Source organism: Sinohyriopsis cumingii, chromosome 3 (assembly GCF_028554795.1).
Source record: "Sinohyriopsis cumingii isolate HCF-2022 chromosome 3, ASM2855479v2, whole genome shotgun sequence".
NCBI classification, from domain to species: Eukaryota; Metazoa; Mollusca; class Bivalvia; order Unionida; family Unionidae; genus Sinohyriopsis; species Sinohyriopsis cumingii.
This window is the reverse complement of record NC_142963.1, coordinates 10,171,908-10,232,855: the sequence shown is the minus strand read 5'-3', so window position 1 is coordinate 10,232,855 and position 60,948 is coordinate 10,171,908. Positions and strand designations below refer to the sequence as shown.

The 60,948-nt window shown below is 38.8% G+C and overlaps 1 protein-coding gene and 1 long non-coding RNA gene across 5 annotated transcripts; both read right to left on the bottom strand.

The window, feature by feature from the left end:
- Positions 1 to 344: 344 nt before the first annotated feature.
- On the bottom strand, positions 345 to 27,691 carry LOC149802448 (uncharacterized). Of its 4 annotated transcripts, none has more exons than XR_016419913.1 (4): positions 27,476 to 27,691; positions 12,265 to 12,352; positions 842 to 862; positions 345 to 363 (listed from the first exon to the last, which is right to left on the bottom strand). It is a non-coding gene; the product is annotated as an uncharacterized LOC149802448 (long non-coding RNA). The 4 variants fall into 4 exon arrangements; XR_016419914.1 differs by lacking the exon at positions 27,476 to 27,691 and adding an exon at positions 16,605 to 17,058; XR_016419912.1 differs by lacking the exons at positions 345 to 363; positions 842 to 862 and adding an exon at positions 10,904 to 11,744.
- On the bottom strand, positions 14,998 to 16,411 carry LOC149802449 (uncharacterized). The gene is made up of 2 exons (XM_089951284.1): positions 15,773 to 16,411; positions 14,998 to 15,154 (listed from the first exon to the last, which is right to left on the bottom strand). Exon 1 carries the CDS (start codon positions 16,158 to 16,160, stop codon positions 15,846 to 15,848), a length of 315 nt encoding a protein of 104 aa, XP_089807410.1. The 5' UTR covers positions 16,161 to 16,411; the 3' UTR covers positions 14,998 to 15,154; positions 15,773 to 15,845.
- Positions 27,692 to 60,948: the final 33,257 nt, after the last annotated feature.

Genomic DNA, 60,948 nt, shown 5'->3' with positions numbered 1-60,948 from the left:
TGAGGTCAGTGTCTTTTTGATATAGAGGAGCTGCAAATACAGGATTTTTAAGATGACTGCTTCAGTGGCCACACTGGAACTCGAATGAGTAGCATTTTCATTTAGGACCAACTAGACTTTCGAAGAAGCCTTTAAGTCTCAAATCAAACTTAGCAAGACTATCCATTCTGGAGGAGTAGCAATAAAAATGTTTTCAAGAAGGCTGATGAAGTTGCCATATTGGATGAACAAAACTTGCTTTATGACCAATTAGACCATGGGATTCATGATAATTCTCTAAGTAGTTCACAATGAGTAGTGACAAAAAACTTTGACGAGCAGAACTAAAAATTGATTTCAACTTACCTGTTCCTTCTCCTCCACCTGTTGGAAAGATAAAATGTAAATAGTCAAGAAAAACCTGATGTCACAGTGGTACATTATAATGTGCTTGTGTCGACGACAATGGAAAAGCAAAGCATTTTTAGCTCTTGTTAGGCAAAAAAAGTGATGTATAGATCAAGACTTTCCATAACCAATTTCTCTGTATTATGTAATAAATATAAATATAAATAAATAAATTAGACAAGAAATCAATCTTTCTTGCCATTATGAAAAGTATGTACAAAGGCCATGATTATCAAACCACGAACATAGGCAATATTGATTAATTAAAATATCAAGAATTGAGGAAATTAGAGACTGAAGCTAACCAAAAATTATATAACAAATGAAGTAGTTAAAATACGCTTTCTGGGAGCAAGGTTAAAAAAAAAAACAATGTATGGAAAAATGTGTGATGATCTTTAAGGTCAGCTGACACTGACTGCTAAACAGGAACTAAAAATTGATTTCAACTTACCTGATCCTCCTCCTCCACCTGCTGAAAAGACAAACAACAATAATCAATAAAAAGCTGATGTCACACATGTGAATTATAATGTGCTTGTGTCAATGCCAATGGAACAAGAAAAGGATTCTAATGTTCTGGTTACGATAAAAGTGGTATATAAATGAAGAGGTTTTATAACCAAATTTTGTACATTATGTAAATAAAAATGGGCAAGAAAGTGAGTTTTATTGCTGTTATAAAGTATGTAAAAAGGCCATTTATAACAAAGCAAGGACATAGGCGATATTTATTAATTAAAATATCAAGATTTTTTTTAAAATTAGACATTAAATCTAAACTAAAATTATTAAGAAAGTAAGCAATTAAAATATGTTCTGTGTGAACAAATTTAAATCAAAGAAAGTTTGGAGAAATGTGTGTTCTTTAAGGTGAACTGATGCTGGTTGCTAAAAAGTACGATATGATCACATTCACAGTGAGGCCCGGACGTGTAAATCAGACTGACAATTCTATGAAATCAAGTATTTCTCTTTGTTCATTTGAGTCTGTCCCAGATTCAGTGGGTGTCAGATTTAAAAGAGAACTTACCACACTTTATGAAATTTACGACTCGTATTATTGCTAAATTTTAGGTAAGATTAAAGTTAATGTTTATGGATGTTATTATACTACTCAAACAGGTGTTTCCTTTTAACATATCCTACACATTGAAAATTATCAATCTACTAATATGTAGAATAGGAAAGTTTTACTTTTCTTATCAGAGAGTTAATGAGCTGTTCAAATCATTAAATACCGATATCAATGTCCTATACTTTATTTTTTATTTCATTTTGTTAGAAGTTTAATTCCTATGGCAATGCCAAAAAATCAGAACCAGTTGAAAATTGACATAAGTTAACAAAGCATTTGTAAATCAATAGCTGAGTATTAGTGGACATTCATTCATTTAGATATTACGAGATGTCTAATTGTATTGATGCTTTTGACATAGATATACAATTCATAAAATTTAGCAGTTTCTACTCCATCATGTCGATGAAGTTTTGCACAGCCTCATAGCATATTTCATGGTCAACAATGGTGAAGCTGAACATATTATGTGTATTGAGTTGAAATTCCCAAGGAATTGCCTGCATATTTCGTGTTGGCTACAAAGCAGTCAGTATCTTCCCTGTAATAAATTATTTGGATATTTATGGATGTAAAATATGGTGATTTTATTAGCATTGATGAATGTTGTTGTCCATGCAGTGCAATTAACAACGTCAATATGATATATGAGTGCATCAATATTGAGCCATGTGGTACTTATTTGAAGGTTGAATTAGTTCATGTTTGAACAATGTTACAGGCTTTCATTTTGTAATGATACAGTTGTGCAGAAGACTGTCAAAGGACTTAGAAAGGTCATTATTAATGCATCCATAATAAAGTCATTGTCCAGCCCAACCCTTCAATAAATTCACGAGTTTCTTTGTTCTGAAGTGTAATTTAACATCCACACAATTTCTGGCAGCAAACCAAAGCTGTGAAAAATATCATCAAATAAAATTGGAGCTGAATTTAAATCAGCACAGAGGTCTTGTAAATGCTTAATCATGCGTATTTGGATGCAAAGATTTTATCTGGGATGCAGACAATTATTTACGCGGGACTCCTCCGTAAGCACGCAATAATATATAATAATTGATTGTTATGCATCCTCATTTAATCATTGGTCAGGTTTTAATTATTTAAAATATTAAATATAATTGTTACTTTCATTTTTCTTATAACACCCTAAAACATTATGAAACTTGAGTTCTTTTTTCCAAACTCACCGCAGAAATTTATGAAGTGTATGTTGTATCACATGTACTTTGCATGATTGAGTATATCAGTGTGTATCGATTACTTGTCATTCACATGCATTCACTGTGTATTATGCGTGCATTACCCATGTTAAAATGATTCATGCATTAACATCGGATTTGTAAAACTAAACTACTGTAATAATAACTGTACATATTCAATTCCCACAAGAAAACAACAAAGCAATGATATTTGAAAGTGAAAATTTCAATATTAATTATACATGGTGACTAAAATTTGTATTTCTCATTACAGTAATGTTGATCTAGGTGAATCCAGGAACACTGAGAATTATTAAACACTGTAGAAAAGGAGAGAAATCTTACTGCAGTATATTAATTGTCCACAGGCATAATTTCTCGGTCACAACGGCTTTAGACGCATGTATACCATGGCATCAGTGAAAAAATATTACGTATAGGTACCTTTAACTTCTGCGCATTGCCTGTGGCAGAATGGTGTGCAAAAGGTCAAAGGGTCATACTGACTTTTTCTCCGCTCTGGGAAGATGTATTTATATCATACGGACAGTACGTTTTCGGCATGAAAATAGATAGATAAGCAATAGCGACAGGATAGTAATTATGCTATTAAAACGGATTTGTTTCACCCCTTAACACAAATACAATTCGACACAACGGTGAGAGGTGTGAGGATGCATGAACAATTTATAAGCATTGGCAAACCGATATATAACTAAGAATGTATTGCACTGTAAATTATATGTGCTCCTCAGCTAGACAAAACAATGGTGCTAGCGTAGTATAGCAATTAAAAAGGAACTTGACCTATTAAATCCAATTCAAGTGGTTATTTTAAAGTACAAAATTTTTAACTCTGAATCAGAAAACAATTTCTAAAAATAATAATAATACCTTGTATATAATTTTTTAAAATATTATTTAAATCATGCATTTGTGACTGAATTCAGGGAGGGGGCAGGGTGTTATTTATTTAAAAAAATATCCGTGACACTGGACACGGTCTATGAACACTACTATAGACCTATAACTATATAACTATATAACTATATATATATATATATATATATATATATATATATATATATATATATATATATATATATATATATATATATATATATATATATATATATATATATATATATATATATATATATAAACTTGCGTCATATATGCAGATGAGATTTTAGCTCAGATTATTGTAGTTTAAATAAATTGTTGACTATCATAATGGCTGTAAATCTTGGCACGCGAAACAATTATTATCCCATGTCCTAAGACGTATATCCATGTAAAAATATACATTCTCTCTGTCCAAACACTTACTAAACTGTTCCAGAACACTATGATTGATTTTGTTATCATTTTGCATATGCATATATTCTGATTTCTCACATGAAATTAAATAAAGGCAAATAAAGTCTTCATTAATCATGGGCCGGTTTGACTTTACCCGGGAGACCAGGCTGTACTGTAATGTAGAATACTAACACAGTGCAGTTCCTGCTTAGCTTCACGTTAATCATTGCTTATTCCCAAACATATCAGATGCAGAATTTGGTTTATTCATTGTTTCTACCAAACCGCATTCTTCCCGATAACATTTGGCCAGTCAGTAATAGCTGTTTCATTTACCTAGTAACTCTTTTTCAATGATATAAGTGATGCTTCAAAATTGAGGTTGTTGTTGGCTTGACTTCGCTTGCAGAGATTAAGAAGGGGGGTGTCCATGCATATTGCACGCGCGATTATGGCTGACAAGCCAATACGTGAGAGGCACGTCCGTCCACAGAGGCTGCAGGGGAATGTCTGGGTTGTGGTGGGTGCTGCCGATAGTTCCCAGTTTATTTTTCGCCATCGTTTTTCCTCCAAGATTGCCCGTCTGTTTTATACAAATGTGGAAGCGGCCTGGTCAACTGCATGTCGCCAGCTTTCACGGTCAGCAGCTTCTGATGCCCTTTGGCGGTGATCGATGCCACAAGTGGTGACGGTCTTTTTCAAGGAGTCTTTATATCTCTTTCGAGGTACCCCTCTATCACGGGGGCCAGTTGACAGCTCACCATACAGTGTCATCTTTGGCAGGCGATGATCCTCCATCCTGAACACGTGCCCTGCCCAGCGAAGCTGTATCTTAATGAGCGTGGCCTCAACGCTGGTGATACCTGCTTGTTTGAGGACTTCAGTGTTGGTGACGAAGTCACTCCAGTGGATGTTGAGGATGGTACGGAGGCATCGCTGATGGAATCATTCAAGGAGGCGGAGGTGGCGGCTGTATGTGACCCAGGATTCGGCGCCATATAGGAGGTTGGTTAGTACGACAGCTCTTTAGAAGTTGATCTTTGCATCTCTCTTGAGACTGATGTTGTACCAGACTCGTTTATAGAGTCTGCCGAAGGCGCTGTTTGGCTTGGCCAGTCTATTGTCTATTTCGTTTGGAGATCTTGGCAGAGGATATCATACAGCCCAGGAAGGTGAACTGGTGGTTACGTTCAGCTCTGTCTGGTCAATAAAGATGCTTGGTGGTCGGTACTCTTCCTTGGGAGCAGGCTGGTGAAGTACCTCAGTTTTCTTTAGGCTGACTTCAAGACCAAAGAGCTGTCAGTCTTCTGCAAAGCAGGACGTTACGCGCTGTAAAGCAGATTCCGTTTGGGCAACAAGGGCGGCGTCTTCTGAAAAGAGACGTTATCTGATCAGTTTTTCCAAGGTCTTTGTGTGGGATGAAATTGCCTTAAGTTGAAGAGTTTCCCATCAGTACGAAATCGGATATAGATGTCATTTTCGTCATACTGAAGAAGATTCAGAACAGTGTAGGGGCCAATACGCATCCCTGATTCATGATATTTGCAATGGGGAAGGTCTGTGACAGGTCGTTATTGTTTCTAACCTGACCAAGCTGGTCGGTCTTCATGTTGTTGGATGACCATCGGAAGGAGATTAGGAGGACAGCCGAGATTTTCAAAGATTTTCCACAGTCCAGTTTTGCTCATCGTATCATATGCTTTCGTCAGGTCCACAAATGTGATGTACAGTCCTTTGTTTTATTCTCGTCATATGTCCTGGGTATGTCTCAGGACGAACACCTAGTCAGTTGTGCCCCTATTGACTCTGAAGCCACAATGACTCTCTGCAGCATGTTCTTCTGTAATGATGGGCAGCAATCTGTTTAGCAACACTCTGGCAAGGATTTTGCCTCAAACGGAGAGCAGAGTTATCCCACAGTAGTGTGAGCAGTCAGACGTTTCCGCCTTGTTTTTGTACAAGGTGATGATGACTGCATCTCAAAGGTCTTGTGGAAGTTTCCCTGGCTCCCAGCAGCAAACGAAGAACTCCTGGAGTTTGGTCTGCAAAGCTAGGCCTCCTCTCTTCTATATCTCTGGTGCGATATCATCTTTTCCTGTAGCCTTTCCTGTCTTCAGCTATTACATGGCTTTTACTGTCTCCTGCAGTGTGGGTGCCTCATCAAGTTCCATTTTAGGTGTCTGTTGTGGGATGCGAACAATAGCTGCCTCATGGACTGTACGGCTAGTGCTGAAGAGGGTGTGGAAGTGCTCTGACCATTGGTTCAGGATAGATTCACTGTCAGTGAGTAGCTCTTGGGTATCTGCACTCCGTAGGGGGGCTCTGTATTTGGAAAAGGTGCATATACTGCTTTAAGCGCTTCAAAGGACCCCTTGTAGTCACCATTCTCAGCGTACAGCTGGGTTCTTTCTGCAAAGTTTATCCACCATTAATTTTGTATGTCTCGGAGACTGCACTAGAGGGATCTGCAGATAAGGCGGAAGGCTGCTTTCTTCTGTTGACAGAATAGTTTTGCAAGATGGGCTTGGTACGCTGACAAACAGAATGTGAATGACGTATAACATTGTCACAAATCAACATACATCATCCCCGACACTGGCAATGAGCCAAAGCTTTCCAACTTTTTCATGCCCTCACCGAAGCAGCAAAAATATAAAACTATATATGACATTGTGGGACTTGCCATATTCGACTATACTGCCTATACATATTTATAAGATGGTGCATGAACTATTAATTTGTAGGTCAGAACGATATAGCATGGCAAACTGTTAAACTTGTTAAAACCACAAACGCAATGGATACTAAGACCATGGCAATATCCAAACCACAATTTACTGGAAAGGTACAGCAGTGGTTATAAATCTGTCAAAAGCCTCCAAAATCTCACATGTCAAGCCATGGCTTAACCAGTGGCACCACAACAATTCCCTTGGTACAGTCAGTCTGATGCTTCAACCTGGGTGAGACACGAAGAGGTACATGCCGAGTGTAGATAATTTGACAATTAAACAAGACTTACCAAAGTCACAGTTTCATTGGATGTTTATGAACCTGTAGGTGCCTGAGAATCACATGAGATGGAATTGGTAACGTGATGAGTCAGTCTTTAGAGCATGATCAGCTTGGATGCCTCAAAGAACAACAATAGGATGGTATATACATGAGTATAATTAATTTGTATATGGGTGGGCATGTGATAGCTCAGGTACTTATAAGTTCATAAAATCCCAATCAAACTGCGACTTTGGTAAGTCGTGTTTAATTGTGAAATTGTATTCCCCTGTAAGTGCCTCGGGATCCCACGAGATTTCAGAGTTTATTCATCCAAGCACAACAATGAAGAAAAAATAAAGCAAAATGTATATTTGTGATACTAGATAAAATTATAAAAAACAATATATAATCATCTGAGATTGAATCAAAATTCGTTATCGCTGAGACTTTCCAAGCAATGCTGAAATCTAAGCTATCTGAAACATGATTATTATAGAACTAGCGAAAAGTGCAATCAATTCTCCATCCTACAGTCCTAATAATAGTATGCAAAGACAGTTTCATTTTAGCTGCATCAGTACTTGATGCAGCTCTACTGCTGTGAGCCCCATAAATGGACATATATATCCCTGCAATAATAGCATTTTTGATCCATCTAGCTATGGTGCTTTTAGCAACAGCTCTAAAAGAAAGTTGTGTGATTATCAATATGTTTTATTATTGTTTTTTCTTCTTCTCATTTCCTCGAAGGGAAGAAGTTACACTGACGTATTCTTGTAAAGTTCAACTATATATACATTGTATTTTATCATGATGCGCAGAAAAAGTCGCTTGTGATCTTGACTAGGTTTCGTTTGCTTCCAAAGGTTCCTAACTCTGACAACAACTCTATCGGCAAAAATAGTAATATCATCAATATGTATGACATGCAAAGTTTGGCATCTCTGGCCTCAAAGTAAGACAAACAGGATCACCCGTTTCTGAGTCACTTGTTTCAAAAAAATGTTTCCCAAGGGAAACATTTTTTCTAGATGCTGAAGCACAGTTCTCACATCCCATGTTATGCCATATCTTGGCAAATATGGCCTACGTAGACAAACTCCTATAAAATCATGTTATGAGCACATTATTACCTAGGTCAACATTGCTACTCAATTTAGCTAAACTAGACATAGCAGATCTGGCAGTGTTGATGGAGCTGTAACCTAAACCAGAGTCTAACAGCTCTGTCAGGAAAGCCAGGACCCAATTTACAGGTGGATTAATTGGATCAATATTTTTCCGAAATGAAAAGTGCAACCATTTCTGGAGATGTGTTCAATATTGTTTCCTTGCAAATTCTCTCCATGAGTCGAGTATGACAATGGCATCTAGTCCTGATATGCCTTTATGAAACAAGGCTTTCTTGATCAGCGAAACACAGCTAGCCAAGTTTCCCTTGAGTGGATGCAGAGGCAAGGTTAACATGAAGTGAATATATGGAAGAATGTATGATTACTGAACAATTTGTCGCAAAAGACAGTGAAACCATGGCTGTGTTGTCCACAAATGGTGTTACAAGAACCACTTCTGTACAGTCGTCTACTATCTTCGGAACAACACGCAAGCATGGGAACCAGGAGGTGTACTGCAGTTCTGAGTGATATAGTGTGCAAAATTAAGTCATCATGGGCACATTTTCGTAATCAAAAGCCAGTTGGTCTTCCAGCAGGTCCAGTTCATCTCAATCAGTAACCATCCAGCATGTGCTGGCAGCCATTTCGCTATAATAGCTACAAATATCCCCATGATAATGCAACCAATTTTTGTGTCCTCTGGCTGTCTCAGTGTGATCTCTTTCTTTTAAGAGATGCTGGCTTCTGTCACCTCAAGGTGTGTAAGAACTCTTGTTTGTACCATAGTCCAAAGCGGAGCAAGGGAAGTCCAGCAGCTGTCATCTTATTCAGCCTCCGTTTCTTTAGGCTTGCTAATGTGTCATCCAAACCAAGATGGGATAATTGGGTGACAGCAAGGACTGTCATGACTCACAATCACAGGACACCTTGTAATCATCTGGTCTATTCCAAATCCAAATTTGACGCATGTCTTATGGATATCCTCCATCACGGTTCCAGGGGCAGGCTTCCAGCCATTTTACTCTCAAGTAAAACTAGTGGTAACCTAATTAATGCTAAAGACTTTGGTCACCAGCATATTTGAGGTCCAGTTTATTGTTGTTTCCTCCACCAAGAACCTAAGTTGCGTCTGGCTCACCTTCCATAATATGCTGAATGGTATCCCAGGTATTGCCCTTTAAATACTCACTTGAAGCAGCATCATTAAAAAAGCACTAGCAAGTGAAGATGGTTTGGCCAGGCAGGGCCATTGTTGTCTGTGACTTTGATTGAGTGAAAGTTCGACAATTTAATCGCTGCAGTTATGTTACTGATTGACGTGTCCCTCATTATAACTTTATGCTTAAAGATCTTTACTAGCTTGGCAATGTCTTTGATGATTCCACTTATCTTGTGCACTCACATTTCCCACTAAGCTCTAGCAAACAGTCTTCAATATGTCCTTGACCTCTGAGGTCATTTTCAAAGTGTTCTACTGCACTTTGCACAATGTAGTTCAGGTCAAAGGGGCCAAGAGTTTCGTCTCAGGCTCAATAATGGGGTATATACATGTCATATATTATTGTTCTTGAACTCATCTGTCTTAAACCGGCACTAGGTAAGTCTTAACATCATCCGTCCATTTTCCACTTTCTCTTCCCCATCACCCAGAACAAAAAACTTGAAGTGAATGAGAAACATTTTGCCTGTCATACTAATGGCAAGAAATATGGCTGTATTTGTGTGTATGTCATTTGGTTTTGATCACGCTATCACCTCATGCTTGGTATCCTGGTATAATGTCAAGGTTTCCATGTCCAAGTAAGTTTTTTCTTTGATGCGAAATGTGCTAAAGACACGCAAAGCATTGTTCATTTTATGTTCTTCCTTGCATCGTGAAGATGAAGATACCAATAAAAGTCAAGGGTTTTTGGTATGAGGTGTAGGATACGCTGCAACCTTGTTACGATCACAGAGACTTTGGGATGCACAGTTTGAATAGTGCCGAAGTGGTAAAATTCCTGCCCCACTCTCTGCTGCCTTTTCCTTCGTCACAAGCTTATCTACTTTTTCCCTGAGCAGATGCAGCACTATGCTATTTCTGGGATAAAAGGGTCATACCCCTGTCAATAATTTGAATACATCATGCTATTCATCTGATTATTTTGTCTGTGCCATCTATATGAATAGCATTATTACAGTAGACTCTTGTCTAAAACCTATATATGATGATAGTTCCTGTAAAACCTGACCAAGCATTTTATATGCATGCTATTCAGTGAAGACAAGATTTTATGTCTATATATATATATATATATATATATATATATATATATATATATATATATATATATATATATATATATATATATATATATATATATATATATATATATATATATATATATATATATATATATATATATATATATATATATATATATATATATATATATAAACTAAAATTATGATCATTACTTGAAACAAAGGAATGAAAAAGCATACCATATAACAGAATTGCAAAAGATACAAAATAAATTCATTAATTAATAATATAGTGAATAGTGGTAAAAACCTAAATAGTTGACCCTAATGAATTAACATTGGATATAATGTGGGCTCTATAGAAAAGACAAATTAATCTTGGTATATGCATGGTACATAAGTACATGAAGCTCAAAACTGGATATATGAACTGTTGTGAAGAGGAATTCATGTATGGTGTAGGAACTATTTCTCAAATAAATATCACCGGAGTCAAACTGAATGTTTGCCTATATTCTGTGCTTGTGTTTTTTTCTTTCTTACTGGTATTAGTGTCGTTTTCATCACAAGTCCAAATTCTTGAAAAATGAAAGCAGATTTTGTTTACCTGTTTTTACGAGTCAACATACGTTCCAAAAAGTTTAATACAGATACTATGGTGCTCTCTAGATATTACATGTTGTGAAACAGCAATCTTTTGACACATCAATGATTTGACAATATAGTCCAAGTCAAACTCAGAGAAAGCTTTGTTTACTTTCAAAATGTATATGTGCGTCGGGACAAATTTGATTTAATCAATGTTATAATAAAAAATACTGGGCATCCTTTTTTGGCCACTCAGTTGCGGATGAATACAAATAAATTCAACAGAACATGGTTTCTTTAAAGTACGTCAGAGCAGACTTTTGACAGGCAGTCCTTTTCACAAGGTAATTGCAATGATGAGGATTGTTGCCTCAGACTTGTTTACAAAAGTCTAGCCTTCCGCTATGCCACACATGACCGGTCTGATCAGAATATGAAAAGGAGGTGAGTTACGGCAATGCTTATTCTGAGAAACAATGTACCCTTTGAGAATTTCATGCGTATTTGATCTGGAAGCTTTGGTTCCTAAGAGCCCTGTCCTTATGAGCACTGCTTTTGTCTTTGGTTAGACTGGAGGACCTATATAATTTTGCCTGTGTAGGAAACAACACAATATTTTAGAGCTACTCGCAAGCAGGCTATATTTCAATTCAACTAGTTAAATAATCTGCTCAGATGTTTTCTCATCATTAGCGACTTCCATATGCATGGCCAGTATGAAGGTGGGTGGTGTGCCTAATATCAAGCCTAGTGTTTCATCTCTTGCATCACTATGCTCTTGCACCTCTGATATGTGAGCTGCTGCCAGCGATTGTGCACTGCCACTCCACTCTGAGGATAAAAGGGACAAGCTTTATATAGTCATCTCTTTTTAAATTTTCTTGTTGAATCATTTCATCGATACCACTAACAGACAATTATCAAATATATATATGTATTTTAATCTAAGCACTCCCGATAAATTTCTAACCTTAGCCAGTGAAGAAGGGTGGACTGTAGCTTGTGTCTATATATTCTTTAAACATACATGACGTATTGCTAAGTGTGGTGGTGAAACAAGATTTAAAAATAAATATTTGTGTTCACTTTGGGTTGGCTGAAAGCATAATGGCTCAATCAAGGGAGAGGCAGGGCACGGACAATATACTGTCAAATATCCTCCCTGCTGCTAAAATAATTCATGAAACTTTCAATATTGTATTGCAGTATGGAGAAGTGTAGATATCTGTCAAAAATGATAATTGTTGGTATTTCTCTCAAAAGAAGGGATTGTGTATATTTGATGTAGATGCATTCATAAATTCATATACTATATATAATGTACAGCACTAATATATCACAAAACATTTACCTGCCCCAATCAGTGCACATACAATTAAAGTGATCAAAAGCAACAGTGCGATCTTTTTTGTTCTCGCCATATTTATCTGGTTTTCTACCTGAAACAACAGAATAAAATATGATTGTCACTATAAGCAAGTAAAATGACGTCTCTCTTGTGAAAAAAAGTAAAATTTGTAACCTGTTTACCAGGTTTCCACTCAATTCTGACACACAAATGACTGCAGCATAAATCCAGATATGTGCAAGGTGAGGTTATTATGGAATATGAACTTATTCTTTCTACTAACGCTTTATTGAAACTTCAGCAAGATGAAGTGTAATACAGAATATGAAAGGGCTGTAACGCTAATACTTAAACAATTCTATAAATGAGATCCATGTTCTCATGATTAAAGTTAGAATCTGACTACCGGTACACTTTGATATACCGAGCTAAATTTGTCTTGGTATATAAGTTAACTGATAACCATTACTTGTACATGAACACCACTAGTTACATTTGTGCATTATAGGCCTAAACTGTTAATTTTTTTAAGCCCACCACAATCTTAGCTCTGAAATAATGCATAACATGCAAATTCAGTCACCAAGAATTTAAAAGCAAAAGCTAACAATTAACATTTATTATAGGATTAAATGATCATGGTTGGGTAATTGTCGATGTGTAAATTTTGCCTAATCACTCACAAAGCAAATAGAGTCCGAAAGATTTTATGTTAGGTTTGTGAGTGATTATGTAAACTTTATACATCGATAAATACCCAACCATGATCATTTAATCCGTATAATTCAAATTTCATCCTTTCTACCGTCAAATCAACTTATTCCATCAATAATGCACTCGAATTTAAGTAGCGCGCACTTTCCTTTCATTCGCCGCTTCACATCGCCCCATTATACATAACCAGTACAGTATCACAAGAACAGACTGACTACTGTCACATTTACGTTTATTCAGAAAATCCATACTTTACATTTTAAGCAATGGCTACCGATGGTTTCAACACATTTCGTTTATTTACAACATTCTTGTTCAGTTTTAGTCAGTCCCATCTGCTACGTCAGATGACCATGACCTTATACAATAACAGCTGATACGGACTGAACATGTGTGCTAAATTAAATTTCCAATCAAACCTGAAATCATTATGGATTTTGTCAATAAACATCATAGACATATGAACAAGATGATGCTATCACTTCCTAAAATAAAGGTAAAAATGAAATAAATTGTATACAGGAATAACATGTTATGCAATTCTCAACAGTGTTAATACTTAACAAGACCCATTCAGTGATCTAATGTGAAATGAAATGTGACTACTGTCATAGTTACGTTTATTCAGAAAAGCCATACTTTACATCTTAAGCCATGGCTACCAGTGGTTACAACACATTTCGTTTATTTACAACATTCTTGTTTAATTTTAGCCAGTCCTATCTGCTACGTCAGATGAGAATGACCTTTCATAATAACAACTGATAGGTATAGAACAAGTTTGCTCAATGAAATTTACAAACAAACCATAAATCATTATTAATTTATCAACGAACAACATAGAAATATGAACAAGATTATATTACGCCTTACCAAAATAAAGGTAATAATTAAATAAATTGTGGACAGGAATACCATTTTTAAATCATTTTCAAGAGCGTTTATACTTAAAAAGAACCTTTCATTTATCTAATGTGAAATTAAATGTGCAGTTGTTAAATGTAGAGTTGCTTTCAAAACCGGCCATATGTTTTGTTTGGTTGCATTGTTGAGTGTTGGAGTACTGCAAGGACTGAGCGATTAGAGTGTTCGAACTTCGGACTGGACACTTTATCAATGGTTGCTGACTTCGATCTGAAGTGAAAAGGGGGTGTTAGGGTCTGATAAAGACAGATCTTGACCATCATTAGCTATATTTTCCCAAACTGAACTAATTAGTTGTTCTTGTTCAGTGCTAGGTCGTCGACTGTAAGTTTTTAGGGACTCCTCATGTTTGTGGTCTGTCATAAACAAAATATTTCTGGTTGCAAACCCAGCATCACTCATAGCCTGAATTGCTGTTGCACGGATTGAGTGACCTGTATAGCGTTGTACTCCTGCATTCTTGCAGATGTCTGGCTTGAATGAGGAGAACTGCTTTGGTTTGACCGGTTCACAAGTATACCATCTGTCAGAAAATTCAGGAGATCTTAGTGATTCTTTACTGACTGCATTGCGTAAATAAGGCCTTTCTTGCTTTGTCACATTTCTGAAGGAATTTTGTTACAGATTTCACTGGACAAGTGTTTGTGCCAGTTGCATACATTCTTTTGTCTGATGTTTCCTCAAGCTTTACATCAACACCACCTTGGTGGTTTTCTTTGAAGTGTTTTATGATTAAGAGTCATGTACTCCATTCCATATTCATCCTTTTCAAATTTTAAGGAAGTTGGGATCAGTTGATGGTGAAATTATATACCTCTGGTCACAAAATGAATAGCCAGCAGATACCATACTTTGAATCGAAGGGCAACAGGGTCAAATGTTTGAAGATGCGCATTAATTTTTCCTAATTCTTCCAGTGAAATTACTTGGTAATGCTGGGTTGGCCTTGAAATACCTGATTTTAAATTCAATTTCAGTTTTGTATTTAACAATGAATTATAATTTTTTAATTCTTTGTCTTTGACAATGTCAATAACTTTTCCATTGTCCTTCAAGTATATGTTTATGGCTGCACGAACATTTTTCAAGGAATTCTTGTGATATTCTTGCACCTGATTGGCTGGCATTTTTGTGACCCTTGATGATAAAAAATTTGGCTGGGCCTCAGCGTAGAATCTTCTTAAGTGGCCACTCAGTTCATCTGGTCTGATTGTGCTGAAGTCAATTTTGTATCCATTAATTTCAATACACCAAGCTGTAAGTAAATAGAAAAATATTCATAGCAATACAATTCTTACACTTGGCAAGATCATTTCTAAATACACATAAGGACAACATGTATTGCAATTGGTGCATATTTTGTCTGCTTATGGTTGGGATTTATGTATGTAATATGGTGACATAAGTAATTTTATCCTTCAACATTAAAGTCTTTCAAATTTATACGGAAGATTTATTTCTCGAGAAAAAGAATAGCAACGCAAAGAGTTATGTAATTTCTTTTTCGTTAATGACAACACATCCAAAATAATTTAACTTAGCCAAATAATCACTTTATGGATTATAATGTACATTTTTCAATGGTATTTAGTCACATTGTTGGAGATATCGTGATAACATTGTCATGTCAACAAACTATGCGATATGTTATTATGTATGTTCAAAATCTATCCATCAAAGATATTTCATGTAAAAATCTAATTATCTTCTTCTTGTAGTTTTAACAGTTATAAACTTTATGCAGTCTTTGAATAATGGTCTCATAAATATTTGTTTGTATTTGTGTATAAGTGTTCATATTCACACCATGCCACGAACATCCACACACGTTTGAAAATTAGTAAATAAATATGAAGATAATTAAAATATTTACCATTAAGAACGCCACTGCCCCATTTTGTGTTTCGTTTAGTAGCCTCCGAGTATTGATTTATTTCAGTAACTTTCTAGTCCTCCTCCGATAATTTCTTGAATCTTGGTTTATCTCCCTCATCTGCCTCAAAATCGACTGTCCCAGTTCCCACGCTATTAGTGTCGTTCTTGTATATGGCTAGGGTGACGGCGGTCATGGGGTGCTCTGTGAGGGAGTTTGTCAATCTCTGTTCTATTTCATTTTCAGCGCTTGTACCATCCATCGCAATATCATCAAATCCATCTCCACTTGCATCAATCGCTGCTATTATTTCTTTTAATTCCTTGTCATCTAATTGTTCAGTAAACTCCGCAGAAAATTGCAGTGAAAAATCACCGTAATCGGCCATTTTGCTCAGCTATGTAGCAAACGAACGCTAAATTGTATAGTAAACTATGAATTTCAATCAAAGAAGATTGAAAAATGTATAAAAAGGGTATAAGTTCTATTTATTTGCTGAACTCAAATTTTAAAGATGAAACAATCGTTTCACAATGACGTGTCTGCATTGTTTATTTATATTGCAAACCGAAAGCAGTCGCATAATTTACCGATGTGTAAACAATTCCAGATCAGGATCACGTGACCATTTACATCCAATCATATTGCATACAATCCGTTTCCTTCATAAAAATTGGAATTATATTATTATACAAAATGTACCATACCACCTAAACCTGGTAAGTGTGCAAGTGTGTGGGTGTTTAGTGTGTATATTAATCATTATACTATACTTTCCACACACACTTCATAAGTCATAAAATACAAACATTTCACATATCACATAACATACCTCACACATGGTTTTATAAGTGGTGACAAAGTCCAACACAGTTCACATTTTGAATCAGTCCTGAACATGTAACTGCAAGGCCGATTTATTCAACCATAACATTAGTGCAGTTGCGTCACTCGGGTTGGTGTCACCCAGTGCGGTAGCTCATGGTGTCACCCCCATGGTCCTCCTTCCGTAACAGACCATACAGAATCCTTAGTGATGTCATTTTGGTGTCACCCCCTCTGATGGTGTCACCCGGTGCAGTCCGCACCCCCCGCATCCCCCTAGCGACGCCACTGCTGTGCCTGCTAGTCATGTATTTAACTATGATCGGTTATCCGCTTATGAAATCCGACTAGACCGAGCAGTGTGTGCTCTGTAAAATTTGCAATTTTTCATTTTGGTGTCACCCCTCTGAGATGGTGTCAGCCGGTGCGGTCCGCACCCCCCGCACCCCCCTAGCGACGCCACTGCATCAGTGACTACTATGATTTGAACAGATGAACACTGGTGTGAAAACATATGTGCATGTTCTCACGTTACATTTATAAGGGTTGTTTTTTAACGTTTGAAATATTTTCAACTTGGTCATTTTCTGCTGAAGTTTTATAAACTAAAATGAAATTAAATTGCTAGTTTAAATGGCAGCTGATGAAATAATGTTATCTATCTATAACTTCAAGAATGTAATCTAGGTAAAATTAGTCCAACTATAAAGTTTAATCTGCACTCTTTGGAAGCCATATGGCCAAAATAAATAGTAAAGTAACTTGGATGGGCACAACAATGTTAATCAAAGCTGGTAAAGCATGAGGTCACTGGGATCTTTGATTAAAAAAGATTTGTAGTAATAACATAGATAGATCCAAATGTCAAGGTTCACGACTGTAAAATATATAGCCTACAGTAAATGAACATTTAGCATAAAATTTCAACAAAGTCACTTATGTCTGAAATATGTCACCAAGACTTCTTTTTACAAAGGTGAACAAACTATTCAAGATGCATCCACTCATCAAGCTTCATAACTCAAGATATAATATGATACAAATAACATGCGAGGAACATCTGTGTATGGTCATCAACTGAATCCAAGTCAAAAGTGCATCATATGGGCTATAGGTCACACGGTACTAATTATACGGAAGAACTGTGAACCAGTCTAGAAATGGGTGAAGAAATAATAGAGTATTTACGGGTTTGGTGGTCCATAGTTGGTTAATAATGAAAATTAAAATTTTAGGAAAAATATTTTTTGAGAGCTTATCCTATATGTAATTTTAAAAAAAATATAGACAAATTTCTACTGATGCAATTTTAGTCTTTTTACAGGCTTGACTCAGGAGTACTCAATAATGAAAGTAGCACCTGATTCATTTGGTGCAGAATCAATAACATGTGTTTCATGCACATGTATGTAAACAAAATGCCGCGGCTCATATGGTGTTCTCCACACATAAGCTTGCAACCAGGTTAGATGTGCATGGAGAATTATAGGTCTCATCATCAACACTCACAAATTTTAAGTTATTGAATTTTGAATATGATGGTGTTTCCATATGTTTCCTATTGGAGTTGAATTAGTTCCGTGTGTCCTATAATGACCCGCAACTGATATGAGGGTGAAGAGCTCATCAACATTCATCACCATGTTTCATTGATAGGATAATACTGTATGTCATGCATAAAGCCTATGTAGCTATTGGCTTAATGCAAAACTTGACCTACGCCAGTAAAATGTGAAATAGAACACATTCACCTTTCTTAATACAATGTATAGTAAGAGACATCCAATTTAAAGATGAAACATTTAGCCACAAAACGACCAAGCTAATCAAATGTTCGTCAACTATTAAATATGTGGCACAGTGTCCTACTTGTAAAGGGTTGGTGTAATATTGATAAAAATACATCCCTTGCCAAGTTTCATGACCCCACGTATATCACCAGACCTAAATGTAAAAAGTTAACCAAGGATGGAACAGCTAATATACATGTACAAACATTAGCCCCTCAGCCCTATCTTCTTGGGGTAGGTGTTTTGAAACCATTCTAAACTGTTGCCTAGGATCTAAGAAGAAAAATTGTTTTACATTCAGTTAGAGTGTATATATGCCTTTGTGTGTGTTGGTGCCAATAATGGGGTGCTACAATACTGTACCTTAGCACTAATTCATAGAGGTGTGCTAACAATCATTTATAAATATGAATGAGATCAACTGTTCATACATCATAGAAAGGACATGAAAGAAAATGGAGGAATAAAGCTATGTACATAACTGATAAGGCCAAATAAGTATATTATAAACAAGCTATTGATGAAAATAAGAGTAATAAGACATTGTGGAAGCATATAAAAGAGGTGAATTCAGACAAGAATAGTTGTTTTCCCACTTGACTTTAAGCTAATTGATGACATGGCAACATCTATACTATATATTGTTGAAATGTTCAGTAATTTCTTCACAAAGCTTTCCAGTTACTGCATTCAAAACTGAATTAACACACCAGTTAAGTTTGATGCCTTGAATCATTTACAGGAGGTAAAATTCCTGACGATAAACATTTTGAATAGCTTTGTGTTATTAAAGCTGAGGTTTCTGATATGATCAGATAGCTGAGTAATAATACATTCTTTATCTGGATGCCATAATGGTCCATAAACTCTCAGAATTGGTTCACCAGTAATAACAAAGTCATTACTACCCATTACAAACTTAGGTATGAGTGGTAACTTTCCATACACCATGAAATATTCAAAGATTACACATACATGTATATTTAAGACAGGGATCAAGGGAACTATAGACCCGTATTAGCATCTGTATTATCCGCCTGATGTATATTAACAAAATTATCTGAAAAGCAAGGACGAAATTCATCCGTTGTCCCCATCAATGATAATTTGGTTGCAATTATGAAAACTTAACAGCAAATTGAATTGCAATTCAAACACAAAACCAATTTTATACCATTTTATAGCAGAATGGTACTGTAGAACTATATCATTCAGAATAAAAGAGGTCTTAGGCTAATATATTCAGTATCATGGCCTGGAAATGTACAGCTCTCTAAAGCCATATATTCCATATAACAGTCTGGAGATATGCATGTATAAAGCCCATATAGTCAATCTAACAGCGTGCACATATGCATGTATAAGGCCCATATAGTCAGTCTAATGGCCTAGAGATTATTTTACACATGTCTAAGGCCCACACAGTCAGTCTAACAGTCTAAAGATTATTTTACATATGTCTAAGGCCCATATAGTCAATATAACAGCCTGCATATTATTTCACACATGTCTAGGGCCAATATAGTCAATCTAACAGCCTGGAGATTATTTTACACATGTCTAAGGTCGATATAGTCAATCTAACTGTGGAGATTATTTTACACATGTCTAAGGTCCATGTAGTCAGTCTAACAGTCTGGAGATTATATTACACATGTAAAGGTCCATATAGACAATCTAACAGCTTGTAAAATTTTTTACACATGTATAAAGTCCATATAGTCAATCTAAAAGTCTGGAAATTAATTTGCACATGTCTAAGGTCCATATAGTCAACATAACAGCCTGGAGATTAGTTTACACATGTCAAAGATCCATATACTTATAACCTGGCTCTTATTTCACACATGTCTAAGGAACATATAATAAATCAAACAGCCTGGATATTATTTTACACATATCTAAACCCATATAGTCTATCTAATAGCCTGGAGATTATTTCACACATGTCTAAAGACCATATAGTCAATCCAACAGCCTGGAGATTATTTCACACATGTACATGGTCCTATACTCAAACTAACAGCCTGAAGATTGTTTCACATATGTCTAAGGCCCATATAGTCAATCTAACAGCCTGGTGCTTCTTTTACACATGTCTAAGGCCTATATAACAAATCTAACAGCCTGGAGATTATTTTACACATGTCGAAGATCCATATAGTCAATCTAAGAGCCTGGAGATTATTTCACACATGTCTAATGTCCAGATACTTAATTTAATAGCCTGGATATTATTTCACACTGTCTCAGGACCATATAGTCAATCTAACAGCCTGGAGATTATTTCACACATGTCTAAGGTCCAAATAGACAATCTAACAGCCGGGAGATTATTTTACATATTCCTAAGGCTCATATAGTCATTCGAACAGGATGGCGATTATTTTACAGATGAAGAAGACCCAAATTGTAACAGTAACCTCCTGGAGATTATTTTGCATATATCTACGGTCCATATAGTCAATCTGACAGCCTGGATATTCTTTTAATCACAGCTAATGTCTCTATAGTCAATCTAAAGCCTAGAGATTATTTTACACATCTCTAAGGTCGATATGGTCAATATAACAGCCTGGAGATTTGTTTACATATGTCTAGGGTACACATAATCAATCTAACAGCCTGGAGATTATTTCAGACATGTCTAAAGTCCGTATACGTAATTTAATAGCCTGGATATCATTTCACACATGTCAAAGGACCATATAGCAAATCCAACAGCCTTGAGATTATGTTACATATGTTTAAGGCCCACCTAGTTAATCTAAGTGCCTGAAGATTTTTTTTTTCAAATGTCTAAGGTCCATATAGTCGATCTAACAGCATGGAGATCGTATTATGGATGCAAAAGGCCCAACTTGTCATTTTAACAGTCAGGAGATTATTTCACACATGTCCAAGGCCTAAATTGTCAATCTAACAGCCTGGATAGTATTTCTCACATGTTGAAGGCCCAAACTTTCAATCTAACAGCCTGGAGATCATTTAACACATGTGTAAGGGCCCAATTGTCAATATAACAGCCCGAAGTATATTGGACACATGTATAAGGTCCATATAATCAATTTAACAGACTGGATATAATTTTACACATGCCTAAGATCCGTATAGTCAATCTAAATGAGGGAGATTATTTTACATATGTCTAAGGCCCATATAGTCATTCGAACAGCATGGAGATTGTTTTACAGATTTACAAATTGTCAATTTAACCTCCTGGAGATTATTTCACACATGTCTTAGATCCATATACATAATTTAATAGCCTGGATATTATTTCACACATGTTAAAGGAACATTTAGTAAATCTAACAGTCTTGAGATTATTTCACACATGTCTAAGGTTAATATAGTTATTCTAAGAGCCTGGATATTGTTTCACACATGTCTATGGTCCATATTGTCAATCGGACAGCATCGTAGATCATTGTATATATGTAGAAGGCCCAGCTTGTCACTTTAACAGCCTGGGTATTATTTACACATGTCTAAGGTCCATATAGTCAATCTAGCAGCCTGCATATTATTTTATTCATGTCTAAGTTCTATATAGGCAGCCTGGAGATTATGTTACACGTGTCTATGGCCCATATATTCAATGTAACAGACTTGCGATTATTGTACACATGTCTATGGTCCTTATAGTCAATTTTACAGCGTGAAGATTATTTCACACATATATAAGGTCCGTATAGTCAGTTTAATAGCCTGGAGATTTTTTCACACATGTCTAAGGCCCATATATTCACTCTAACAGCCTGGGGATTAGTGTACATATATTTAAGGTCCATATGGTCAATCTAACAGACTGGTGATTATGTTATACTTGTATATGGTCCACATTCTGATTCTAACAGCGTGCAGATTGGTCCACAGGTGTCTAAGGCGCAAATTGTCAATGTAACAACCTGGAGATTATTTTACACATTTCTAAGGCCCATATAGTCAATCTAACAGCCTGGAGGTTATTGTACACATGCCTAAGTACAATATAGTCAATATTACATCCTGGAGATTATTTCACACATGTTGAAGGACCATATTGTCAATCTAACAGCATGAAGATTGTTTCACATATGTGTAAGGTCCATGTAGTCAGTCCAAAAGCCTTGAGATATTTTTACACATGTCTATTGGTCAAATTGTAAATATAACAGCCTGTAGATTATTCTACACATGTCTAAGGTCCAAATAATCAATCAAACAACCTGGTGATTCTCTTTATACATGACTTAACCCTAGATTGTCACCCTAACAGCCTCTATATTATTGTACACATGGCGAAGGTCCAAACTGTCAATCTAACAGGCTGTAGATTATTTTACATATGTCAAACTTCCATAAAGTCTGTCTAACATCCTGGAGATTATTTTGCTCATGCATATTGTCCATATAGTCAATTTAACGACCTGGAGATCATTTCACACATATCTATGGTCCGTATAGTCCATCTAACAGCCTGGAGCTTTTATACACTTGTCTAAGGTCTAAATTGTCAATCTAACAGGCTGTAGAGTATTGTACACATGGCTAACGTCCACATAGTCAATCCAACAGCCTGGGGATTATTTCACACATGTCTAAGATCCATGCAGTCAATCTCATAGCCTGGAGATTTTTTTACACATGTCTAAGGCCCATATATTCACTTAAACAGCCTGGAGATTATTGTACATATATTTAAGGTCCATATGGTCAATCTAACAGACTGGTGATTATGTTATGCATGTATATGGTACATATTGCGATTCTAACAGCCTGCAGATTGGTCCACAGGTGTCTAAGGCGCAAATTGTCAATCTAACAACCTGGAGATTAGTTTACACATTTCTAAGGCACATATAATCAATCTAACTGCGTGGAGAAGTTTTACACATGTCTAAGTACAATATAGTCAATCTAACAGCCTGGAGATTGTTTTGCAAATGTGTGAGGTCCATGTAGTCAATCCAAAAGCCTGGAGATTATTTTACACATGTATATGGGTCAAATTGTAAATATAACAGACTGGAGATTATTTGACACATGTCTAAGGTCCATATAGTCAATCTAACAGCCTGGAGATCGTTTAATACATGTCTAAACCCTAGATTGTCAGTCTAACAGCCTGGAGATTATTTCACACATGGCTACGGTCCAAATTGTCAATATAACAGGCTGCAGATTATTTTACACATATCTAACGTCCATATAGTCAGTCTAGCAGCCTTGGGATTATTTCATACATGTCTAGGGTCAAAATTGTCAATATGACAGCCTGGATATTATTCTACACATGCCTAAGTTCCATATAGTCAATCTGACAGCCTTGAGAGTATTTTACATATGTCTAAAGTTCACTTTGTCAATCAAACATCCTGGATATTTGTTTACACATGTCTAATGGCCATATAGTCAGTCTAACAACCTGGAGATTATTTTACACATGTCTAATGTCCAATTTGTCAATCTAACATCCTGGAGATTTGTTTACACATGTCTAATGGCCATATAGTCAGTCTAACAACCTGGAGATTATTTTACACATATCTAATGTCCAATTTGTCAATCTAACAGCCTGGAGACGTTTTTTTACACATATCTAATGTCCAATTTGTCAGTCTAACAACCTGGAAATTTGTTTACACATGTTTAATGTCCAATTTGTCAATCTAACATACTGGATATTTGTTTACACATGTCTGAGGTCCGTATCGTCAGTCTAACAACCTGGAGATTATTTTACACATGTCTAATGTCCAATTTGTCAATCTAACAGCCTGGAGACTTTTTACACATGTCTAACGTCCATATCGTCAATCTAACTGCTTGGAGATTATTTCACACACGTCTAAGGACAATATAGACAATCTAACAACCTTGAGATTATGTTCCACATGTCTATTGTCCATATATTCTGTTTAACAGCCTTTAGATTATTTCACACATATCAAAAGTCCGTATAGTCAATGTAACAGCCTGGATATTAGTTCACACATGTATATAGCGTATATAGCCACTCTAACATCCTGGAGATTATTTTACATATGTCTAAGGTCCATATAGTCATTCTAACGGCCTGGAGATTATTTCACACATATATAAGGCCCATATTGTTAATCTAACAACCTGAAGTTTATTTCACATGTAGCAGGAGCATGTATTTTATAATTTCATATATTCATGTTTTAATTAGGCAGAAGTAAGTATTTTGTTATTTGATGTATTAATGTTCATTGATGAGTGAAATAAAGTCATCAGTTGTAATTATTTTTATTTTCATTTTACACATGTTTAGCTATTTGGGCAACCTTGAACCAGTATTACCGGTTCGAGTTTTGTACACTGAGCAATGAAGCTACCCTCATTACTGTTCATGCTGGATTGTTCTATTGTACGACAAGTGGTAAGTAACTTTCTGATTCGTTAGTTTGCTACTTATCTGTATAAACATAGCATGAACGGCATATTAGTGATGGTCATTTCGTTGGAGATTCTGAAGGGTGCTAGTCATGGCATTGCAGTAAGAAAGGTGCCTGATGATTCTTTTGCTTCAACGAAAATGTGACTTGGCCTTTGTCCCATATGATAAGGTAAATAGATTTATAATATGGTTAATGTAACGGTTTATTTTATATGTACTCTCTATATTTCTCTAGAACTTATGTTGATTTATTTTAGTACCTTTAATAGGTTATCAACCTGAATATACTTTTGAGCCTATCATTCTGTCTATATGCTTGTCTGTCTGTCTGTCTGCTCTCTACTTTTGCTCTACACACTGAATGTTTTGTTTAAGTTTATTTGGTCCACTATCTCTCTCTCTCTCTCGATAATTAATAAATATATGGTGTAGTAAGTTATCCGTATTGAATGTACTGTAAACAGAATGTATACATGCAAAACAATAATGCACTGATGACGGTATTACTTAGCATTGTATTAAATGTATTTTTATTGTATTTGCAGGGTGTAAAAAGCAGGAGAAATGTATCTATCTCCACTTATCAACCTCATGCACAATAAAACCCAATTTCTTATAACAAATACTGGACTTGTTTCAACTATTTTGTGAGTAGTCGCCTATTTTGTGAGTAGAAGGCACGTGCTGTAACACACACATGTCCAAGGACCATATAGTCAATCTAAAAGCCTGGATATTATTTCACACATGTCTAAGCTCCATATAGTCAGTCTAACAGCCTGGATATTATTTCACACATGTCTAATGCCCTTATATTTAATCTAACAGCATGAATATTAATTCACATATGTATAAATCCTTATATTCAATCTAACAGCATGGAGTTTAATTCACATATGTATAAAGCCCATGTACTCAATGTAACAGCCTGGAATTTCACACATGTCTAAGGCCGATGTAGTCAGTCTAACAGCCTGGAAATTAATTTACCCATGTCTAAGGTCCATACAGTCAATCTAACAGCCTGGAGATTATTTCACACATGTTTAAGGACCATATAACTACAATGAACTACAGTTATGGATGTAACTTTCAATGGTGAGCTACATACAAGTTTGAGTACACCAGTCAGGAGAATTGTTATAATACTTATAATAAAACATAAGAGTGACGTTCATTAGCCCAAACAAGTCAATGGCTGCTCATAGCAAACAAAGTTTATGCATCATACAATAACAACACTTAGAGGGTACAAAAGTGTTTCCACGGTCAGATGTGATTCACACCAGAAGGTTTATCAATGCAGTATACATGTTCTTAAATGAATATTCCTCTTACTGATGCCAGAATTGCAAAATGTCACTATACAGACATGTATAAAGAAACGTTTACATTCATCACATGAATTATGCTATTGTGTCTTCAGGTAAATTTACTACATTTATTTTCTGTCTCATTGTTCAGTATGCTATATGCCGTCACACAGGGGCACATTATAAAAGAAATGGATAATATTTGACAAGGACAGATAACTGTGGGGTCAAATCTGTAACAATTTAACACAAAGGAAGAGATTAGTCCTCATTCCTCGATAGTTTCCACCTTCAAGCTTGTACTACTTTCATCTCATAATGTAAAACTTACACCAGCTATAACCAAGATTGGATGAATTTTCAAAGCATCTCTAAAGATCGTGTTCAATTCATGTAAAGATTTTGGAGAAAATTTGGCACATGTTATCGGATTTTAAAGAATTAACAAGTACTGGAACAGAAATTGCCTGTTAGCGTTCAGAGAGTTGTATTTTACAAGTGACGGAAGTTTAAGTTCAGAACAGAACATATCCAAATATATGTAAACTACTGAATATATTTAACCTTTGGATAATTATCTTTATTTAAGCTACTATGCCTATTTTACTATGGCACAATAAAATTATCCATTTCTACTCTATATGTGACCCAGTGCGTGTTTGACATGAATGAGTGAGCGAGTGAGTGAGCGATTGACCACAGTACATGAAGTGCATGAAGGTGGGCGCTAACGTTGATCCCATACCAACTAACAAAAGCCCTTGGCACGTCTTGGGACGAACAACAATATACTCATTCTACTCTTGCATATAGTCATAATTATAGAGAATTGTAACATTTGTACATTTCGAGTCTTCATGTTTGGCAATATATCATTTATATGTTATTGAGCTGATATACTGAAATACCGGCGTTCGGGTTCTGTATCATATTTGTCTCATTTGTACCCGTACGAAATTTGCCATATGGGTTGGATATGGAATCCAGACGTACTTTTACAGAAATATCCATATAGATATTTTTATTCTAAAGCTGAACCACTCTTATGGATTTAAGTATATCCATATGGAAATGTTATTGATTCCTTACGTACTCCGTATGGAAAATCCCATGGAACATGCAAATTAGTCCATGAGATCTGTAGGTTGTCCATATGGAATAAAATTAAAATTCAATATGGAATTTGGCAATAATCAATATGAAATTTGTAAATAATCCATATGGAGTTTTAAAATGCTTTAAGATGAAAACTAAAGAATAACTATTGTATTTATGAGGTCGGGGAATCGTATATGTTCCCTACATATAAAGGTATTATAATTTAAAAAATGCTTAGATATCGACTAGTATGGAAAATATTTTTACTTACCATTTTGAACCTGTTTTCCAATTATGTCTATTTTTATACCACACGTAACCGGGTGGCGTCTAGTAACTTCGGCCCAAAGTTCGGGGTTCTAGTTCAGCCCGTCACACATTTATTTATCATGTCCGAAGGTCATTTTCATATTCATTCTGCAAGCCATGTATCTGTGATAATTTAGAAAAGCACTGTATACTAGAGAGCTTGATGCAATTTTAAATAGTTGCCAGCCAGGACTTTTAGTATCTAAGGTTAGATATTCTACTTACCTGTGTTGGGCTCCAATTTGGAATAACCCAACAATTCGGAATCCCAAGTTGTTGCGCTCTTTCGCAAGAAATTGCGTCACCGTGTCAAGCGATATAAATAGTCCTCCGTGTAAGAAGACATCGAGACTAATATTTATGTTTTGGGCGTCAAAACATGTGATACGTCTTATATGTAGGACTAGCGATATGAATAGACTGTGCGGCTTGTTTTGTAATTAAACGTACATGGCCCAATTGTCGCACACTTCGGTAACCGAACTTAAGAGGTTTTGTATCAGATGTATTAGTTCCTTTGCAATGGAGGATGTTAATAGAGAAATTTTGTAAGAACAAATTGCAGGGAAACAAATAAATAAATAATAAGATAACAAATATGTTAATTGTTGGCCAGGGTCAAACGGACCGGTACCATAAAGAACCACGACCAAAACGGACGAGTGCATAAAAGGCCCGGTCTGAAAAGGGCCGACCCAAAAAAGCCCATTTATATATCAATTACCAATTACTAGTATCATGTCTAAGAAAAGTAACTAATACGTAAATATCAAATCCTTGTTTTACTGTTAACTGTCTATAAATAATGTGCAGTAGAGAATCATTGTGCGTATGTCACAATCATAACTCAAGCGATCATGAAAATAACTGCGACACGCTACTATATGTTCTGTGTGAAATGAACAAAGAAGGCAAATAACAATTTGTAAGAAAAGATTGGAAGTAAAGCGAATCAATACTATCTTTGTTATAACATATCAAGGCTGAATACTAGTTAGTGTGTGGTTTGTGCATGCCAATTTTCTCATGGCAATGCCTTAGTTAAGTAATAACGATTTCAGTAATGATGGATGAATATTTTCATTTGCGAAGAATATTGACTCTTCCTATTTCACATACATTCAATATCGTTAATACTTGTGTATGCGTAGTTTATTTGCGTTGATTATAATGTATGCTTTCAATAGACAAATTATATTCTGTACCTTATAGGCACACTTATTGCGTTGAGCAAAATTGGGAATAAGGAATAAGTAACCAACTAGATGTCAATATTGCGTTGTGGTTACAATGAAAGTCAAGTCACAATTGGAAAAGAATTAAGAGGTTATTTATAAATACAATTAACAACAAAATTTGTTATGATGGGTTAGAAAGAGAAAAGAAGAAATGATATGTCTAACTAGATTAAGCAATAAACGACAAACGCTAATGCCATTTCAGGTTTATAAATTGGTTAATAATAACAACCATTATCGCTAACACATGAATATTAAAATCTAATATGAAATACTATAACAATATTGCGCATAATGGCTGTCAAATAAATTTAGCAGCAAAAGATAGTAAACAATTATACAATAACAGCAACAAATAATCATCGAACTATAAAAACATGCATACATAAATATTCACTTTGCAACAAAACACCTTACAAAACAACAAAATTGCACACAGTGGCTGTCCACGTTAATAGTACCAAATAGGATTCAATCCTAGAATAACAGAGGGATATAGTACTGTTGTTGCTAATAGAGCTAAAAACTTAGAGGTTTTGATCACGTGCTGCATGTACTGGTCCCAAAGTGTATTTAATGATTTTTAAAATCTGTAGCTTCGTCTCTCGCGTCCCATGTCGTTACACTGGACGGCTGAGCGCACCAGATCGGCCTCTCTCTTCAGCAGTGGCACTAACTAGTAGAAACCTAGTCCCATGTATACTGCCCTTGAACTGAGACGATGGTGCCAGCCTGAAAATGTATAACAGATAACGAACAATTGAATTGTAAACGTAATATATTTTTATGTATATATCGACGTGTATAAATATGAATGTGATACTGAGAATTATGTCATGCATATTAATAGACTAATGTCTTTATACTAAGATGCTTTATTTTTGGTTTGCTTACCTTCAAAGTCGTTGTTTGTTCGTACCTTCTGGCGGTATACTGACAAGGCCTCAGCTGGAAACACTAGGTTGTCCAGCCACTGCCTGCGGAGGTACCCGATAAAGGTCCATGTAGCATCGAATGTAGCCTTCGTTTGTAGCATATGCACTGCTTGACTTATGTGAGCGCTGGGCAGAAACTGAAGCGCCAGCACTTCACGCACGAAGGAGTGAAGGCCCTCTAGTCGCATGTGCGTTTCAGTCAATCCAATAGAATGAACGTGTCGCCGCACGGCCTGGGACCAGTGTAAAGGCCTCTGTTGGCGAGCCATGGAGCTGAAAAAATGAAAATAGAAATCCCTTAATTATATTGTTTGTGTATGAAGCCATTCTATGTGAAAGGTAAAACGGATGTCCAAATGATATAGCGTGATGTGATTAATATTTACATACAAATAAAAATCAATTAGATTAAATTTTATAGTAAATTTATATCCAACTGTAGATTTGTCTGAGTTCTATATAAATCACAAACTTCAAAATCCAACATTCATGGCTCTTCTGGACGTACCTTCGCTCTGGTTCTATTAGCAACTCGTTTCAAAAGTGCCTTCTTTGGTAGAGAGACTGTATCTAGTCCCGAACTCTCCAGAATAGCGTCTTCTGCAATTTTCAAGGCTAGTGTGAAAAGTTGCTCTCTAGGAGCACGTCTCACTTTTGAGAAAGAGGAAATCCTGTTATGTCAAAGGTGGTAATCACAAGCGTATAATTCAACACTAAACAAATATGGAAATGTCTGGCCTTTACCCAAAAGCCACTAACATTATGAAAAGCACTTAGAAATTAATTCCACGATTATTACCTTTAGTATCACCACTGTCATGATTGAATATTTCAAGAATTTTCATTACAATGAATTTTTATTCTTATAATTCAAATGTGCGTTGATTTTGTACAAATTGTACATTTAGCTGCCAATGTGACATGTTATGTTGACAAAACATTACCTTGACGTACACCTGTGCCTTCAGCTGACGGTCAGGGACAGCAGGGTTTGTGTGCTGAGCATAGCTTTGAAAAAAGCAAGTTCCCTTGCTGGCGTATTGTCACTGGACACTTCATGTTGATACTTCTAGAAGTGCAACACCACAAAGAAGAGTTACATCATCTTGCTGCAAGGACAAAAAAATCATGCATGTATGTCCTTGAATAGTCTTGTCCAGTGAGGAAATGAAATATAATTAAGGATTTGATATTACACACACACGCACACGCACACTTTTTCATTATTATTTATAATTTTTTATTTCTCATACACCTTTACCCCATATGAACAGCCAAGACTGGACACCAATAGCCGGGTACGTTTCTGGGAAGATCCTTCTAGGATTGTATACGTTACCCCACGGTATTCGACCATCGTATCAGTCAAAACATCGTGCACTGACCTGAAGGAACAAACTTTTCTTTTGCACGCAATCATACAAAATTGAAGCATTTATGTTTTAAGGAAGTATAGCGGTTGCACATGTTTCAAGTTTGTATATGATTACAAAGGAGTTCAAAATCAAGTTTATACTAATGTTTCTCATACTCTTTGCAAGTATTACTTGTATTACTTTCATATACGTACGCTTCTTCAATAAGATTCACTGGACCAATGTTTCTGTCGCCGATATCGAATGAAGTGTCTGTGTTGTGGATGTGGACAATCGCACTAGCAAAAGTCTCGTTGATAATTTTATTAACAATGGCATGCACCGCTATCTTTATATATTTCATTTTAGTACTTGTGACTTCGAGAATATGTCGAGTATGTAAGAATAATACATATGTTCGCTCGTGCTCCCCAATTTCCAATTTAATGGTTATGCCACATAGAAGTGAATATGAATATTTTCACATGTGTAAATTATATATATATATATATATATATATATATATATATATATATATATATATATATATATATATATATATATATATATATATATATATATATATATATATTATTTAAGGTTAGTGCATAAGCGTGTGTTTTAAGCATCACGATTGTTTCGCATATATGGCTGACGAACCAATTCTAAGGGTAAAACGCATATATGTTATCAAATAGGATTGATAGTGGTGGCAATATTGTATGTTACCTTTATATCTTAAGCAGTCTTATTAATATGAAACTTTATGAATATATTTAAATGTGTACTTACCAGTGTTGTACGTGCGATGTTGCCAAAACCCACACACATCACAATCAATCGCATGCTGTCGTGGCCTAACTTCCCGATCACAACGAATACAGTGAACATACGCCTTTATATGGATTGCTTATCTTTTTTTTTAAGTCGTAATAAATTGATAGACCGGTGGAGAAAACAGATTATGGTGAAACAAGATGAAACAATAACTACCAAAAACGTAATTGTGTGTTGTTGCGATAAATTGTACACAGCGGGTAATTTAGTAAAGCAATGGTAAAATTAAAATAAATAGACTGTACTAGTATACAAATATATCCGGAAGCACCTGAATTAGTGATCACCAGTAAAGACTTTGCCATTTATGTAGGTATTACATGTTGTAATTATCTTATTATTTGTTGCTGCTCATGCGCATATACCTTATGCGAGTATATGTTTTCTCGTCCCATAGGAAGTTTACAGATAATCGCCTGTGGTAGTTCATTCAGGAGTTTCTCAGTAATCGTTACAAAAACTGTTAAAATCGTATGACACATCAAAACGTTTTATAAAGTGAAATGTATATATAGGGACAAAGGACTAATAGGGACAAACACAGATATACAGAAACAAACCAATACACATCCAAACACACAGAAAAGAGAACAAAAATGTTCTAAAGAAAGACTCACAGATAGAATAGAGACTCTAAAAAGAAAAGTATGTTTCATGGGTTCAAAACATTTATTCAAGTATATACATGGGCTTTCTGGCAAGGGAATGATTTTGGCACCGTTCAACGTCACTGTAGTACGTCCGGTGCCTTGTTCCTTACAGTATCTAAAAAGAAACCGTCCGTCGTATCCCGAGAAATTGTGAGCCATTACCGTGGCATGGATATTACAATCTCCGTAACGTTTGATGATGTCCTCTTGGCTCGACGTCACATCGATGGGGTCTAAGATTCATTGGGCGAAATCAGCCATCGTGTTCGATCCCCGAATGGTTTTTTCACGCCCTCCAGGAATCTTGCTGCAGTGAGGGCAATGGCTAAATATAGGCTCTTGGATGCATTTATCGCACGCTCGGTGAGCCACACAAACATTATGAATGTGAATGCCAGTCTCTTGCATGCATTCGAAATCGAAAAAGATGAAATTTCCCTATCTTCTGGTCATCTTCCTCCTCTTGTTTGGAATGATATGTTTGAATGTAGCATTCGTGTTCCAAGTCCACGATTTGGCGACAGATGTGACATCGTTTCTTTCCTGAACATACGTGTGCCTTGGCATTATTGGTACGTTATACCTTGTCCACAAGTAGGGCACAATCTAAGGGGTTGACAAGCACTTTTCTGATGTGAACCTTGCGTCTTCAAATGTTGTTGGTAACAGGGAGGGCTGAAAAAAGTGCGCTGACAAGCTGGGCAAAGCACTCATTCTTGTCCTTCGTCCGGACAGGGTTGAGAGGCCAAACATCCTGAGCATTTCGGTCCACAATGCTTGTGTTGCTTTCAATCGTTATAGCCATATTCACATTTCTCACAATAATAACCTTATCCCAAGTATGCAGTGATACTGGTGATGGCATCGAAATGTTCATCGTGATAATAGACGTGAATGAAGTCTCCGTCTTTGAAATATTTGCCTCGAAACATCAGAGGTCCGCGCACTTCTTGAGGCTGGACTTTGAAGGTGCAGCGTGGAGCTAGGACATCTTGCAATTTTATTTTATTTCAGAATGCCACATGGTGTGTCTTTGGACAGGCCAGCTTTTTGTACAGGAGTTCTGCTTCTCTTTGTTGTTTGGCACGGACAGATTGTTGAATAGTTTTCCAGCTCTTTTCCATGTCGTTTTTGTCGGCATTCGTTCGTCCCACCACGATGGCACGGGCTAACCACGTCCGTAGTGAATAGGGATACCGTAGGGACTATAGGGCATACCATTAAAAACACCCTTGGGTCAATATAGGGACAAGGGGAATTGAACATGGGAAAAATGGCTGGGTCAATATGGGGACAAGGGGAATTGAACATGGGATTTTTTTTAAAAAATTAAAAAAAATAAAAGAAATAGGGCTAGGCAATTGAAAGTCTATCTCTTTTCGAGAGATTGGAGTGGCCCTGAAAAAGGCCTTTGGTTTTCTTCTTCTTCTTTTAATTTCTTCTATTTCTCCACCAGCTTCTTATTTTCTCTGCTACACTTTTTCTCTTCTTTTCTTTTTTCTTCCTCCTTTTTCTTCTTTTTCTCTTCTTTCTGCTTCTCCTCCTCTTCTTTCTTCCTCTTCTCATTTTCCTCTTCTTTTTCAATTTTTTTCGTTCCATGCTATCATCCTTATCCTTTCCTCTTCATCCTCCTTCTCCTCCTTTATTTCTTTCAACAGATCAGTGATGATTTCCTTTAGTTTTCGTAAGTTGTTAATCTCCATCTTCACTCGATGGGGACTATAAGAATAGTGATCCTCGTTTAGCCTAACTAACATTTGCTCCATCATGCCCAAATTATCCAGGACGTCTTGCAATTTTTTCATTTTATCAAGGTGGTTCGAAGCCATCTTCTTTTTTATTCTTTGCAGAATGGTGTGAATGAGAACTTTGTGGGTTCTTATAGTTAAAGCACGGACGTGAAGGAAAACACCCCTAAGACACAGAATTTATATTACCTAGATCATTACTTGAAACGCGCGGACGTGAAGGAAAACATCCCTACTTTTCTCATTTCATATTATCTACTATCCACATACGCTAACCAGCAATAAACTAACCCAAAATCTACCATCCACACACGCAAAACATTAAAATCAAATCCCAATAATCTACTATCCACACTAACCTATGCTAGCGCTTATAAACATACAATCATATACATAAACTCATACACTCACACTAGGAAAAAAGAGTCAGTGTTTATATACTCACTACTCTACATACACACATTGGCAAATGGATTACTATTTCTTTTCTTGAGATTTGGGTAGCCCTGAAAAGGGCTGTTTTTTTTAAGAACTCCAGGACACCTGGTTAATGAAGGCACCTTCCAGGTCTGGCACCACACACACATCTTCTACTCCAATCTTTCCAGTTGACTCGTTTGACTGGGAGCGCAGAGGGAGGATGATTGGCTTCATCACCCCAATCCTCTGTCTCTGGTATCTTGTAAGCCATCCTCTCTCCTAATTTCTTTTCCTCCTCCTCTTCCTTTTGTCTTCTCTCCTCCTCTTCTTTCTTTATCCTAGCCTCTTCTACTATGGCCTCCGCGGCCAGTTCATTTACTATGCGCCTGGCATATTACAGGTGCATCTGGAGTTCTAGCAGTATCACAATTCTGGTATTCATAGTCTTGTCACCGAATGAACAGGGTAGCTAGACTGCCGAGCGATTTTCAATTTATAGTGAAAGCGCGGACGTGAAGGAAAACATCCCCAAGACCAAAGTTATATTACCTAGATCATGATCAAACAACGCACGGACCTAAAAGAAGCACTCACTCACTTTTTAACTACCCATTACTAATTTAAAAATTAATCATTAATCACTTCAATATCCTATTCGCATACGCAAAGCAATCAAATCAAACCCCAAATCTACTCTCCACGCACGTCAAACAGCAAAAAAATTATGATCATTATCTACTATCCACACAAACATATACAATCACACCTGAAAAGAGTTAGAGTTTATATTCACACTACTCTACATACACGCATTGGCAAATCGATTGTTATTTCTTTTCTAGAGTATTGCGTAGCCCTGAAAAGGGCTGTTTTTTGTGCTTGTGTGAATTTGAAGCTAGGGCGATCTTTTGGTTTCTAAGAATGCGACGTCCTCTGATGACAGACTTTCTGACGATAGGTCTGCTTCTTCGGAAAGAGAAGAAGAACTCTTTGGTGTCGATACGACAATCGACAAAGCCTCTGTCAGTTTCAGATTCATGCTGCTGCTGTTGTTGCTGTTGCTGTTCTCTCTGCTGTTTCTGAAGTCTGTACTTCTCTGTCCATTCTTCTTTCTCCTTGTTCACTTCTTCTCTGAAGAGCTCTTCTATCAGGTCTTTAGTGACTTTTAACATTCTCACATTCTCTATCTCTTCTGGCTTCGGTATCAGACTGTGTCTGACCCTATGCAAATTCAAGTAGGCTTCGTTTAGCTTAGCTAGTTTGGAGCACATCTTCGTAGGAGGATGAGTCGACAATGGATGGTTAGACTGGAGGCTACCCCGGCTTTAAAGTCAAAGCGCGGACGTGAAGGAAAACATCCCTCCACGGTTTTTGAGCCGCAACGATCAGTGAGTGTCATGAGACGGATAGTAAGAAGTCAAAGAGCATGAATCAAAATTCTTATAGCCAAACAAACCACAAAGGCATTTTTTCTTCAAAACACAACATTTTTTATTCAAAATCACTTAATGCTAACAAACAACTATAACATTTTTAATAATTCAACAATATAACATCAAACATTTTTTTTCAAATTACAAACATTTTTGTCAATTAACACTCTACTTTGAACAGGGTTGACAACGTTGTGAATGAAATTGTGATTTCCACTGTTGGAAGTCATTAGGCCATTGATGGACACTACGTTTCCTAGCTTGAGACAAAAGATAAGCATAATGGTCACAAAACCATTGATCTACTTTCACATCGTTTCTAGAAGAAGAACGAGGATCAAAATGAGTCACTAAATGTTCTAAGGAATAGCCCAGGCTGCGATGATGCAGAAAATACACACAATGTTGTCCACACACCAAGGAATCTGTGCCTTGTAATTTCACATTGTTGAATCGGGTGGTCTGAGCATTTCTTCTCATAAAGTCAATGATATCGTCTTCCAAAGGGGGCAATCCGTACGAATCGAAATATTCTACACATCCTTCTTGAGGAAGTAGACGGCTACCCAGTGGGTTCCTGGGAGATGACTGTCGTCCGTGTTGATCACATAAGCTTGATGGTCTTGAGGTTTGCGATGAGGGAGTTCATCTTTAGCACAGACGACAGGTTTCCAAGAAGCCGTGTACTATCTGTGGTTCAAAAGGTAATAAAGTTCCCAGGTATCCATTGATTTGTGTGTTTTTCTTTTTCTTCACAAGTAATAATAAGTCATCAATTCGATCCTGACTTTTTGCTTGAAAATGTTTGACAAATAACCGTTTCTTCGTTTCGTCTCCCCACTCTGATTCAGGAGAGCTTCGATACGATGGATCTCTTGAGTGGTTAATGGTGGACAAGAATGTTCACGCAAGTCTTTATACCACTGATGCAACAGGACTTCGTCCGAGATGAGACTCCAAGCTTCGTCCAGATACTCGTCCAATTTTTCTTCTTGACTCAGCATCAGGCATTTATCGTGTTGAATTTGACTGGGATGATCGTTTTGACATCCATAGCAATCTTTTTTGATCAATTCCGTCATTTTTTCGACCAAGTGTTTGGCAAAACAGGAGACTAAATGCGCTTCTTGTTCTGGCCATCTTGACTTCATCATGATAATTTCTTCTTCCACAGCCTCCTCACATTTCATGTCTAAAGTTTCTCCACTAGGTAAAGAGGGATAACAGTCTTCCATAGCTTCTAATAATCTAGAATGACTTCTCTCAAACTGTTGATTTCTATCGTATTATCAAATGCTGCATACAGGATGACGTTCACCGTCTCTGGTAGATTTGTAGTAAACTGAATTTCCACAGGAATCTGTCTTGATTTTATAGGGTGGAAATGTCCCTCGTCGCTGCCTTGGTCTGGAGTGAAATGAAAATCCCACAAAGCGTAGCCTCCTGCATAATCGTCGTACGAAATACCGTGACTGGTGTTGGTTCCTAATTGTCCCGTGGCTTCGTACAGGGACAAGTACGATCTCAAGTAATTCTTCTTGTCAAAGGTAGTTTCGAAAGGTCGGGTACACAAGGTCTTGCCATCGCGACTGACTTCGATCTTGGACACGTCAAAGGGTTGAAAGTAGAAAGGATTTTTATTGATAGCTCCGTTGAAGTCTGCATTGTCGACGATACCAATGATCAAACGTTTGGGTAACTGTCCTTGGAACAGATGATCTTCGATCATGGATCGTTGCCCCGTAGGAATGGTGAAGGTGTTCACTTCCACGCGTCGTATCGGATACTTAGCGGTCGTTCTGCTCAACGTCTGACTGATGTCGTTTCCCACTTTAGGTAACACTTCCACGCGTCGTACGTAGAACCTGGCATCCTCGACGACAGTTTTGCAAGCAGTAGTACCTATCAAATGGAAAGCGGCACTGCTACGATTCAGTCTCAGGCGAACATTCATCCCATTCAGCAAATATTTCTCTTGCAACCACATGTCCAAATGCAAACGATCCATCAGTTCTAAACTCTGTCCGTCTTTGATTTTGACTCTTCGTTCTAGAAATACCTCATGTTTTGGTTTAGTTTTATCCTTTGTATCAGTTTCGAATGTTTCAAACTGGTTAGCTTCGTCAGCTTCCCATACCACACAGACATTGAGATGAGTGTTCTTGGCGTCTATTCCGTACGTCAAGAGATTTTCCAGGTAGGCACGATAAGGGTAAGTATCCATGCTGCTACTGACTAGTTTTTTATTCAAGTACAAGTCCACTCCACTGAACAAGGAATGCATGAAATTGTTGACGGGAGCTATTACCTCATCACCATCTAGGGGCGAATTTTCCTCATCGACAACTTTGACTTTCAGGTACAAGTAACTGCTATTCAGATCGATGTAATCTTCGGGCTGTCCTTTGATTTCAAACTCGATGGGAGCTGAGGCTGTCAAAGAGGAGACGGGGTGAAATTCCACCCACTGGGATTCTTGGATGGTCATGATGGTGGGGGGCATGGCAAACAGATCCAGTTCCGAGTTGGAACAAGCGCAAGATTTTCGGTGCATCATTTTTTTCTGTGTCTCAATACTTTAATAATCGAAAACGTCTAAGTCTCGAACGGTTCTTCTTTCCTTTGTCTTTCTAGCTTTAGAAGTGTGAAGTCTGGTGAAAGGGTGTTTTCTTCGTCGTCTCTTTCTGCCTTGTCCTTGCTGAATGCCTGACTCGGTAGCGTGCAGGGCATTTATAGGTGTTTCTCGTCGGCCCAAAAGGTCTTTGCCCGTTTGCAGCAAGACATTTTTGCCTGCCCTCATGAAGGCTTTTTTAGGGTTTTGTTTGTCGATGATGATATTTTGGAGAAATTCTGGGCGTGCAATCCTCGTGTCACCATCGGTTTCAACACCGGGGCCACCGAACGAAAGGTCGATTTTAACATATCTCCTAAACCGTGTCCTCGCTGTCGAGCAACCCCTCGGTACACTGGATACATGACTTACGAGTCGTGAGAGAACCGTTTTCGAAAATGGAGTTTCACCGTGACTTTTCCTTTCGTGAATGGAATATTTTGTCCCAGATCTCCTTTTATAACAATGTTGACCGTGTCCAAATAAGACTTGCTGACAGGCAAATAGTGAGGATGTACAAATTCGCGGTGGACGTGATAAGTGTTTCCACCTTCCTCGTCAGTGTTCGTGACAGAATCCACTTTGAAAGGAATCATACGCAGTAACGGTACGGAGGTGTGCCCCACCACGTTGTACTCCACCACATCGGAGTACACAAACATCAAATTCAGTCCTTGGTTCAGTTCTATCGCGGTACGTTATTACTTGGCAAAAGTTTCGTTGTCAGAAATGACTAGTAATTCGCCTTTTTCTTTTTCTAGTTTCTTCCTCATCTCCATGTCCCCGCCCAACATGGCAAACAATTCAGGACAAATTAAGAAAGACGTGATTTTACGCCCCTCAGGAAATTTCATCAGGAAGCGACGAACTGTTTTGTGGTACTCCAGGGTGACACTTTTATTGACACTCTCCAAAGCTTTCAGAAACACGACATTAAACCTGGAGGCTATGGTGCTGACCAAATGTTGACCACTAAAATAATAGCCTGCGGGAATGAAGAAGTGTCACTGCTGCGGGGTATTAGGGTCTTTGGAAGTGATTTATGTTGATGAGTGGTCGTCATGGTTTGCTGCACCGTTTGGTCCAGAATTTCGACGTCAAAATTGTTTTGAGTTTCAGTGATGTTTTTGATTTGTGTTGGGTAAATCATTTCTACCAAAGTCACTGCCCAATGGGCTTCGTGATCTAATGGGATGGCCTGAGGTAATTTGGCCGTGTAACAGCACAACGTGTTGTTGGGAAACACCTCCATGGAACTGTCACTGGGTAAGGTTAAGTAAAATTGGTTTTGGTGACTCATACTTCCAGAGTTCTGTGGCTGTCCGAGGGGTTACTGGACTTCAGAGGCATCTCTCCACTCAAAATGGGGTTATTGTTGTTGTTGGAGTGGTGACTGACACTGGCACTGGACACAATGTTCCCGTTGTTCCCGTTCGAGGAGAATTTCAGGGAGGGATTGGGAAGCAGGTAACCGATGCAACATCTTAATAAAATGGTCCACAATTGTTTGTCTCCTTGTTGCAAACTCAAATTGTCGATGGCTGCCCAAATGACAAAATACACCACGAAGATTTGGCAGATTTGCGTTTTAGGCACACGTTCTCCACACCACAAACAAAGGTTGTTTTTGTAAATCTTGCAGAGAAGAACTAGGTGAAGGAGTGGTCGACGTAGCTGCGTCTGTGTGAAAGGGCATGATGGTCACTTCTTTTTATAGTCGATGACTTGCGAAGCGTCGATCCAAGAATCAAAACTGGGTGGATATCCTTTCCAACGTACTTTGACTTCTTTGACACGTCGTTTGCCCACTTTACGGGTTCTGCGTTCGAGAATGCTTTCGATGTCGTACACGTCGTCTTTTTTTTTGGTGACACGTTGTAACTCGGGCAAACAAAACGTTCCTTTGAGCACTTCTCCGTTCATGTCTTCCAATTTATAGACGGCAGGATGACGGCCATGCACTCGTCCAGTGACACGAAACAATTCGGTCGTCCAGTTAGGTAAGTAACCTTTGTCGAAAGTGCGTTTGGTTTTGCCAATGCGTACCCAATCTCCTACGGCCAACACTCCACTTTTCTTTGGGACAGCCCTCGTCGGGGACGTACCAAACAGGCGCTCAAACACCAACACTTCGTACTCGGGAGTCACTTCTTGCGGGGCACGTCCGATGCTTCGATGGTAAGATTGGTTGTACGCTTGCACCAGGTGCGGTAAGATGTCGATGTACTTCAGAGTGTGGTGATGCGTAAAATATTTCCACATGCGTTCTTTGAAAGTGCGTTGAAAACGTTCCACGATGCTGGCTTTGGTTTCGGGATTCTCGGTGGTAAAAAAATGAATGTCACGTTTCTTTAATTCTTTTTCGAAAGCTTGGTTCAGAAATTCGGTACCTTTGTCCGTTTGCCATGGAAGAGGGTGACGGCCGCTTTGTTTCAACACTCGTTGCAGGGCTTGTACTAACTCACTGCTCGATTTGGAAGTCAAGGGTACGACCCAGGCAAATTTGGAAAAGACATCGATGACACAAAACAAATATTTGTAGCCGCGATTGTAGCTGGCCCAATGAGAGACATCGGCTAAATCGGCTTGCCATTGATGATGGATGCCTTCCACTCGGGTGCGACTTCTGGCAAACTTGCGTCGAATGGTTTTGTGTAAAGTGTAGGTAGCTTGTTCTTGTAACCATCGTTGCACTTGAGGTAAACGGAGACTTTTCAGTCGAGTTTTGGCAGCACGATACAATTTTTGAACTCCTGCGTAACCTACAGGAAGGGATGGATCGTAGTAAATGCTGGCTAACACCTTCTACATTTTTTGGTGTGTTAATAAGGCACCCACTCTTCGAGGATGCTACTTTGGTTGGGTCGAAAGGGTGGTTTAGAAACGGAGTTACGTGTCCGATGGGCTACGGGAGTAGAAGTCGAAGGAAGTGGTGGTGTTGGAGGTGGCAATGGAATGGCTTTGGTCTTCTTTTCTTTTTTCACTTCTGGTTTCCCTTCTTTCTTTTTCACTTCTGTCGAAGGAGGAGTGGACATCATCTTTTTAACCCAAGCTTTCATTTCTTCTCGTTGGGGTGTGGGAGACGGGGTCAACAAGGATGCTGCAATGTTACTTGAAATAGGAGCTGCTGACGGTGTTTGAAACACTTCTCGCATCTCTTCTTCTTCAGGTCTTCGTGGGGTAGCATCTCTGGTGACCCCTGGGGATGGTAGTAGTGGTGGTGGTAGTGATGATGGTGCTGAACTTTTCATCAAGGTCTTAAAATCTTTCAGAGCGGGTACAGCTGTTTCGTTTAAAGCTTGCTGGTGAAAGAGTTGTAGTCGTTGCAAGAGTTGACCGTACTTTTGCGATTTTTCTATTTCGGACAAATCTTGACGATCCATTAAGGACTGCAATTCGTGTTGTAACTGGGACATCTTGCTCAAATTGGGATTGGGAGGTAAATGCGGGGTACGTTATTCTTGCCAACGATGGTATTCCATCCATCGTTTGTAAGGCACTAAAGCTAGTTTTTGTCCTTCCATGGGATGTCAGGGGTCAATTCTGAGATCTTGGGACTCCAGAGGGCCTTTTTATCTTGCTCCCATCAGTCCTCCCAACATGGTTCCCAAGACTCCTTTCAGTAATGGGCCTAACAAGAGGGGTAAAATTCCTCCACGTTGGACCAACATCTTCTTCTTTTGACGAATGGGAATTTTCTTTTGAACCATTTGGCGAAGAACGTGACGATGTTTACCTAAGCATTGTTTCTGGGCGTTTGGACAAAGGGATCGTGCCTTTCAAGACGTTCAAACAACATTCGCACACGGTGTGGATGTCCTCTTTGGAGGCTGATTGAATGAGTTTTTTTCGTAGGTGTGGAGAATCTTTGGACAGGACAGACAACATGTCCCCATGTTTGACTAAACGAGGAGGAAGTCCTTTCCTTTTCTTTCCTTGGGGCTGTTTAGAAGAGGGATGTTTTCTGGAGGGTGACATCTTCAGGAACACCAAAAAACACTGATACCCCTACTTGGTCACACACTTTTTCTATACTGGAACGCGTCGCCATTGATTGTCTTTACGTCGTATCAAGTTCAGGACAGGCATGACACGTCGTGCAGGGGTACGCAACGGACTAAATCGAGCCAGTTCTTGCTTGGAAAAATCCAGTAAACTTTTTAACATGCCCGATCTTTCTTGAACTTTGATTTTGGGAGAAGGTACTTTGTGAGCAGCAGCCACTGCCACTAAATTGGAGGGTCCTGCCACTGGGGAAGTTCTTGGGGTCATCAACGCAGAAGTTCTTGGTGTGATCAACGTCTCCAAGTACTCTTCTGTTCTTGGTGTCATCAACGGGGAAGTGGATGAACTTGAGGCTGCCGGAGACACGGTCACCGCTGTGGCAGGTCGTGGTTTGCGAGTGTAAGGTTGCGTCCTGGCCGAAGTGCCTCTCTTGCGACTAGTTTTCTTCTGTGGACTTTTCTTTTTCTGGAGACTTTTTCTCTGTTTCTTTTTCTGGGGGCTTCTTTTATTTTTCCGGGGTGGTGTCTGGTAAGAGGAGGGTCCCGCCATTGGAGAAGTTCTTGGAGACACGGGTCTCCTTGGAGACTTGGCCTTGGCACCGTGGCTCTTTTTCTTCTTCTTGGAGCTTCGTTTGGCTTTTTTCTTGGGGAGAAGTTTGGGAGCATTAGGATCCCATCTTAAGAGAAAGCGAATGATGACCCCTCCTAGAGTACCGCTCCCTCCAGGTTTCAAAATGATTTGTTTTTTGGTTTGAGTGTCGATGCGAGGATCGGCCAGTTGGATCAAAGCGACTTTGTTTCGATCAAAAAAGCGTTTGGTTTGATGAGGAATCTGAATGATCCCTTGGAGTAATTGACGTGCCGTCACCGTGAACCATCGTAAGACTTCTTTGAGACTAGCTTCTAAGACACGAGCCCGTATTTGTGGATTTTTTTCTCGACTGATGACATACAAGGCACGAATCAACTTGACGGGAAGATGCGACTGAAGGGACGTCATGTTAACACTGTGTGAGACAGACGAAAAGTGTCTGAGGCTTTTATAGATTTTTTTGTTGAGTGAAGTTAAGTCGAGGACGGAGACGTGTACGGGACAGGCCCTCCGTCTTGGCACCAGTGGTGAAACAAGTGGGTACGAAATCGCAAATCATCGGGGGTCGTAGGTTTCAAATCGACGAGTAAATAAGCGTGTGGAGTTTGAATGGGATCGTCGTACGCCTGAGTCAGCCAAGGCGTTCCTAACTGTTTGGCTAAGACTTGCACTTGCGATTTATCTCGAGGGCTTTTAAACAAGACCACGTAATGCGCATTGAGACTGATGGTACGATGGGCTTTACTTTGTTGAAACACATTTTGGGTGATGTAAACGACACTGGCATTACGGTGATGCCCTTTGCGCGTAAACCACAGTTTAATTTCTTCTTCGTCTTCTCCTAACATTTCGTCGAAAATGACCAAATGGGTTTGACGGGAGTCAGAGACGATGCCGTCGTCTTCTTTAGGAATGCCTTCCACAAACACGATGCAATCGCTTTGACTTTCTCGCAAGAGCCTGTACGCCGATTGCCACTCTTTGTAACACCACACGATGCGTTGAGGTGGTCGATCGATCAAATGATGTTTATGTTCGATCAAACGTTTGACAAATTCGGTTTTGCCTGAAGCGCTAGGTCCAGCAATGAGCATGTTAAAGGGATGGCGAAGATACAAAGCCTCCCAACTGGCACGATGTAAGTGTTCGTCGATGACTTTGACAGTGGAGGAAGAGGGAGCAGAGACAGCAGAGGTAGCCATAGTGTTAGGAATGTCACTTGTGACACGAAAACAAACAAGACGAGAGTTTATATACTTTTTTCAGGACACGTTTATTGAATGTTTCAAATATGAAGAATACGAAAGACAAAAATACATAAAAGCCAAATAGTTATGTACAGGAATAAAAAACACATCAAAACGATCAAAGTGGAATATAAACAAGTCTCTGTACAACATGTTTTGGGTAACCAAGATGTCCTAGGGACAGTGTGTAATGTTCTTACAGTTTCTACATGAGGTATTGTCACACAAGTGTCCTCCCGGAATGACCTTTCAGGAATGTCCATGACAGTCCTGTCCTGAAGCGAGTGGTTGTTCTCGTTGACGGGTTCTTCTGGCACTGTCACTAACACAGGTTGAAAAGTAACTTTTTTCCTTGAACAACTCTTGTGCATACTGGGCCACTTATTGGGTCCAAGCCTCAAAACATCCCTTTTTCCAGTCACGAACATCTGTCCAATGGGGGTGTAAGTCACAAGCTACACACACATCGTCATACACGTCTTCGGTAGCTAAAAGTTGACGAATCTTTTTTTCCTGTTGAGGTCGAGAAGTATCCAGATGAAAACGCAAGGCTTTGAGTAAAAGGAGTCTTTCGTGACCATTTAAGGCCAATGGGGTGGTAAGTACTGTTCGTAAAGAGTCCACAAGGAATCGGCTGGTAAACGAAATCCCAGAAAACAAGTCACTAAGACACACACTATGTGTCGTCCCAAATTGAATGGATACAGTTCTTATAATAATTGATGGCAATGATCCACGGTTTGAATATGGTCATTGAGTTCCTTCCACGGAATCTTTTCAATCACTTGTGACATAAGCCGTGGCATGGATTCCTGATTTTATAGTCTCTTTATTTCGGAAGCAATAAAGGTACTTTCTAACTAGACATCTTCGTTCTCCAGTAGCGAATCTAAATCGTGCATACTGTAACCTACACTTCAGAGTTTGTCTAGATGTTTCGTCTTCCGCTAAGCATATTCCACGTAAAATATGTTGGTAATCCTTTAACTCGTCTTCCTCAATACGTTGCTCTAGGTGAATCTCTAAGTAACCAAAATTACGAACATTTAGTTCATTCACTAACTGAAAGTGATGAACAATGTCTGACCACTGAAACAATTTCTGACGAATCAGTCCTCTTATACCATTCAGGTACCAGTGGTTAAAGATCTGGTGACGTAACGGATGCAATTGTTCTTTACGTTTGACTGGTATTTTGACCAGCTCTCGGTAAATGCGTTCTCTGAACTCCACAGGCAAACCACGAATGTTCTCTTGTAAAGTATCCATGAATAGCTCATACTAAATTCTCTTTCTGACACAAGAAATGTACCGTTTGCACAGATATGGTTTTACTTCAGTGTCGAATTTAAATCGTTTAGTCACTAATTTACATATTTCAATTCGTTCAGAAGTTTCCTCTTTCACTAAGTTGACATTTTGTAAAAGATGTTGGTAATTCGTTAACTCTTCCTCTGGAATTCGATGCAGTAAGTTTACAATGTAGTAAATAGAATCAACAATAGCAAACCAATCCTTTTTAAAACTAGGGGGTCGTTGATCAATGTTTGTCCAATGGAACACTTTCAACTGAATCAGTCCTTGTATAGCATTCAGGTACCAGTGGTTCAAACACCGGTGACGTAACGGATGCGACTGTTCTTTACGTTTGACTTGTATTTCGACCAGCTCTCGGGTAAATCCGTTCTCTCAACTCCACAGGCAAAGCACGAATGTTCTCTTGTAAAGTATCCATGAATAGGTCAGTCCGTACAATTCACAATCTTCTCCTAGAGCAAAAGTAATCCACATAGTGAGTAATTTCTGACCACTGCCATTCAGGGTAACGTCCAAGAATGTCACTGAGCTCTTTTGATGTAAACGGTCTAGAGTAATATAATAGGACGAATGTACACTTGACCCAGACAAATCTAACACACTGGCTGATTTTTTTCACTTTCCTCTTGTGAATTTCTCGGCACAAACGTTCTACAGTCACCCATTGAGATTTCACTCTGGCAAACCCCTGAAAAACTTCCTTGTAAATCTTCTCTTGCAGTTCTTTAGGTAATGATTCAATATCGTTTTTGAAATGAAGTTTAAATACTGGTCTCGGTGATGTCCAACATTTCACTCCTGACCAATCTGGTTTCTTCCTCGTCAACGACATGGTAAGTTACTTCAATGTCTCGGTCCGACTGAAGGTAAGTAATGACAATTCGGTGACCATCGGGCATGTTCTAGGTAGGCCGAATCTTGTGGTTCCCAGTGGTGAAGTGACCCACCGCAACTGAAGCACTTGACTTTATCCCCTTTCCCCAAGTAGAAAAATCCGGCTCTGGCTAATTCTTCGGGGTCGGTCCTCCCAGATACTTAGGCCATTTTCCTTTGAACGATTGAAGACGATTTTCAAAGTCGCAGTATTCCGACAAACGCACAGGAAACGAATATTCGTCTTTCACAGGTTCGTTTCGATGAGGGCTGAGTGACATGGACAGGAGTTTGCTCAGGGCTGGATGACATCCGTAGGGAGGTAGACGTGAAGGTGGACATTCACCTTTAAAACGAAACCCAGTAAAGTGTCCAAGAGGACGAGCGGCATCGCTTTCGCATCCTTCAGGTTTGACACGCACAGCATCACTTTGCATGATAGGGGCAGTGAGAACAAAGTTCCCATGATGCTTTACGGCATCGCTAAGGTCAAAGCGTACAGCATCGTTCCCATCGCAAGGCTTACAATCGCATTCCACTTCAGAAGCCCCACACTTGAATTGTGCCTGTCTGAACTTGTTTTGTGTTTCTCTGAAAGTATTCATCTTGTTCGCTTGGTCTTGGTAGTCACAATGAACTATCGATCTTGCCTCGGATTCCTTTTTATATACAGACCAATACCGACGTGTCCATACGGTAAGGTGAAATGATTGGGAAGTCGCACTCGCTTCTGGTACACGATTTGATAAACTTTTTCTGAGGGTCGACTGACGATGTGGTGAGTGGGTAAACGTACAATCTTGTGGGGCTGATAGGTGATCACTTTAAAGTGTTCATCTTCTCTAGACTGCAAGGCTTCTTTCAATACCCCAAAGTTGACCACACGACTGGTACGATAATTCAGAGCCAATCCTTTCACTTTACACGTCGTGTGCACTTCTCCTTGTTTGTCCCGGTATTCGTAACCGTAATTTTTGGGACCACCACTGATGAAACTTAGAATCTTGTCGTCGGGGTGCTCGTCTGTCCAGGCTCCTAAACGGTCTCCTTCGATGTCAGGGTGATGTTGACTCGGGTGATCGATGTAAATGCAACTGTCCATGTCAAAGTACAGGACGCGTTCCCCTAACAATTCTAAAGCTTCGTACAATTTTAAGCGAGCATGACCTGTCACGTAAGCCGCAATGATGACATTTCCAAAGGGGTCGGCTTCTACAAAGTCCAGATCTTCTTCGTAATTCACTAAGATCAAATTTTCGCGAACGACGTCCACGTGTTTCATGAATTTGGTTGTGTCGTGAATCATCTGGTAGTAGCGGGAAGGTTCAGTCAAATATTCCGTCTTGGGTAAACACGGGCGTTGTGCCATTTTGCCCCACAAACAATTTAACATCACTTTGGCAAACGATCGCCTGCCTTCGTTTTTCTCGATGTGATCTAAAATGATGCCTTCTTGTGCCCAGTATTTCTCTTTGAATGTCTTTTGGTCTTCGGGAGTGCGACACCAGGAAGGATAGCCACTGGCTTCTTGAATCAGTTTCAAAAAGGCATTCACGTAGTCTGCGAAAATGTTTTTTGCGTGGGGTCACCCTTGTGGTATTGTTGTGTCTTGGGAAAGTGACAAAGTTCGTACACTTCTAACAGTTGGTATCCGATGTCCAAAGCTTTGAACAATTCTACGCTGACCCACATCCCCGTCAAGGCCCATTCTTCCTGGGTGTGATGACAAGGTTGATCTTGGTTGCACGTTTCGGCACAAGTACGACACAAAGGAAACATCAGTTTGCCTTGTCAGTGGTGAGGTAAGACGGGATGGTACAAGTCCGTGGGAGGCAAAACTTTGCACTTGATCAAGCCTTCGTATTGTCGAATGTTTTTCAGGTCGATGTGTTCCGTGAACAATTGTGGGTGCCCTGCACGAAAGCGACAATATTTGCACACGTAGGGATACAGCGAACACACGTCCAAGTATTTGATTTCTTCTCCTTTCTCTTCGTCGGTTTGGTACAGCAAACAGGTGGCATTGGTCCTTCCTCCGTACAAACTATCCCTCGGGTTCAGCGGGTCCATGAAATGGTAACTTTCCACGAGGCGTTTAAACTCGGGATTGGTTTTCAAACGGTGATCGTATTCGTGTTCCCACATTTCCACCACTTGGTATCCTTGCTGTTCTAACTTTAGGCGTCGCTGACAAGTGGCCTGGTACAAATCTTCGATGGTTCGTTGTAAAAACTGATTTTTAGTGCCACTGTCAGGGTAACAGACGGGACATCCGTGAAATAAGCAACCGTTAAACTCGTACATGATCTTGGGGTTTTCTAAGTCCCAGCCGTCGACCGAATGCGTTCCGATGGTCTTTTCGCCCCCTCCGTTGCGGGCATGCTGAATCCATTTATCTTCCTTGTCGCACAAGTAATGTAACCAGCGTAGGGCTTTGACCGAGTATTGACGTTTGACATAGTTGGTCGTTTGAGGACTGATGACAGCCACGGTGTTTTCAGGCATAAATCGTTGGCGGTACACTAAGGAACACGCTTTGGCAATGGTGCAAGCTTCTTTCAAAGGATCGACCCCTCCGTGTTCCATGAACAGTTCTCGAAATTTTCCACAGAAAAGTCGTAAAATGTCTACGTCGGAACGACAATACTTTAGCATTTCTTCCTGAAAGTCGAAAGGGTCCGAGGCCTGAGCCTGGTACCAAGCCTAGAAAGCTTCTCATTGTTCGGTATGCATTTTGTCGGGGTCGTAATAGTGAGTCTCGGGAAAATGGGGTAGAACGGCGTGTTGATTGGCTTCCGTATTGAAAAAGTGAGGAAAATAACCTTTAGCCATTTCTGTCATTCCAAACGTTCTAGGCATTCGACTCAAAGGCATGGCCAAGTAACTCATCGAACCTTTAAACTGTACTTGTCCCACTTGCATGAAAATGATTTTGGCTCCGTTCAAAGTGACTTTAGGACGTTCGGTGCCATGTTCCGTATAGTACCTCAAAAGAAACTGTCCATCGTATCCGGAGAAATTGTGAGCCATCACCGTGGCATGGCAATGACAATCTTCGTAACGTGACATTTTTTTCTTTTCTAGACATGCGTGTGCCTTGGCACTATTGGCACATATGTCTTGTCCACACGTAGGGCACAATCTCAGCAGTTGACAAGCGCATTTCTTCTGTGAACCTTGTGTTTTCAAATGCTGTTGGTAACAGGCAGGGCTGACAAACGTGCGCAGACAATTGAAACAATGCACTGGTTCTTGTCCTTCGTTCAGACAGGGTGGAGAGGCCAAACATCTTGAGCATTTTGATCCACAATGCTTGTGTTGCTCTCGACTGTTATAGCCATAGTCACATTTTTCACAATAATAACCGTATCCCAGGAATCCGGTGATATTGATAATGGTATCAAAATGGTCATCGTGATGATAGACGTGAATGTATTTTTTATCCTTAAAGTCTTTCCCTCGAAACAACAGAGGCCCACGCATTTCTTGAGGGTGCACTTTCAAGGTGTAGCGTGGAGCTCGGACATCTTGCAATTTTTGCATTTCAGGAATGCCGCAGGGTGTGTCTTTGGGCAAGTCGGCTTGTTGCAAAAGGAGTTCTGCTTCACTTCGTTGCTTGGCTCGATCCGATTTTCGAATATTCTCCCAGGCTCTTTTCCATTCTACCGTGTCCGTTTATGTTGGCATAGGTTCGTCCCACCATAATAGCCCTGGCTAAACACATCTGGTCATGAGGGTTTTGAATTTGGACTGGTCATAAACAGTGTGGCTTTTCCGTCGGTGATGTCAAACTGGTCACTGGATTGTTGTACGTGCTGAATTTTGTCCGTGACTTTGGAAGGGGTCAATTCTGCAGGGCTACTAAACTCGATCCAAACAGGGGATTTCAAGCTGTCGTGATCTATTGATAGTGTCAAGCGATCGTCTTCTTTGGGTTGACATTGTCGCTTGAGTGTGGCAAGCAAAGAATCCCACATCTCAGTGATGAAACCTTCTGCTTTCTCTAACGGTACATCGGACTTGAAATTTTTAAACTTCACCGTGTAGGTGTAAGCCGTGGTTCTAAATTTTCTAGAGGAGCGCTTTTCTGTCTCTCGAATGGAATAGTACTTTTCAGGGTTGACTAAGGGTGGTGAACTTTGTTTAGAGGAAGACTCTCTGGGTTTGAATTCTGGTTCACTCATGTCCTCTTCAAAATCACTGGCATGAATTTGTGCCAAGACTTTAGCCCTGGTACGCGGCGATAGATCACTTTTCTGCCTCTTACTTTCTTCTTTCTTCTCGAATGAATTGAATCGTTTCATCTTGCAAAAAGTCAAATGACTAAAATTTAAACACCATGGACTAATTTATAGTCATGGCAGACCAGCGTATATAAAAGGGTATGTGTCTTGTCCTTTCACTATTCATTTCACTCTCAAACCGAGCACAACGATGGAAGAGACTACCCAAATCGGACGTTTCATCAGAGCTTTGCGAGGGGTCATTAGAAAATTCTCTTCAGACCAGCCGACAGACTACTCGCCTTCCTTGCGAGATAAAAGTCAAGATACTTGCTATATCTGTCAGAAGAAAGCGCATTGGTCTTCAGAGTGTCCAGACCGTCAAAAAAGAAAAAAAGCGGTTAGAAAAGACAAAAGTCAAGATATCTGTTATTATTGTCAAGAAAAAGGACATTGGTCTCCAGATTGCCCAAAAATAAAACAAGAGGAGTCAGAAGAAGGGAGGGATTCTTCAGAGGGAGAAGAGGAAGAAAGAAGACAATTCTATTTACAAGAGGCAAAGAAAAAGAAACAGTAGAAGAAAAGAAGAAGGGACGAAAGTGGGGAGGAAGAGAAGGAAAAGTCTGTGACGGTGAAGAAATTAAAAAAACAGAGAGAGTGAACAATGAAACAGAAGAAGTGGATGAACTTTTTAAAGTGATTAGTTGTGAATTGTGAATTGGATTGTAAATATTAATAAAAGAATAAATTAGGTATAAAAAGGTAAGTGTCTTTGGGTTTTGATTTTAAAATAAGAACGTACACTCACGCACTCATACACAGACACGTACTATAGGAGTAAAATGGGTTTTTTTTTTTGAGTTTTTGGCAATTGAAAGTCTATCTCTTTTCGAGAGACGTGGGTGGCCCTGAAATGGGCCTTTTTCTTGCTGTAGGAGCGAGTTTAAGCAATCAACTTTAACTGCCTTAAGCCTTTGCCACGGCCAAGGCCTACTTCTGGACTGCGTACTGTTGATGATGATAATGATGATTTGGTTGAAATCAATAAGGGTGGCACGGTAGGCTTAGTCACAGGGTTGGAGTGTTTAGCTCGGGAAGGTCGTATTCTCTTCGGTCGCAATAAAGAAGTCTGATACATTTGTTTCAGACTTCTTAACTCCGCTAAAATGTCTAACAGTACCGTGACCGTTTGATTTTCACACCCTTGTTTCTTTGCTGCTGCTTCTTCTTGTTGCTGTTTTTTTTCTTACCTCTTCTTGCTGTTGTTGCTGTAGGAGAAAAGCTTGTTCCGCTTCCTTTTGCTGTTGCATAAATTTTTCCAATTCTTCTTTCTGTCTCTGTCTAAAATTTTCCACTTGCGGTAATGAAGAAGGTGACGACGGTTCCGGAACAGATTCTTGCGAGGTAAGAAAATCCACAAAATCCCAATTTACCTCTTCTGAAAGTAAGTCCGGGTTCCCTTGGTTGGTCTCCACTGCTGGTGCACCCCAATTGATCGTTTTCTGAATTTCCGTCATGTTGAATAACTGTCGCATGAATTGACTGCGCACAGGCGCTAGCAAATCTATATAGACCACGTGACGTCACAGACTGCTCTCTTTGGAATGGATGCGAGCTGACTGAATTTTGTAAAGCGGGTTTGGATTGGTCAATGAACTCAATCCGTTTCAATCCTTCCTCTACCTATAAATAAGCGCAGTTCACTGCATTGATTCACCTGTTCTCGGTGCCTCAAGATGTGGACCACAGTCGAATCATCAACCCTTGTTTCTTCGATGATGTTCCGGACGGACATACCCATGTATGTCCGATCCAACTGGGCAGTTATCCATAGGACAGACACGAGTCTATGGATACGTAGGATCTAGGTAGAACGTCAAGGATGTCTCAAAAGATTGTTAATGTATGGTCCTACAGTGAGACGTAGCCTAAGGACAATAAGAAAACCAATGCGGTGCCCTTTATGTTAATATATCTTAACAAAACCCAAAGGCCCTTTTCAGGGCCACTCCAGTCTCTCGAAAAGAGATAGACTTTCAATTGCCTAGCCCTATTTATTTTATTTTTTTATTTTTTTTGTTTGAAAATCCCATGTTCAATTCCCTTGTCACTAGACAGACCCAGCCATTTTTCCCATGTTCAATTCCCCTTGTCCCTATATTGACCCAGCCATTTTTCCCATGTTAAATTTACATTGTCCCTCTATTGACCCAAGGGTGTTTTTAATGGTATGCCCTATAGTCCCTACGGTATCCCTATTCACTACTCACGTCTGGTCTTGAAGGTTGTTAATCTATACGAGGCTCTTTGTGGTGCTGCGAAAGTCATCCACCAATAACATATTTTTGCGTTGTTCTGTCCCTTTGGGAAGAGACAGGTGGGTTATAAACAGCGTTGCTTTTCCATCGGTGATGTGAAACTTATCATTGACTTGTAGCACGTGTTGAATCTTGTCAATGACTTTGAAAGGTGTCAATTCTGATGGGTTGAGAAATTTGACCTAAACGGGTTACTTCAAACTGTCGTGATGAATGGAAAGTCTCAAGCGATCGTCTTCTTTGGCTTCACATTTTCGTTTCAGTGTGGTGAACACAGAATTCCACACCTCGGTGATGAACTCTTTTGGTTTCTCCAGCGGTACGTCGGACTTGAAATCTTTAAACGTCACAGTGTAAGTGTAAGCCGTAGTTCTAAATTGTCTAGAGGAACGCTTTTCCGTCTCTCGAATGTGGTAATACCTTTTGGGTGTTACTGATGGACTTTGGTTTGGAGTAGGCTTCTCTGTCTTGTCGCAGACGTGGAAGGTGTTGGTTCAGGTTGGCTTACGTCTTCGATTTGAGCGAACACCTCTTTTTGTGTGTGAGGCGATACGTCACGTCGCTGCCTCTTACTTTTTCCTTCTCTCTCACTGAAGTCGCATGATTGTTTCATCTTGATTGCTGATTCATAAATAATTTAACCAGTTCGTTCTCTCCATATATACCATCTCTACCTCTTGGTGTCATAACGACATAGTACATTTCACAAGGGCAAGTGAAAGCCAAACATATAGGAACCCAACGGCAGTGGTGCGTATTAAACACCTCATGCATCTTGAGAACCCTCCGATTCAAACCCTATCACGAAAGAAAAAAGGTTGCAAGAAAAAAAAACAGTTGGTTTCCTCAAGAGAGCTAGAGACGGCATTGTGCCGTTTGCACACGTACAAACACCACGATACTCGACAACGATGTCTCCTTCTCTCAGTCGCTTCTACTTTGTCGCCCACCACGATGTCTACCAACCCTGTTTTAACACACGTTTTTCTTCATTTAATATTTAAAAAAATACTAAACCCATTTTTAAATGAACTATCCTTTTTCGACAGCAGCTACGGCATCTCCTCCTGCTGTTACCGCTGTTGCTGCACCTATGAAAGATATCGTTCCTAAGACCAAAGTATGAGACAGAGCAAGTAAGTTGTGAAGTTTAGTGGCTGTATCTAAATAACAACTGAGGTAGCTTCTGCGTTTAAACGAATTTATCAACGAAGTGGTCTGCGATGGCCACAGCTGCTACAGGTTGATCCTGGCAAAGAATTTCAGAGTACAGTATCATCGCTGATGAAGCAACATAATGTCGAAATCAGACGAGGACATACTGCAATTCACCGTGACCTGGCGATCGTTGAACGATTTAATCGAACACTTGCTGAGCGGTTATTTGGATATCAATACGCGAAGGAATTTATTCAAGACAAGAGATCTCGTGAATGGGCTTCAAGATTACCAAATGTGATAACTGCGCTAAATAAAGAAGTAACTCGAACAACTGCGTTGAAAACCGTTAATGCAATCAAGCGCGCGCGTATAACAATACAACGACGTGATTTTTTAAAACAGCCAGTGCTGGGCAATGTGACGGTAAGATATTTATATGAGCCCGGTGAACTTGAAGGCGGTAAAAAAAGAGCAACTGATTCTATTTTGAATATCACGACGCACAAGATGTCTAACATAGTAAGATTCTCGGGTAGACCCGCAATCTAAAGACTGGATTCAACCGCTCCTCAACGTGGATTTACACGTGAACAATTACAAGTAATTCCTACGGATACATAATTACCACCACGATCACTTAACTAGCGCCGTTACGTCGAAAACATTCAAGACAGGTCAGCATCACATTTTCACGTGAATGACCGCAATTGTTATCTTTTCTATCTACGTAAAATTGTCCTGGATTATTACTCGAGTACTGCCACAACATTATACAATTACAGCTCGCACAAAGATTATTCTGCTGTTGTTTTAGCGCGTTGATAAATTCAGCGTCAAGATCAAAGTCGCGTTTATTTTGTTATCACATTGTTTATAATTAGCTAATTTTTTTTCTTATTATATATTTGGCACCTCGACATTTATGGAGGTCATCATTAATCACTGGCGCGTCCATGACAATCCTTCGCAGTTGAGACATTTTTTTTAACTCTAGATACTGCCAAATAAACTAAGTTTGACCATTCAATACGATCATCAACAATCCAAACAACTGTATCAGTAATAGTTAACCCCTGAGATGAATGTATCGTCATTGCGTATCCTAGCGTCCACGGAGATTTATCCCTGACTCCGTCAGGCGATAATGCATTCTCTACAACATTGACATCAACTAAAACAATATCATTCAACACCAGATTCTGTTTCTCAGTTTGTTCTGGTATGTCAACGTCGATATTCTGTCGCCGTGTATCAGTTGGTCTATAACACAGCGGTGTTGGTAACGCTGAGAAGTTTTCTGTATGCGCTTCAAACAACCTCTGTTGAAGTGTGTCTCTGACTATCTTTCTACTTGCCACTATTAAATCGTTTGGTCTCGACGTTTCCCAAAAGTCGTTCATGGAAGTTTCCGGAATTACCCCGCGCATTATTTCACATTGAATTTTATTCGGTTGTAATTTAATCGCGCACTTGAACTTTTTTAATTTTTCATCAAGAGGTCTATGATCATCAGTTATTTCTTCATAGTAATCAACACACTTCTTCAGCCAGCAATGTGGGGATGGTCCAACAAACAGTAGTGGTTGACCGTGATCACCCCACGCTATCACAGTTGTGTTTTTCGACAACAGCCAACCGAGGCATGTTTTCAACATTTCCAACGACACTGTGCATATCTCATTCCAAATGATAACCCGCGCGAACATATTTCTCGCATATTCGATTAGGAGTCCATTCGTCACCGCTGCATCGAAAAAAGCTATGATTAGTACAAGAATTGACTCCTCGTTGTTTCATCTCCCTGGCAAGTCTATGTGTTGGTGTTAGCACAATTATATCATCGCCGCGATACTTAAATGATTCAATAAATCGAGTTCTCTTTCCAGAACCTCCCGATCCGCTTAAATAAACCGTCTTGTGTCTGGATACTGGATCATACACGGACGCCGCAGACGACAATTCTGATATCTGATCGCGGCGATAATTATCCTTGATTGTAACATCTGCGGATTCACAATAGCAATGTAACATTTCTTGTTTTATTCTCCACGAACCCCATGATGCATCCTTGATGATAAACCGAGTCAACAACTCCGAATATTTTTTATTCAAGTAAAATGAATCCGTGGCAACTCTGACCGCGGTGCGAGGAAATCTATTTATCATCAATAATAAATTTATAGAAACATAAGCGAGCATTGAAGATCTTAAATGTGCATATTGAGGTGATTCTCCATCAATGTAACTAACAACAGTGCCCAACTTTTTCCCCGAGGATAAATAAGCGTCCTCTCGACTTATAAACGTCATCTAGAATTAATCTTGTACAATGACATTTATTATCGTACACTCCACCTTGAGTAAATTTACCGATTATACTTCTTCCTAGATTGTTTGCCGTGTTTTCTTCGTCGATATTTTTCACGAATGCATCAACGTTGTAGTCAACACAAGGAATCAGTTCAAGTGTAGGTAACCAAACCGAAGTCTGTGCCTGATATGATATAATTGCCTCAATGACGGTCAGCGATAATAATACGTTATTGTCAAGCATGTAGCGCAGCAACACTGTTGGTACCCAGCATCGCTCCGAGAAATGTCTACCAAACCAAACATAACAGCACGGATGAAGAACCTCAGGAATTCGAACAACACCACACGAGCGAATCCAGTTAGATCAAAATCGGGTAATGGTCCGTTTATGGCAACTCGTGTCATCTCGTGTGTGGGATGTCCAAGCCGAGTAATATACTCATGGCACTCGCCCATTCCAAGAAAACTTCCAGGATAGCATGCGGCCATATCCACGGACATGATCTCGTCGCGATCAAACCGTGTATTCCACAAACCGCCATGTCCTTATTCGATACAACTTAACTTAACATCTTCGAGAAACTCAGCACGTGTTGACTTCCATGAATTCTTTTCTCGGGCGAAGTGAGCCACAACAGGTGTAACGGTAAAACAATTACTGAGTAACTCGTCAACGTTGTTTTCTGAATACCGCATAGCGAGATTTCTCATCGCGTCGTGGAGAGATTTCGTCCGGTATATTTCGCCGTCAGGTCTCACAAACTGACCATATACTTCATCTTCAGAACTTTTAAATAACCACACTGACACAGGATCTTTTCTACTTAACGTGTAAATAAAATCACACATTTCACCGGAGTAAAATCTTGCAACACGATCTAGGGGAAATATTGTCACCGCGGTGGTCCACGCGTGTGCGTTATCATCAATAATTTCAATAGGAGCTCCTCTCAATTTATATTTCGATTTATATAAAATCTCTCCGGTTATCGTTGCTACTATCATTGGAAATTTTAATTTAATCGATAACACAGCAACATCATTTACTGACGCTTCCGTATCCTTGACCTATTCAGCCCACGCGGTTTTTTTTCACGTCGTTGATCAGTTAAACCGTTTCCACGCTTCGCATTTTTAAAATGCTCAAATACTCGCTCGGCTACACAATTCAATTATGAAAATCTCATCCGGGATAGCTTGTGAATATCGTCTTTGCTAATTAAACAGAGTCCATAAAGAACCACAATTAACGGGTACGCTTGTTCGTAAGATGGTTTGTCAATTCCGACTAACATTCCTGGTTTGGTTTTGTTGCCGACGATGACATACTCGTGCCGTACCGTTACAGGGTCAAGTTTGTCATAGACGCTCCATTTGTTCTTTTTGATTTTAATGAATTTCACATGCATGAAATGTTTATCGTTCATCTTCGCGTTCACGTTTGCGGTTTCGTACATCAACCATGTATATGTGGCTCCGTCGCGGTAAAACTCATTGCCTGCTTGATAGTTTTGTTTATTTTTGATGATTTTATCCGGCTTGGCCCAGATATAACATCAAGGTCAAAACGCCTCCTTGTCCGCGGTTGTTTCACATCGTTGATTTTTAAAAAAAGTTCCCATATATTTCTTAGGCAAATTAATTGTTTAATAATTATATATCTGGTATACTAACTATAGCAATGACGCAAAATTATTGTGAGTGGAAAATGATCTCATCGACGGAATTTTGTTCTCGGAAATGTGTCGGAGAATACTGTGCCAATCACGGACAACATATCAGACGAGGATCTCACCGACCTGTTTCTTGTATCCGCTGCGGTAACGGTGTACGAGGCAAAACGCAATTATGTAGCAGTTGTGGAGGTAAACAATATGGGGAACTTACTAGATATTACGCGAACAAACACAATGTTGTACTTACCGAGCAAGATTACATTACACGATATTATCGCGATGACAATTAACCAATTAATTTGTTTAAGAAATATAATGGATGAATAGGAATTCGTATCTCATCCTGTTTTCGTTAACTACGAAGCATCACGTGACGGGATCATCAGACATCGCAAACGAAAGATAAAATGTGGCTGGATCATTAATACTGGCTATATGAGGGTTAGTGTCTCTGGAAAAATATCTTGCCCATCGGTTTATTTATGAATGTTTTAACGGGTTAATTGGCAAAAATCTTCTTATCGATCATATTAATTCAAATACACTGGACAACCGCGTGTGTAATTTGCGAGCAGTCACTCCACGCGAAAATTATCTTAATTATCGGGCAACAAAAAATAAAAAAACAACCTCGATGTGTTATCGCGTTCATCGACGAAACAATCATCGAGTTTCCATCGTTGTATTCCGCAAGTAAACACTTCGGAGTTAATCCAGGATCGGTAACACGCGCCGCTGATATCATAATATCGACAACGTACTAACCTAAATATCCCGCACGGGTATCATTCGTGTACGAGTAATATTTTTGTTTTAACCTGACAATTATTTAGACAAGTAAATCCATGTAGTATAATGAACAACGAAACAGTTAACAAGTGAATAACACAACTTAATATTCTTGCCGAGAAAAATATAATTATTCCAAATAATATTCGCGACGAGTATAACGAGATTGAAGACCAGCGACAACGTGATAAACTCACTCATAACAAAGAGTATCGGATAATGAAAAATCTTACCCGGGGAAGAAATAACGTACTAGCCGCTGACAACGTCGAAGAATTTGTACCGTTATCCCGGGTAATGAAAAAATCATCGATACGTTATCTGACGAATTTTTGCGGCAACGAGAACAACATCGATTACAATGAGAATTACTACTCATTACCGATACTCCCTGAAATTACTCTTCCGCTGTCACTGTCTTGCTTTCGTTTAAGTTTTTTATTCGCGTTGTTGACGTATCCGTACAATTTTGATAACTTGTATTTTCTTGTTGTAAGCGGTCAATCTCAGTTTCATACCTTTTATTCGCGTAGATTACGTCGTTGTACACTTTTGAGAACTGTGCATGCTCGTTCCGTGCGTGTTCAACCGAAGTTTGATATTGTTTATTCAACGTTAGCAATCGTGTTTCTTTGTCTTGTGCTTTCGCCAAGCTTACTTGCAACTGACTTCGTTTAATTTCAAGTTTGATAGAAAAAATAATTTCGCTTTGATATCCTCGTTTAATATTCTTCTTAGCTGCTTGGTATTCAATCCGCGCTTCACGCAATTGCTCATCATTACCACGTGTAATCGCGCTTAACGGTTCACACGCCCAAATCTTATATAGTCGCGTTAACCCAATCTTATATTTTGCGACAAGTTCACTTGGTCGCTCAACTCCACGCGCGGCAATGATTTTTTTCGTTGTCGGACAAGTATGTAGGTGTTCGCATATATATAATTGCTAAACAAAAATGTGGAGTAATCGTGGGGGTAACATTGGAGCAATTTCGGAATAATCTTGGAGTAATTATGGTAAAACCCCCAGAACAAACAAGATTTTTTTAAAATCTTATCACGGAAATCGCAGATTTGAAGATTGTAAATCCTGAAAATCTTGATTTTTACGATTGAAAATGTTAAGATGGAAATGCTTGAAAATCGCAGATTTTTACGATTTCACATATAAATTCATATTTACAGGCCGGACTGGTCAGTTAGTTTGAAATTTGTTCTTGATAACAGTGGATTATGACATCGTAGATACACCGGATTCATCGGTTCTTGTACAATCAAAAATCCGGGTGTTCTTTCGGTTTGAACGAATAAAGAATAAATCCTTGCTGCGCTTGATTTGATATTGTTGTGTCCGTGCTGTAACTTCCATCAGTTACATCACACACAAGACTGACCGCGACCACCGAGGTTATATTTACGATTTCCGGGGATACATGTCGTCCATGCCCTTGTGGATCATTATTGTATCAGAGAATAGTTGCCGGTGGTAGTGTTCTTTTCCACTCGGCGTATATTTTAGGAAAGAACTCATCAATGATATCGTTGAGTGATTTTTGCAAATCGGTTGGGTTATACCCGGGAAATTTAAATATCGGAAGATCAGCTTTTGTTATCTTGTATTTGTCAAGAAATTGTTGCTTAAGCTTATCTTCTGAGTCAATTACCGCTTGCATACACATTAGATTTATATATTTA

Coding starts and splice junctions, on each gene's coding strand:
- LOC149802449 (XM_089951284.1), bottom strand. CDS start 16,160: ATGGCCGATTACGGTGATTTTTCACTGCAATTTTCTGCGGAGTTTACT.